This window comes from Nestor notabilis, unplaced genomic scaffold (assembly GCF_000696875.1).
Source record: "Nestor notabilis isolate BGI_N333 unplaced genomic scaffold, ASM69687v1 scaffold31642, whole genome shotgun sequence".
NCBI lineage: Eukaryota > Metazoa > Chordata > Aves > Psittaciformes > Psittacidae > Nestor > Nestor notabilis.
The window spans coordinates 1462-54547 of NW_009917507.1; the positions used below are offsets into that span (position 1 = coordinate 1462).

The following is a 53086-nucleotide window of genomic DNA, read 5'->3' on the forward strand; positions in this document are numbered from 1 at the left end:
TGTCTCAGTCTCCACGCAAGTGAATGTATTGTGGGTATGTGTGTGGCTGCATGAATGGTTGTTGAAAATGTGTGTTGATACTTAAAAGAGCAGAGGCAGGGGGTGATAGCCACCTGCTAACTGCAGCTGCCATCCAAACCACCGAGCTGATAAATGGCTTGCTGCTTTCACCTTTTGACTGCTTCACCTGCGTCTGCTGACCTAGAACAGGTTCAGAATGCTTCTGTGTTTTCAAATGGTTTGCCAGAAAACAGCCTTCCTTCTTTTTACAGTGAATTATGAATTTTCTAACCGCTTTCAGTCTTCTCTTCAGTCTGCATTGCTCATAGCCTGGTACAGGCAACATCCAGTACTGGAACAACACCTGAGATAGTTCTTTCTTGATAGGCAAGGACTAGGTATGGAGCCTCTGTGCATTCGGAGTTGGAAGAATCAAAGCTTTCCAAAGGATTAGAGAACATGTTCACATAGTTGGTTAAGAGTAGAGGGAAACAACAGACTTGAGAAATTGGAGGGAAGAGGGGGAAAATATGATAATTTTGAAGCTGTGTATTTTCTCTGTGAGATCTGAATGTTTGGAGTCACTCCATTAAGAAGTAGAAGGAGATAAAAGTCTCGCAGAATGCTTCCAGATTGGCTTTTTTCACTTCTGCATTACATAAAAACAACCAATGATTTGGAAGAGACTCTGTCTTACGTGTTTGTTTAGTGAAATGGAGCCTCAATTTATGCCAATGCAATTTAAAGTTCTTCAAATGATTCTACTGTTTGAGGAAGGTATGCATCTCATAGGTAGCATCAGTCAACAGTAAATTACTGCTAGCCATCCGAAGCCAGTATTAATATTCAAACTTCCTACACTACCCTCTTTTTTTCCCCTCATCTTTAACATAAGCACCTTAGGATACCTGTACACAATATCAGCTTTTAGTTTGCTTCCTGTCAGTGTGATGTACAGAGGTAGTTATTCTTTTGTCTTCATATTTCCTTGCTGACTGTAAGTGGCCTTCCTGCCCTTTCTACGCAGGTGTCTCCTTGCTCTGCCATATTCCTCCATGAGAACAAAGAATGGATTGTGTGGAGTGGTTTCTACAGTCTATGGAAAACACACCACAGAAGGCCAAGGCATAACTTGGTTAAATTTTGTGTTAGGAAATTTTTTAATAGTAATGTGTTTTAATATCTGTTAACTAGATCAAAAACTTAAAAGTGTTTGAGTTGAAACGCTTTGGCCAGGCACTTCAGCTGTATGAAGATGGTGCATGTATTTCAGCTGGTGAGGTATTGGTTTTGTTCCTCTGAAAAAAACCTCAGTATAAAATGAGAAGTGGTTTCCTTCTAAATGTCCAGGGTTTTTGAAAAGAAAGCAAAAGCAGATCTGTGAAATGTTTTTGATTGCCAGTAAGCAGAAACAAATTTTGGCTTTCAGGTGTCACATTGGGTTTTTTTTCTTCAAATTGGTAGTCAAGGCCAAGGATATTTTCAGTGGAAATTTGACCAGAAATTAAATTTAAAAATCAGTAATCAATTTGATCTGTTATTTATTTATGAATAGATTGTTGGGGATTCCTGGGTTGTTGAATTGGGAAAAATTAGCTGAAGTCCTTCCTGGAGCATTAGTGTTGTGGGAAACTGCCAAATAGTATTCCATCTGTTCTCGTGATTTTATTTTTAAAGAAGTTGTTAGGTTTTGTTTATATTGATGACGAAAATTACAAAAATGTAGTGAAATTCATGCCTATTCCATAACATGAACATGCCAAAAAGGCAGTTCAAAGTCAGTATTTGCACTGCACCATGTAAAACAGTCTTTTTCTTAAATAAGAATATGCTTAAAATAAGTTTATGGTGGTGCCCTAATCAAGAAGGATTGCTAACTGAATCCATATTGGTAATTAAAGCTACGTGAGTGGTGTTCATTCAGGAAACCTAAACCTGACTGAAAGGAGCTAACTTGTGAGACGGTATGAGTGTGAAACGCTGGTATTGGTGCTACAGTTACCCAGGGCTTTACTTCCTGTTCTGTTTGTGGGATTTGTGATATTTTTCCACTGCAGACAGATGAAGTTTTAGGGTGAAAAGAGGGACGAGGCAGAAGCAAGGAGCCTTGTTTGGAAATCGTTATGTTTTAGTTTGTATTAAAGTAGTGTCACCTAGAGGCTCCAACAAAGAATACAGCCAAGGGGTGCTGGGCACCCTGAGCAGGCACACGCCCAGAGGCAGTTGCAGAGGCAGAGCAAGGCGCAGACACAGGGAGTTGCTTGCTGGCAGGCAAGAACAGATCAGTAGCCCTGGGTTTGGGCTGTATTTGAACCAGTATGATTCTTAGCTGTGTGTAACTGCAAAGGAGTGTTTGGCCTGGGTTAGATCTCTGGTGCCTCACTTCTTGTCATGAGATGCTATCCTCTCTGGGTGTCCATGGGTGACGAAAGAAGACATGGGAGAAATGACAGCCAGCGTTGCACTGGCAGTTACCTGCTCATCTTGGTGTCAGCTGAAGACGTTATGATAGGGTCACTAGTTTCCGTTAGGAACAGAGTTAGTAGTTTCTTTACGAACAGAGTTAGTAGAGTCCTTTAGGACTGTGTGGACTCTGCACGTGTCCATCCAGGTGGGATGACTGTGCTTCAGAAATGTTAAAGACTCCTGCAAAACTGTAAAGCTGGCTTGAGGGTAAGCTGCAGTAACTAGCCAACTAGCCCCTGAAAGCCCAATTATGGGAAACGTGATACCAGTGCTTGGAATGAAATGGTCTTTTGAGAAAGCCAACATCTGCTGCTTTTCTGCAGTAGTTGATAGGTTTTCAGTGCTTAAAACAGAGGTAGATGCTTTATAAAGGTAGTCTTTTAGACACCTGGCTTTCTCAATAAGCCGTGTGAAAAAATCACTGGGAAGGTGTAATTCCATTTTTTACCCTCCTCCACAACATGTAAAGTACCAGTGCTCTAGGGATGTGTACTTGGCTAAACCATCTGGATCTCTTCTTCCTCAAGCAACAAAGACATGTAAACATGAGTATCAGATACACACACAATTGCTTTTATGACAATATAAACATATTTAAAATACATCATTTTCAAATAATGCCACAAATCATGTATAAATGACAGTACTTGACTAGTTTAAATTTACTATATGGAGCTTACTTTTTATTAAGCAACTTCTACAGCCTGTGTCTGACATGAAGGCTGTAACTATTCCAAAGAGGCTGGATATGTGCCTGGTTCTGTTTTCCTAGTATTAGGGATTCACAACATCGTAGTTTGAGAAGTAATTTCCTTCCGTCTCTCCCTCTTTGCTCTATGGCTTCCTCTGCTGCTTGACCGTTAATGCTGACCAGTAGTATGTATAGGTTCATTAACGCTATTATAAATTTAGTCAATACTCTTTTAGTGGACTCCAGCTGAGCCCAAACTGACTCACTGCCCTCCAGGGTGTAGTGAGACACTTAATTACCCTTGTACTGTTCAACAGGAACAATGTCATGGGCAGCATTTTGCTGTGGCTGGAGAGGTTGAAGCTTCTTTCTCTATTGGCTGCCATTTTCAAGTTTAAAGAAGGGGATTTCGGGATAATTCACAGCTCTGTATAATAACAGTGGAAAGCCAGTGCTCTCTTGGAAATGAGAATTGGATTGTCACGTTTCATTACAGTACTTACATGGATTTTCCTTTGATGGTGAGAGTATTCCTTTGGGTTGTCTTTGGACAGAAATGCAAGTTGAAAGAGCGAAGTGGAGGGACAAGTAATCCTTTAGTTGAGTGGCACATGTTTCAGCACCTCCTACTGTTTGAAACCAAAGAAGCCTTCACACAATGGAGGAAGGGTGGGTATTGTATCCAGTATGGCAAAAGTCGTACTCAAACATGCGTGTAATTGATGATGGGCCACAGTATCATGCTGGGCGTGCAAACTGCTAGAATGCTGTGTATTTCTCATTGGAGTAACTAAAGGGAAGTTTGAAGTGAGTCTAGTGCAGTAAGCGTATATTAGGGTGTGTAAGTTGATATTCTGCAAGGCACATTTGTCGCTATTTCAGTGTTGCCATAATTTCTGCTAATAGTGTTGTCTGTGGTTTAAAGCCAAGTCCTGTGTTGGATCATGTGATAGACATGTGATGCAATGTAGACAATGGCTATTTTAAACAAGTCTGTACGTGGTCATTTTTTCTGGCTTTCATGTGTTATACTGGGTCCTGTGCTGGAGGTTTTCATCATATGTCAACAGTGTGGTTTCTTGAGGTGTTTTAACTATACTATAGTAAAAATGGAGTGATTTACTTTTCTTTGTAATTAGGTCAAGTGATTGTGTAGTCTTTGAGAACCCAATACAGCCTTCCACTAGAGAAATGCTCTGACTGCACCATTGGAAACTATGGATGAATAATATATGAAATCTCTTCTGTGTATCGTAAAGGTGAGGAATGGGTTCAAGGAACATGCTTTAGAGGCGAAGAAAGTGAAGAAATAGTTATAACTTCTTAACAGCAGACTAAGGCATCGCTAGCTCGAAGTTTGAGTATGCATATCAACTGTATGGCATATTTGCATTAGAAGAACCTTTAGTGACTTTGTCATTTGATTCCTGCCTGTCATTACCCTTTTTATTTACTCCTACACTTACAGAGATTTGCCTTGTCCCTCAGGTTTTATTACCTGTCCACAGCACATCAGTGGGGAATAGAGAGGAATAGCTGCAGAGAGTCCTTTCACTGCTTATGTCATGGAGAGAGCTTCTGTGTAGTCACTGAAGTATACAAACACTCATATGTGCCATAAATATCCAAACAAATCACAGAGCAGACATCATCAAAAACAGTCAGAGAAGGAAGTGAAGTAGGAGGCATCATTCAGAGCAGGAAATAAGAGGAAGGCTTAATAGCAGTCACAAATTCTGGGTTAGTCATTTGTCTCCATGGTGGGTGGAGGGACCTGCTGAAACATTGCGTCACTTGCAAATATTAGTCACTGAAGCCATTGTCAGAACCTCTGAATGAGAGGGGCAAGATTTTTAGCCTTCTAAGAGAAAATATAGTAAGAAAAATGGGCTAGGAGGACTTACTGATTGCAAGGTGTTACATATGCCCTTCCTTATTCACACATTGTTTTGTATGGATGCTGTCAACATAAACATTGCATGTCAAGCATATTATAGAGAATTACTATTTTCCATTAATTTTCCCTAATTATTTGTTAGGGGAAATTATTCTTTTCCCTGACTTAATTAATGCTATTTATGTGTTGTGTGTCTGTATGTGATTTTATTGCTTAATTCAATTTGGGTATTTTGAAATGGGTCAGTTCAGATTCATAGTTACGTTCTAATATATTGCTGTTGTGCTCACACAGCATTATGGTATTTTAAATTTCCTAGTTGTTTGTGAAATGTATTCACTGTTTCATTTTACCTTACACAGTTGCTGTTGCTGTTACTAGATTATTTGTTACTTGGGACATAGTTTTTATCACATGTGTGCACACTCTATGCAATGCAATTCCTATTCTTAAATGATTTACAGGAGGTGTTACAAACAGGCTAAAGAATGAACACATAGGTAGTCCTTGATTTTGGCTCACAGCACAGGAGGAAGATGTGGTGCAAGCTTTGCGTACTGTGTGGGAACATGGGGGAGTCAGCACCCCAGTCTGCCACAGAGTGTTTTCTTTTTAGGGCTTTGGCAGGTTGATTGTCTCGCCTTGTCTTATATGAATTGATTGTTTGGCACATCCCAGCGCAGGCTTTGAAGAACGTGGATAAAGCACTCACAGAGCCTGCATGGTGGATTCTTTAGGCAAGGTAGCCCTGTACAGTGATAGCTGGTAGTACAGGCAAAAATGCAGTTCTCAATTATAAAATACAAGTCAATGGCATTTGAAAACGAGACAGCAATGTGTATATGTATTAAATGGTATATATATCTAGATGATGACAGATCACGTGTGTGTATGTGAACATATATGCAAATAGAAATCTAATTTACAAGTTAATAATATGAGAACAAGGAAATTTCAAGTGGAATATATTTTACAGTTCTTGGATTAATAGTTTCTTTCACTGGGTTTAGCATACTTCATTAATTACACTAGATGCGTGCCTATCCTGCATTCATTTTGAAACCATCAATGCTTTCGTATGAAAAGAACTGTAAGAAGTGTTTTCTTGTATCTGTGGACAAAGCTAATGGAAAAACGCAATCCTCTCGACCATGTATTTATCTGAAAGATGTGTTGTGTATCTGCAGTTGATTTTCTAGAATGCTGATTAGCTAATACTGTTTCTGGCATGCAGCTTATCCATCGTGTCGGAGAACACTATCTGAATTTCAATTTACTTTTCAAAATGATGTTGAACTGCTGTTCCTTTGAAGGCTTTTCTGGCCATGTGGGGACCCAGTGCAGACAGTGGAGCTGCAGTCTGGTCTCAAAATATAATTGGATTGATAGGAGGCAGCTGAAGCAGTGACTGTTGAAGAGCTTGAGATGGATGGCAAAAAATAAGTGATTCTGAGCAACTTACGTAGTGTCCTTGTTTGAAACTCTGCTGCCAAGTTTATTTTTACTTTCGTTGGTAAGAGACCTTATGGCGAAAGTCCTGTCCTTCAATATACCTAAGGAATTCATTAGTTATGTGTGGTTTTGATATGGTCATGTTGCTATTAAACTTTATGCCTGTGAAAGTAAGTAGGCTTAATAATTGAATGAGGAGTGGAGAGTTAAGGTAATGTCAGGTTTTAAGCCCTTTGTGCCTGCCAGCAACTTGCCACTGCTTAAACTTCCAAAATCTCACCCTCCTCAACATTTGTTTTTGCAGTGATGGGTCTTTCCCTTACGATTCTGTTCCCTGGCAGCAAAATACCAACCAGCCTCCAGGCTCTTTATCAGTGGTCACCACAGTATGGGGTGTGACTAACACCTCTCAAAGCCAGGTAAGCTTCCTTTTTATGCTCCCTCCTCTCTAGATAAGGATTTTCACTAACATTTGCAAAACTGAAGGGTTTTCGGAAAATTCTCTTGGGACTGATAACAGTGTATTTGTTGTATGTGGTGCATTTTTTTTCCAGTGGTCTCCTCTTTGGAGGCATCGAAAGGAGGTGTCTGAGAGCATGAGTCAGTAACTCCTTTAGCTGCATGCAAACGTCAGGCTTGGGTTTATCACGTATTTTACACTGTATGGTTTCAACACTAAAAGCATGATTTTGGGATAATACCAAACTTCTTGGGAATTTCAGATTGAATTTGAAGAGTTGTTTTATAAAAGACCCCAGAAATTCTAGCTAGATTCACTGAATGACAGTTGTTGATTTTACCTGGGGTTGTGTTGTACTTGTGGACTGGTGAAATACACTGCCAGGTCTACCCCCACACTGAGCTGCTAGCTGACTACAGGCTGTGCTCTTTTCAACCTTTCCTGTTAATACAGCCTTATTTTGAAAAAATATTTCGATGTGCATCGGAGCAAAAGCATGAGCTCCTGGTGTCCAGGTGAGACCCACACTTAGTGGATTTTCATTTGGTTCTCTCTGCTCTTACCTCTCTTTTTCTTTTGCAATGTATATTGAATTTTGCTCTACAAAAAGAAGCAGCTTTTATGAAGGAGATGCCGATTATTTGTGATAGTGTGTTCCCCAAGGGATGTGGCGCAAATCAAGCTCTCAGGCAGTCTAGCCTTTTCTTACACTGTAGATGAAGTGCTCTAAACACATCACCATCTTTAATGAGTACATAAATCTAAGTTGTCTTTTTTACCTTTTTTAAGTCAAGTGGTATTAGATCCAATACAAAATTTTGTGTGGAATTGTTTTTATTATGTTAATTTTGGTCAGAAAAATAAAACCAGAATTGTTATGGATTGAGCCATTATTCAGGGACCAAGTCATACAAATACTCACATGGCAGTTATGTAAGCATTGGTTGTGGCAAAATCTTTCTTCAAAAAGTAGAGAGGAAACAGTTACACAGATCTATAGCATCATTTATTATTGTTTGTTTCTTTTTAACACCTTAAAAGTTATCCCATCTGGGAAAGAAACACCGGAGTAAACACATAGGTCTATACATTGGCCAGAAAATGGAAATACAGTTTCTTGTAGAAATCCTTCACACTTAAAAAGGCAAAAGGAAAGAGGGGGAGATGGCGGGGGGAAGATTCAGAGTTTTGTTCTGTCCTAAGAACACTGTAATGTTACTTGAACTCTTTGTGATACTTCAGAGGAATGTGCAATAAAGGGGAAAAAAGAGTGCTTTGGTGAAAAGAAGAAGATGGTTTTTCAGAATCACTGCAAGAGAAGGGTGAAACTCTGAAACGTGAAGCTGGGTTGTGGTTGTTCACAGCAGATTAAAATGAATGACGGGGTTTCCCATAAGTCTTTAAGCTCCCCAAGGGAAAAAGAATGGGCCAGGATCACTGATTTCCTTTCACAATTCCCAAAGCTGAAACTTGGTCTTGTGCAAAAATTGCTATATTTTTTTCCCAAGAGAAGACAGATTTACATGCAGGTGATCCATGAACAGCCGTACTTACATCTCAGTGGAAATCATAGCAGTTTTGGTTCAATTGAAAAAAAAAAATATGCTTCAAACAAGCAAACCAAGTCCTTTTAAAAACAGAACAGAGGACACTGAAATATGTTCTTTCATAGTTCCTGCATCTGTAGCACCATTTGCAGTATGCCTATGGGACTGAATATTTCCAAGTTATTTTGAAGTCCTATATCCAGAAAACAAAAAAAAAGGCATTTACTTTCTCTTAATCAGGTGAATTTGTCACAAACAGAGCATGGTTTTAGTAGGTCTGTGTAGTAACTTTTTTCATAGGTGTGTTAGTTTGGGTTCCATCTAGTTAAAAATGTGTGAAGGATAATTAGAGATCAGAAACTCTGCTTGGAATGTCAAAAGAAGAAATCGCCAGGAATGTGCATCTAGACATCAACAAGGTGTACACTTATTAGAGTTCACAGTACAGGGTGGTTGTATTTTAATTTATTGATTGCAGAAGATCAACTTAATTTGCTTGAGGTAGTTCAAGGTACAGCCCCTTATTCTCATGTTTCTCCTCACAGGTGCTGGGAAATCCAATGGCAAATGCTAACAACCCTATGAACCCAGCAGGAAATCCCATGGCTTCTGGGATGACTACCAGCAACCCTGGAATCAATTCCCCTCAATTTGCTGGACAGCAGCAACAATTTTCAGCGAAGGCAGGCTCCACTCAGCCATACATACAGCAGAGCATGTATGGGAGACCCAATTATCCTGGAAGTGGAGGCTTTGGTGGCAGGTAAGATTTACTTGTGTGAGGTGGGAAATGAATGTAAATCATTGATGAAGCTTGTTTTAGTGGCCTGGCAGAAGTGTCTTGGGCTTATTTTAATTGTATAAAGTCTCAGTAGCTATTTTATGCTGGTTAACTCAAGTGCGTGCTGCTTTTACAGCTTCAGAAATCAGCTACCCAAACTGCAGTAAAATTCATCACAGTAAACAGAAATGGCTTAGGTCAATCAATTAGCTTTAATAAACCCCCAAAATAAAGTTTTAATTAAGAGAGATTGTTAAACAGACCACACACTTAGGAATGATTAACATTTAATAAGGCCAGGATGTGAAAGGTATTGATGGCATAATTTCTATGTGTGCATGGAGGAATAAACTTGTATTAGGCAAAGTAGGTTCCAATGCATGGCGTATTGCTGCCCAAATACTTACTCCACAGTAGGAATTTGAAAAGAATTGGGGGTGAAGAGATGGTCAGGCTGTGTGTTTTTTGGGGGGAAGTAAATGCTGCATTAGTGAAATAAAGCAAAACTGGTATCTTGGGCTTTGTTACATTTTTACTTTCCGTGTCTATGCTTTGTAAACAAGGGTGATAAGTGTGCTTAACTGAAACCACTATTTATGGTCCCTCTGCAAAGCCTGCTGAAAAGGTTGTTAGCATAGTCAGTCTACGGTGAAGAATGAAAGCCTGGGACACCGAGAACTTCTCTTTCCTTTCATCTCTGCCACTGATTTACTGAATGACCTTGAACAATCAGAAAGTTTCTTTGGCTTTTTATTAACATCTCTAAAATGGGCACAGTATACTGGCTCATATTTATAAAAATGGTTGATGTCTCGGAGTGGGAGAGGCATGGTTTAGCTTAATTTATCTTAAGATCAATAGGAGAGCCTGGTAGGAACTGCAGAATACACCGTATGGGATCCAGTAGAGCTGATTGCGTTGTGTCTCTCCTGTCCTTTCTGCTAAGGGTCAGGGAAGAAAACTTTTACAACGGTGGGAGCACTTGGCGTAGTTCACCACTGAGGCAAATAAACACACTGCAGTGGAGAAAGCTGTCTGTTCATGCTGCTGTGCAATATGCCCCTACACTGTTGGGAAATGGAGCATGCATTAACTTTCAGGATTTCAGTTCAGCTTCACAGTAAGCTACAGAGCTGCAAAGCAGAACACTGCCCCTGAAACTACTGATGGTGGGACCTTGCAATCCCAGTGGCTATGACGGGTACACCTGAGCAACACTTGCATCTCATATACACACCTCATGCCTTGTGCTGCTGGCTTTCATTAGGTGTTGTACATGGTTTTGGAACAGTTCCAGATGAGTATCACACCAGCGTTCAAAACAAAATCCACCAGGCACGTCTTAATTCTCTCTTTCTTTCTTTCTTTCCTTTCTTCCCTGTCAGTTACCCGGGAGGCCCAAATACCCCTGCAGGAATGGGGATCCCTCCCCACACGAGGCCGCCAGCTGATTTCACCCAGCCAGCTGCCGCTGCCGCCGCTGCTGCAGTTGCAGCTGCAGCTGCTACCGCAACAGCGCTACAGCAACAGCGACAGCTACAGCCACTGTGGCAGCCCTTCAGGAAACGCAGAATAAGGACATGAACCAGTATGGACCGGTAAGAGAGTAACCCTTATGTCTTCCTACCTGCCTGATCTAGACCATTACAGGGAATTGGGCTGTCCTTCTTATTCCCCTGTTTATTAGGGTGCCTACTCTATTTTTGTTACTATTTTTTTTTTATTTTTTTTGTGCATGAGCATGGTTATAAACGCTTATGAGAAACTGCTGGAATGTGTGTATGTAGGTGTGAGTTGATCTCCCATGTTTTTCCCAGTAAATCTTGCCTAACTGTATTTTGTAGTTTGGAGATTGTCCCTTAAAAAATAATTGAAGATTACCCAAAGTTACAGCTGTCTCTGACGTGATATATTATTGCTGCCTCTCCCAGCCTTTGAACCTTTAAATTTGAGTACCTGGTAAAGTGTTCCAGAATCTTGGAACAGGTTTTGTACTGCTTCAGTAATTGTTTATTTTGCCAGCTACAGTTGGTTGGTTGGTTGATTTCCCCTCCAAACAAGGAAACAACAGTAGAGAAGGGATTTGCTTTTTAATAACATTGTCTGTGAGGACAGCTATGCGAGACGTGCATTTTTGGTGATCCATAGCCTCCAGCATGTCATGTCTTCATGTAATATTTTTCTTAAAATAAACAAGGGTTTGATCAATTCAGGTTTTTCCCTCCTTAGCTTTTTTACCTCTCTGAGTTCTGATATATATGGCCTCATGTGCCAGATGATGTAAAGAAGCACATGGTTTAGAAATTGTAGCTTTGTGCTGTATTTACACAGCCAACTTCCTAACCTGTTCACCTTACAGTAATAACTAGCCAATTTAAACAAGTTAATTGCTCGCCTTAGACTTACATCTCTCTTCCTCTCTTATGCTTTCTACAATTCCAATTGAATTGTTATAAATAACATCACCGCTCATAACGTTGGAGAACACTGAAGGAAAATGCGACATAAATCCTCCCCTTCTGCCCTCCCCCAAAAGCATGTTCAGCTCCCTCCTCCCATTTTAAATGCATGTCGCATTTTATTCTTTTTTTTTTTTTTCTTCTTCTTCCGTTGAAGGTTTGTTCCTCTTTCCAGATGGGTCCAACTCAGGCTTACAACAACCAGTTTATGAACCAGCCTGGTCCTCGTGGCCCTGCTTCTATGCCAGGCAACATGAACCCAGCAAGCATGGGAGCGGGAATGACCCCTTCCAGCATGAGTGGGCCACCCATGGGCATGAACCAGCCTCGGCCTCCTGGGATGAGTCCCTTCAGCACCCATGGGCAGAGGATGCCTCAGCAAGCCTACCCAGGCCCACGCCCCCAGTCTTTGCCTATACAGGGCATAAAGAGACCGTATCCAGGAGAGGTAATAAGATGAATTATATTTTGCTTACACTGTTTTACTGTGTTGCAACACACTGGGCAGTGTGTGGTGCACATCCCTTTAAGATAGGCACATCATTGTTCCAGCCTTGGTAGGAATGCTGCTGTTAAAATACGAGCGGAAGCAGCTCTTTCTTTTCATCTAAAGTATTTGGGTTGGCCCTTGCTATGTTAGTCAAGATGACAATCATTAAAACCAAGCGAGGCCCAAAATCAGCTGAGCCCTCAAAATGTCACTTTAAGATTCTCATGCTAGATGGTGAATTCACAGACTGTAAGCAGACTTCCTTCACAGGAGTGGATTTATTTAATGTGACAACTTAAAAGAGATGTTGAAGGTGAAATTCTTCATTTGAGCCCACTACATATGTGATCTGCATTTTCTTGGGTGGTTTTATTATTCTAAAGAAATACAGGGTGGACATTGTATAAACACCAATAGTAATAACATTTATTTTAAAGACCAGTTGCTTTCCAAACTTCTTGAGGCATATTTTTCATAGGCACTGAGATGAATATAAATCATGTTGAACTCAAATCCTTCTGTGTCGGCATTTATCTAATGTAAGTTTATTTGGAGTGTGGTATTTTAAGTTCCCATGCTGTTATACGAGATCTGAGTGGCTTTGTAGACAAAATTACATTGCCATTGACTTAAGGCAAAACACTTAGAGTCAAAATTTTAGAGAAATTTAGACAACCGAAGATGTAGACAGACAAGCTTTTGAATTTTAAAAAGTCCCAATGTATTTTACTATTGAAATTGGTGTGAATCAGGCAGTAGGTGCTTTCGAAAATCCCACTAACTCTCAGCTTTAAATGCACCTAAACGTCTGTACAAGTCTAGCCACCAGCTACTAGCTTCAGAGATAATTTCCTGGTGAAATTCTGTATTAAACTGAGACTAAAACAACAGCTGTAACTTCAGGTGTAGAGCTTTGAATATTATGACATTGCCCTGACTATAATAATGGCAGTAAGAGTTTATTGAAAACATACAGCAAGGAGTACCACAGCATGCAGAAAATATAGCAAACATTTATTACTGGGTTACATTTATTTCCTGATCTGCAAATGAATTTTTTTTTAATTAATTTTAAAAAAAGTATTCAGAAATTAAAAAAAAAGTGATGTGCTTTATTTAGCAGGAGTTGCTTCTCTAGGATGTCTTGTCATACTGCCATTTACTCTACAATTAAGAAAACACAGAATGTGGCTTATTCAGATAATTATTACCTTCAGATTTCTTTTTGCTGCTTCAGAAGCAGGTTTTTCCTTGTAAGTGAATATGACCATATTCCCAAGAAGTCCAGACCAGCAAGCATGTTCCCTAAATGTTACATGCTTGCTGGTCTGGAATTCTGCAGGTCTTATAGATGCTATTTGCTATTTGGCTTTCGAAAGCTTCATTAATGGAAATTGCCTATTAATCAGTTAATTTTTCAAATTGACAGTGTATTACCTGTCAAGTTCCAGTTTTCATAACTTGGATTCCGAAACTATAGCACAGTACTAGTTAACACTAGCAAGGTGTTTATGACGAGTGATAGCATTTCGTTAATTGTTAAGGTATTGCTGTATGCTGTAGCACAAGGCCAGGATAGCAGTTGTGTTGAGCAGAGAGACGTGGAAACACAGGTTCTTTGTCCCCTCCAGGATATTTTTTTTTTTTTATGGTACTTTCTGTGCTTCCATTCTCCATCTGGAAACAGATCCCCAGGGTTGGGGTTGATAGCACTTGCAACAGCACAGAGATTTTGTGAACACTGCATCTGGCTGTAATTCTGGTTTCTTCAAACGCAGTGCCCTTTGACAGTGTTGCAAGGCTAAGTGTACATTTGTGTTAAGATACATGGTTATTCTTATGCCACTTTGGGGGACTTTTATGCTTTAGCGTGAGTATTCCCTTCCAGCCATCAAGGACCTGGTTTAGTCATGAGTGGCACTAAGTTGAGGAGTATTCACCCAGAAGGGTTTTTGTTTGTTTTGATTCTGCTGTTGAATGTGTGTTAATAATCAATTTAAGACAGCTGCCTGCATGAAACAGATCTTTGTCTTCTTTCATCTCTGTCATGAAATAGCCGAATTATGGAAACCAGCAGTATGGACCAAATAGCCAGTTTCCAAACCAGCCTGGTCAGTACCCTACTCCCAACCCTCCAAGACCCCTTACATCTCCCAACTATCCCGGACAGAGGATGCCAAGCCAGCAAAACACAGGGCAGTACCCTCCTCCAACAGTCAACATGGGGCAGTATTACAAGGTAAGAGTTTTCACATTATCTTGTTGCATTCCTCTAGACATTTGTGAATGAAATCACATGAATTAATACATAGCTACTGCTTTTATGTAATTTAAGGAAAGGGAGAAAAAAGCAGTGTTTTTACTAATTGTTGGCTAACACAGGATCAAGTCAATCAGCCAAGTTGCACTGTAACTTCAGAGCAGTTCGTAAAGAAAATGGAATGGTGCTGGAGCTCATTAGAGGCTTTTACAAGAAAATGTTGGTTTTGCTTTAAAAATAGCATGTAAAAAAAAAGTACCTAATGGGATTCAGGTGTAATATTTTCACCTATTCATGGCACCCTGCAAGAATATAACTTTGGAAATTTGTAATAAACAAGGTCAGTGTTGCAGCATCCCATTTTCAGACCTGAGTGGTCACTGTTGGATTAAGCTAGTTGAAACTTAAAAGCTCTTCCAGCTGTAGAATTGATCTTTCAACTGAAGTTTGCGTGACTTTCTCCAACCTTTCCTCCACTTTTCTCCTTCTTTTCTCTCTGTGCTGCTTGTTTTGGGCAAGAATTAATATTGTTAAAATTTTGCCTAGAGCTTGTTTTATGGATATATTTTGAGCACTTCATATTCTCCAAACTGAGTTTGTACTGAGGGCCTGCTGAGGTTTAATGTCTTTGAAGTGCACACAAAAGGGATCTTTTGCACACAGGGTACTCCAGTAAGTATAAAAATGGGGAGGACCATTGGTGGTCTGACCTGCTCTTAAAGCATTAGCTTTTGAAGTCTCTGAACTACTTACTGATCTCTGATGTGGGCTAAAGAATCTAAGTTGCACATGGATGTTGAATTGGAAGTGTTCCAGTGTCATTCACACAAAAAACACCATTGCAAAAACAAAAGGGGAGACAACACCTTTTAGTATAGAGTATCCATTCTACCAAGCTGTCCACTGTGGTGCCCAAAGGAATGCCTCTTGCATCATGGCAGCTTTTGCAGTACACTGCCAGGAGGAACATGAGGAGGAGACAGATCCTCAACTGCTGTAATTCCAGTGCAGTCACTTGTGCTAAAATAACAGCAGATGATCTCTGTCAAGTTTTTAAGTGACAGATTTTTTAATACATTTTGCATGTGTGTATTTGAGATGGAGTGTAAGTTTTTTGCTTACAGGATAACTCTAACAGGGAATCTGTGGTCTTTCCAATGCATCCCCTATTTTGTATCAAATAATGGCTGTTCTGGAAACAGAAAATAAGACACCTTGTTAGGAAGGGAGTTCATCTGGCTAGTGGAAAAAATTCAGCTTGCCACAGACAGGACCTGAGCCTTTGGATTATAGTGATTGTGAAGATAGTAACTCTGTGTGTTAAAGAAAAAAGCAAAGATTGGTTGGAAATGTAAACACTCAAGATTTCAGAATGCAGCTCTCCTCTTAGGTGCTTTAGAGTATCCTACTCTGTGAAGTATTTAGATTGTACAGAATCAGATTTGAAGTCCTGATATTTTGGCTGTCTGTAATAATTTTCATCTTCCGACATTCCCATGAATATGTGCTTATGCTACATGAGCTATTACAAGAGAGTGACTTGCAATAGCAGTTTTGGTTAATGCCAGCTTCCTTCATTATTGGTTTATTCTGTTAACTACAGCCGTCCCCTTAATTACAAGAAACAAAACCAATGGTGTTTTAATACTGTAGCTGCTATTTATACCTAACCTTCCTTTTTCTTTTAATTTGTCTTATTCAGCATCAAGCTAAGAAAAAAATCTAATTGTAGGTACACAGAATAAAAGACATCCCCTGACCCTCAGAGTTTTCATTCTGAGTAGATGAGTTGGACAGGGGTGGAAGAAAGGATAGACAGAAGTAAAAGGGACAGAGACATTCTAATTGCATGTCTTTGGCATTTGTTTTTCATGTAGGCTTTTGTGCGGTGGGGCTATTTTGGGAGGAAGCCAAAGTGATACAAAAGGGCTGGGTGGGTTGGGGTGGTGTGGAAAAACTAAAGTGAATTGCTGGTTGTTTTTGGAAAGAGAGTGTTCAGAGGAACGCAGTAAGCCTTTTGGCAGCCATGCTTGCATCTGGTCATTGCCTGAGTTAAGCTGGCTTGTCTGGTTTCAGTTCCTGCTTTGCTCTCCTAGTCTGCCTCTTCCCTGAAGGCCTCATGGGACCTCCTGTGGTTTCTTCCCCTTCCAGTGACAGAGGGGCCTCCCTACCTTGTTTGTACCATTTGGTGTTTGATAGCAGTGCAGTTCACAAGGCTTACTATTCTTATTTTCAGGCTGCAATAACAATGTGGTGTTATTTATTTTCTAGCCATCAAGGCCTGTACCTGTGGCAAATTACCCTCATTCACCTGTTCCAGGAAATCCCACGCCACCTATGACTCCAGGGAGCAATATTCCTCCATACCTGTCACCTAACCAGGATGTCAAACCACCATTCCCACCTGACATTAAACCAAATATCAATGCTTTACCACCACCTCCAAGTGAGTAGCAAACAGAATGCCGCCACAGTCATTTATTGTCCCTCTGTCTTCTGCCACATATATTTCAGAGTCTGAAAACTAGCTCTGATTGCTGCTCTGGGAGAGACTTGGATCGTGAAGTTGTGATAGGTGACATGCACCGTGCAAGGTCACTAGAAACAGTGGACAGGAAAGAAAAAGATTGCTATCCCCTCTTAAAGTAGAGTATCAGAAATGTTCTTCCAGGTTAAACTTGTAAGAATTTTACTTCTGAAGTATTCCTTTGATACACGTCCTGAGGATAAAACACTTGATTTTGTGTTGCATTATGTGTGCTTGGTAGGCTTGTTTACTGTATGGACTTTCACTGTGGTCTGTTTCATTCAAGGGCAAAGCCATTCATTGAACATCACTGCAGAATAGTGTAAAATGTGAATATTTATAGCGGTGTCTCTATTGTGATCCATATAGGCTTCTTAAGAATAGTCAGTAGTATGCCAAAAATTGATGTATGTTCCTTTCAAAGCCACTTAACGTCACAGCTACATTTGGCTGGGAACAGGGCAGGAATAACAGAATCTCTCTGACTGTATACTATCATAAGATGTCTGAGGTTTTGAAGTGACTGGTGGACAATAGGAGAAACCATTTACTAAGGAGATGGGAGAACCTTTATGTTCTCTGTAAAATAACTGCTGCTGCATTAGCACTTTGCAGCCGGTCTTTGATTCAGGATAGGTGAGAAATGAAGTAGAAGAAGGTGGCCTGCAGTATTATTTGGGCAAGAAAACAACATTTAAAGACATTCATACTTCATAGATCAGCTGTAAGTTTACCACAGACTGTCATGTTGTGAGATCAGATAGTAATTAAAAACAAGTGTCTGTGGACATTGGATAGGTTCAGCTGATGAAATTGTTGGAACTAATTGGGTAATGCTGATTGCAGGGAAAATAAGCATTATCACAGTTTGCCATAATTAAGAGATCTGTTGTCAGTCGTCTGCCAACAGAGTAGCCTGGAAAAAAAAACCTGTCCAGTAACAAAAACTAGGAATTCTTGCCATGCTTGGTTTCTGTTTATGGTCAGGATGCTAAGGTCCTAATGTTAAGTGTGGGAGGATAGAAGACTTTGTTTTGCTGTCACAATCAGTTTGAGCTCTGTCACTCGTATCAGTTAGTTACTTGTGATTTTCTTTTAAGTGTGTATGAACCTGTTAAGTTAGACCCAGTAGCAGATCACTGTGCCATTTGTTACTATTCTGTATAAATATACACATTATTATTGCACTGCAGATGCTAAAGGGAAAGTTCACGCTTTCTCTCCCTCTTCGATCCCAGCCAACCACAATGATGAGCTGCGTCTGACATTTCCTGTGAGAGATGGTGTTGTACTGGAGCCCTTCCGGCTGGAACACAACCTGGCAGTCAGTAACCATGTCTTTCACCTGCGGCCAACTGTTCATCAGACACTGATGTGGAGGTAAGCTCGGTCTTGCAAACAGTGATGGAGGCCACATGAACTCCATTTAGGTTTGCCACTTACAGATAACTCTCACCTCTCACTTTTCAGAAGCAACATGTTCTAAAATGCTTCCTGATCTGTGTGGCATCTCTTTGCTGATAGCACATGGCACACAGTGTCTGAAAAATCACTGCAACTGTTCCATCTTTTCTACTGTAGGTGGAACAGGTGTGGGATGTGCATGACCAACACCACTACAAACTTCCGTTTGGGAGGCTCTGAAGTTCTAGGTGCTTTGTGAAGTGCTAGTTGCAGGAGTAACTGTGCAGGAGTGTTACATAAATGGTGCAGAGTATCTGATAATGAAAAACAGCACAGTAACGAAGAGCCTGATTTAGAGACTTTGTAAAGCCATTTGGAAAGACAACTACTTAAATCTTCCAGACTTTAGAAACTTCCTAAATTCTGCTCTCTCCTATGACTCCACAAATAAGGACAGGTCAGAAATACTGGCACATGGCTTTCCACATACAAAACCTTCTGGATTTCACTTACAGCAAGTACTACCTTCCAGCACAGAGGAATAGGTTTTCTAGGTGGTACTTTCCTCCATTTAATGTAGATCTGTGTAAGTGATTCCAGGTTATGACCCCATTTCACCATTTTCCTGGAAGGACTTTAGATCAGATGATAGTCAGAGCCTTAATCTTTTTTATTTGTATTCTTTCAAATACCACAGAATAATTTTGTCTTCTTCTGTTTTTCTCAGAAGGTATCTCAGTGTTATCCTGGCTGCTGATCACATTGTTTGAACCTGTCTCTGTGCACTGTGAAGGCTGGTTAATTGCTCAGGATCTTGTATGGAGGTTGTTTCACAGGTGTAACAGCTGAGAGTGTAAAATGCAGTATCTTTCTGTCAGCACATTTTCCGTTACTCCTGTCTTGCTTTCAGTTTCTTCCCATGCCTGGACCATATACCCTCTGACCTTAATGGGAGTGATAACTTGTACCTTCAGCTTTTTTCCCTGTGGGGATCTTCTTCCTGTTCACTGGAATCCACTTGAGACTTCTATTTTCATGTTGTGGGGGGTGTGAGTTGGGCAGAGAGGTGCACTGAGTTCTCTGCTCCACGCATGGACTCTGGCTCTAAAACTGAGGCTTGATGTGGGATGCACGAGTCCTTGCTGCCACGTTGCCCCCTTACCCTGAGGTAACCTGGGCGTTGGGAGGGAGAGGGATTGCAGGCAGACCACATCCAATAATTAACACCTAACTTTGAGGTCAGTTACTGCTTACTTGCATTTCATTATCATGGACTACTCGCAGCAGAGGGAGTTTTGGCAGTTATTTGCCAGTTCTTATTAATAAGTAATCACTACTGGGGATTGTGTTGGCTCATTCAGTAGATTTATAGTGCTGCACTGAGGCATGAGGCTGTTTCTTAATATCTATTCTTCCTTAGCTCACCAAACACATAGCCTTTATTTAAACTTATTTTAATGAAGACTCATAGGTAAACTGTGCTCAGGTCTGCTGTTTTGAAAAGCTTGTTAATAGTGGGGAGGACGGACAGTCCTGTAATGAAGTCATTTCACATTTAAGTCAGGGCTGGATGGGCTCCAGAAAAACGAATTAGTCACATGTGTGAATGGATTTCAGTTTTATAGAGAATGGTGGAATCCAGCCAATTTTGAATATTTGTCTGCCACTTAAAATATTCAGCAAAACCTCTCACGTGTACACACATAATGAATAGCAATGCAGTCAGTTTTCTCCCCTCTGGGAACTTTTCATGGTTACGAAAAACAGAAAGGTTGAAGGCAGGGGAAATGTCTTCTTGAAGCTGGTTCAGTCTTAGCACTGCTCAGTTATTAATAGCGTCCCACAGTGGAGACACTGTGTGCTGAGAACATGAGGGTCTCCTGCACTCTGTCACCGCTCTGTGACATTCAGCAGGCCTGCTCAGAATCCTTGGGAGCACACTTAGTCTGCTTGGTTTTTCTGTCAGAGGTACCAAGCCTTGCTTCCCTCCAGGTTTGGGTGACTGCAATGTGTTCTCACAAGGTGAGAATCTCCAGTGGATCTTGCAGAGAGAGCTTTCAAAAATTGGTAATAAGATACTAAAAAAAGCTGGAAAGACTTTATATAGCTGGGTGATGTTGAAAGGTCAGCTGGTCTGTGTTCTGTACTTTTCTGTTCGTTAAAAAATGCTTTTATCCAGAGCTAAATCTTGATGATTTGAAATCCAGAAAAGGCAATGTTAACTCGGAATCGAATCTCTGATTTTGGAAAATGGCAGTTAAGGTGGTGATGTCCTCATAAAGCTGTTCACTGATCTTACAAAGATATTTTCCTTCATGCAAGGTGAAGAAACGAGCACCTAGATTTTCGAGTAGAAAAGATAAACATTCAGCTGTCATAAACAGCAGAATCCTGACATATGAGTTCAGTTTTTCATGTTCTTTTAAATTTCTTCTTAAAATTACTCATTCCTAACACAAGGTTAACATCCATGTATGAAACTGAAGTCATAGTCTTACCCACTGAATTTGTGATCAACTTAATCTCAGCCTCTTCCATTTTTGGAGGTGTTCTAAAACTCATTTTTGAGGAGCTAAGTAGTGTGGAGAAGTTATTATTGGAGAGGTGGGAGGAATTCATGCTCTGAAAAAAGGTCTAAATTGGGTAGATTTAATCCACAGATGTGGTAATTTGGAACCACAGAAACGCAGGGGGTGAGATACAGGGGTCATTTTAGTTGATTTACCTGTTCCAAGGCAGGATTAGCTGTGCTGGTGTTTTGTCTGACAAGTGCTCATTCCAGTGCTCTTTTAAATGCTCTGAAGTAGTGAAGAATCCACGGTCTTTGAGCAGAACCCACAGCAGCATGTCACTCTCTTGTTCTTGATTTTTAACACACAGGAAGGACCTACTGAATGTTACCATTTTTCTTTCTGCGGGATCACTCCATGGTCTAGTTTTGCAAAGTGGTTTGAGATGTTCCCTTGGAAAGTCCTTTATAAGTGTAAAGTATTAACAGCAAGTTTGTGGTGTGCTTGCATCACTAATTCGTCATGACTTGCTTCTATTAAGGGCTTTTATGAAGTATGTTACATCCTTTACTGGCAGTAAGCTAGAAAAATAATCTGATTGATGAAGAAAAACGTTTCCTGGCATCAAAATGACCTTCCTCTGCAATGTGAACACAAAATTAAGGAAGATTTATTGGTTGTTGTACAGGTCTGACTTGGAATTACAGTTCAAGTGCTATCACCATGAAGACAGACAAATGAACACAAACTGGCCAGCTTCAGTCCAGGTCAGCGTTAATGCAACCCCACTTACCATTGAACGTGGTGACAACAAGACATCTCATAAACCTCTGCACCTAAAGCACGTCTGCCAGCCAGGAAGAAACACGATTCAAATTACAGTCACAGCATGTTGTTGTGTAAGTACTCTGAGCTCATGGCTGCAGCTGCTGATGCTGAGTTTGCTATTTAGTATGGTTTGCAAATGTTGCCTTAGCTGAAAGAGCCTTACTCTCTTTTTTGTTCATGCATTTTACTGGTAAGGTGCTTGTTTGATGATGTTGACACAGAGAGCTAATGTGGAAATTTTTGCTGCTGAATTATTGCAGAATGTAGTGGTGTCCTCATGTCTCTGAAAAGGCTTGTGGTCTAGGGGAGGAAAGGTGTTTGATCTCTTACCTATTTAGCATGTGCCTGTGTAACAAGGCAGTTAAAGTGTATTAATGTAGAAGTAGGTGATTGTGATGCAAACTATTGTCTAGTACTAATTTCATTTACTTAGGGTGTTAAACTGTGTGTGGTTTGACATGACAACATCAGCAGCATTAATCACTGGTGGTGGTGATGATTTTTCAAATAGCTTTTCAGATGAAAACGTCATATTCCATGATGCAGTCTAGACCATGCAGCTTTCCCCTTTCTTCTTTCCCATAGTTCCACTCTTCGTGATGAGAACTGTATTTTCAATGCAGACTGTTGCAGGCATACAGTCTGAGCTTTTGACTGTTCTGTTGCCACTGACAATAAAGCAAGCTGCTACCTCTCCCAAGATTGCAGTGTAAGGCACTTTGAGAAGAAGCCATCCACCTGTTTTGCTTTACTTCACACTGATGTTTCTCTGCCTAATGTCATTTATTTGATGGCTAAGAGCAGACGCAGCATCCTGTGAATCAACAATGAGATCTGTGTTGGGGAAGGAGATTCAGCTGGTTCCAGAAACATCAGTAGCAAGTCGTTTTTTGCAACTTCGAACATAGTCAAGGGCAGGCAGGGAGGCTAGACTGTGTCAAAGAATTCAGGTTTTTAGAAATAACCCCTGATGTCAGAGATGAATATGTCAGCACTATGTATTCTGAATATTAAGGAGGGAGAAAATGCAGAAAATCTTCGCTTTTTTAAAGCCCTTGTATATGTTATGCTCCTGGAGCATAGAACAACATACTGTGCAGCGTGCAGAATATCCCTGAGGGAGCCCGTATGCGCATGGAGCAGAACCAGCTTTCATATTTAAGCATCAGGCTCTTAGGGAAGCCATGTATTCAAGGGAAGAATGCAGCTCTGTTCAGCAGTGTATTTACCATGTGTGTTTGGTTCTCTTGGTAACAAAATGCATTTTCTTTCAGTCACACTTGTTCGTGTTGCAGTTAGTACACCGGCCATCAGTTCGCTCTGTACTTCAAGGTCTACTAAAGAAACGCCTGCTCCCAGCAGAACATTGTATCACTAAAAGTGAGTTTCCATTTTGTGTGGGTGATGACTTTCCAGGATGCCTATGTTCAGTTGTGATAAGCTATTTCTGCTCAAGATTTGCTTGCTTTTTGAAAACCTTAAGCTGTACTTGTCAGGAATTTCCAGAACATCATGTGCGTGGATTAAATCCTCGATATCCTCGAATGTTGAGGGCTATTTGAGTGGGGGTAACAAAGTACCAAGGACACAAGCTTTGTTCCTAATGAGGACTCTCCCGTTCCAGGAGAGTCTCTCCGGCTTTCCCCCATATTTGTTTTTGACTTACCTAAAAGGCCCAGGTAGAAAGATTATTCTTTAAGGCTACTTTGAGTGCTTATGCGGCACTTAATTTGGCTGAGAGTATAGCTGATATGCATGTGTGTGATGGTTTGTCTCTTCAGGAGAATATCCTGAATTACACAGAATACACCTGTGTGGATAAATTGTCCACTAAATTGGCCCTTAACAGTTCAAGTGTTGGTCTTTCATATTTCTGTGTTAGAATTTACAGTACACTTGTGTTCTGTCACACATACACATACCTTTCTTCCTAAACAGTAAAGAGGAACTTCAGTAGCGTAGCAGCATCCTCTGGCAACGCGACACTAAATGGAGAAGATGGAGTAGAGCAAACTGCTATTAAAGTGTCTCTGAAGTGTCCGATCACATTCCGGCGGATTCAGCTCCCAGCAAGGGGTCACGATTGCAAGCATGTGCAAGTAGGTAGATGCCAGTGGCCTGGCAGTATTCCCTCAGCCATGTGTTGTTACAGTACCTTTAGCCTAGTTATTGTAAGATACCACCTAATGAAATGTGATTACTTTGTGTATATCAACCTAAATAATTATATATATTTAATGTAGAGGGAGAAAGTAAGCTATTTGGTTTAGTTTTCCGTGCTCGTAGGCTTTTTTTCATGGTAGTTTTACTTTTGACCCAACTGTTTCAGTTAATACAGTGTTTTCCTTTGATTTCTCTTTTTTCTTTTTTTCTTCTTTCTTTCTGATACCTAGTGCTTTGATCTGGAATCTTACTTGCAACTGAACTGTGAAAGAGGAACTTGGAGGTGTCCAGTATGCAAGTAAGTGCAACCATACTACGTGAAATACAGTTGTAGACCATTTGACCAAATTCAGATCATATTTAAAGTCATGGAGGGAGAAAAAGGAAGTGCTAGTAAGTAAGGTGTATATATTACATTTATCTAATAGTATAAAATCTAATGAGAATTCTTGCAATACTTCATTAACTGGAGGACCCTCTAGATTGTTAGAAATATAAAACCATCTCTGCAAGTCTCCAGTTCAGTCCCATCTGTGCCAGCTGATGTTAGGTGGGCATTGCAGGCTTGTTTCAGTGACTGTCCATGGTTGATGTGTACCCTAAAGTGCAGCTATTTTCTCTGGACTACCTGCATCTTTTCTAAGTTTGGCTAAAAATGCCAGAAGAATTGAATATCTTACTTCTTAATTTATGTATTCCTACAGCCAGGCCAAAATTTTTGTCCTATTTCTCTGACTATGAGCACCTGCATTCAGATCTAAGTGCCTATGTAACTAAATAATTTCTTGTTTTGTTTTGTCTGTCCCCATCTGTGCTGGTCTTAAGTAAAATAGCTATAATACGTAGTTATTTTGAAGCCACATTACTGTGCAGCTCAAAAAAAAAAATAGTCCAGTTTAAAAAGAGAATAGTGCTAGCTGATGTTCACAGGAGAGATCTGCTGTGTTTGCAAAGCCTTTTAATTCACAATGTATTTCAGTAAAAAAAAGGATGTGAGCAGCTTCTGTGGACACGCACAAGTAGATGTATTCTTATCTCATCTGTTTGATATAAAATACCGTTGTGGTGGTAATGCAGATGTAGGACTAAAACTGTTTGCCCCAAATAATTCCTAAATCATATGTTACAGAGTTTGGTGGATCTCAATATTCTGATTTCATCACTAGCCTATCATTCTTCCATTCCTCTTTCACACATGTGTAGCAATATTGTAACATGAGGTTTGGGGTTTTTTTCCTTTCTAGTAAAACTGCTCTGCTGGAGGGCTTGGAGGTTGACCAGTATATGTGGGGTATTCTGAACGCTATACAAAAGTAAGTGAACTTACTCATTTCAGATATCCAAGACAAAGCAAGTAGGAGATATGTCAATGAGTACTGATAGTCACACCAAAGTAGCTCTTAGTGATTGAACTTGAATATTCTATTTCGTGGGTCCTTGCTGGAGCTGGTGATACAGTGAATCAGTTTCCATCTGCTTAATAGATCTTGTTTGGGTTATCTCCTGATGGCAGCCTCACTGATGAAGTGGAGGGAAGAGTGAGACTGAAGAATTAAATGTTTTCTCATATTTACAAGTAGTCCCAATTCACATTGGCAGACCACATAATACGTTTGGGTTTCGTTGTGTGGATAAACACATAAATGTGCTCCCACGGTTGCTCTTTTTAAAACTTTCTTTTGGCGCACATTTGAGGAGTGAAAGATCTTGAGGTTGTATTATACTAGATCATTTCAGAACATTTGTTACCATGCAGATTCTTATGGAAACTCTAGCAGTATTGACTAAATAATAATAATAATCAATTCATGTGCTAAAATGTTCACATTATTTTACAGCTCAGAGTTTGAAGAAGTTACCATTGATCCAACTTGCAGTTGGAGGCCGGTCCCTATAAAGTCAGATATTCACATCAAAGATGACCCAGATGGCATTCCCTCAAAAAGATTTAAGACCATGAGTCCAAGCCAGATGATCATGCCAAATGTAATGGAGATGATTGCAGCTTTGGGTCCTGGCCCATCACCTTACCCATCCCTACCCCCTCCTCCAGGAGGCAACAACTCCACTGAATATGGTAACCAAGGTTAGTTTTTCACCTTTGTGCACACAGGTGGTCACTCTAGAAGCCGGTGGTTCAGTCAGCTTTGTGATTCGGATATGTCAGTGCATCTTGTCAGAGAGGTGCATGAGGAAAGGAAATTATATAGCTGCAGTTCTGAAATTCTGTATCAGTCTCTTCATTTAAGATTCATCTGTTTATAGGGAAACATATTTTAGTAAGGAAATTGGTGCTTGTCATATTTATTGCCATGCAGCCCTCCCTGAATCAACAAACATTGTATGTTACCTTATATATTCATGGCCTGCCACAATATACATATTTCCTAATTTTTTCTGTCCATTTTCCTGCTGTTGCACTCTCATTCAAGTGAAGGCTCACAGTGCTACAGGAGTTACAAAGTAGACTCTGCTGTCTGGGACACCCAGTTTAACTTGTGGCTAGGTGGGTGACATTTGGTAGGCTACCCAGAAAGTGGATAACTTCTAAAGAGCTTTTAACGGCTTTGCAAACACCTTTGCATTAGAAAATTACTTTTGAGTTCCTCTACCCATGTGCTGCCAGATTGAGAAACAGGGAATTAAATACAGGCAGCAGAGATACATTTTCAAATGACTGGTATGTTGTGAATAACTCAATTATAGTGACAATTCTGAAAATATGAAACTAGAGACTGGGTTTTTGTTTTTTGCAAGTAATATGATATGACTCAGTTCAGCTCTGGAAAAAGACCAAACTGTTCACACCATCAGAATCCCCAAATTGATTACAAGGTGATATATGTGGTTTTTGCAGGCATTTGAAGAAAAACACAGGTTGCATGCAAAATATAGTTAATTTGCTCCAATGACTGCAAAACTGATGACAGATGATAAAACTTTTCAGGTTTTCAAACTAATGAATGATTACTATATCAAAGCCAAGAGCACTGAATCCCAAATATTTCACTCAATCAGCAGTAGTGAAGTGCAGTCAGAGCATGAGAACAAAGCCATCTATTCGTGATCTTCTACTTCATAATCAGGAATGGACAGGGCAGTTATGTAAAGTGGGGTTTAGGGTTTGTGTAACGGTTGCTGCCTAGACTGGTATTTTCCTGCCTTCCCCTGTGGATCCTGTAGCAGAGGTAGTCCTTGTTTCTTGGAGCCCTGACTCATCAGTGGCAGGTGAAACCCACGCTTCTCTACTTCCCCTGCAATAGGCATATCAATGCAGAGCACCACATTATCCTAAATGTCTTCATAGGTCTGTCCCTCAGCATGTGGCACAACTCTGGCTGCAGAGAAGGGGATGCTACTGCATGGCTGTAACTGCCTGGGCATACTGCCTTGCATCTGCATTCTCCGTCAATATGTGCACTGAAATTTAGTGTTTAGAATTAGATAATGTCCTTGGATTAACAGTACTCTAGGCAAAGTAGTAGTAGTATAACTGCTGTGGTTTACGTTTGTTTGTTTGGGTTTGACAGTAAGCATACTCAAGTTTAATTTCCTAATATAACAAGTACTCAGTAATATAAGACCTTATTCCAGCTCCCTACTATTAAATCATTCCTGAGACGCGAGGCAATACCAGCTGTGTTCTGTGAGACTCATCCAGTTTGCAGATTAACAAAATGAGAATTAGTAAAGCTCTGCAGTATTTACATGATAGATCAAAGTCCTGACTTCTTTGAGAAATACTCTTACACAGCTAATGACTTCTATTCCTCTGAGATTAAACTTCAGCTTGTGAAGCTGTGCTAAAGAGCAAATGATGCAGCTTCTTCAGTTTGTCATACTCCCTTCTTGACTTAAAGCTGCTGTACTTCAACTGACAAACCACAGACTCTCCATGCAGGCTCCAGAGTTATTCTGTTATTTCAGAGCTCAGTACCATCCAATTCAGTTGCTTATATGAAATAGCTGAGTGGTTCAGTTTTTGCTCTTCATAGCAAATAAGCCACCAGAGTTGGTATCTCAGTTGGAAATGTTAATACAGGGATCTGGACAGAAAAAATAGGAGAGTAAAATTTCTGTACTGGGATGTGTGCCAGCTTTAGAATTCAAGTGAAGATCACTGGACTGAGGTGGGATGGATCAAAACATACCATTGATGCTCATATGATATTTGTTCTGAAGATCCACAAGGGACTCCAGGCTTGTTGCTAGGTGGTAGATGTCTGAGGGTAAATCCAGATCATTTATTACCAGTTGGTGTGAAATTTTGGTGCTTTGGAGAACATTGTTTCAGGGTGAAGATAGGTGAATTTCATAGTCACTAGTTTTTCATTACGAGTGTGCATATCCACATGCTGAAACACAGGCTACAGGCAGCCAGTTTGTAACTCTGAAAACAAGACAAACAGATCCAAGAGTGGAAAACTGAAGTTGTATTTGCAGACAGTCAAGTGAATTTTACTAGGTTTTGTGGGAAGCAAAGAGAATGACATCACAAATCCCAGCCGGACATGAAGGCCTCTTCTGCACTGTCTGAATGGAGGTTGCCTGTTTATACCACAGTAGAGGTAAAACAGATGAACTGGTACTGTAGCATCTTCCTGATACAGTTCTGTCAATTAGCTTCATCAAAAACTGAAGTAATGCTACAATCTTACTGAGTGTATAGAAGCATAGATTAACACAGGTGTCCTATAACTGATTTTTGACTTGGGCAGTCAGTTTCAGTTACACCAGGATGCTTCCAGATGCAAATATTCCATAGAATTTAATATCCCTTTCACTTCTTTACATGGTTAAGTTTATGTGGTGCCTTGACAGTAATTTATCAAAATGTCTTCAGTTTTCAATTAGTTACAACATGTACATGAAAGCTGAGTACTGTTTTTCCTTCCCTATTCCTCCAGCTCGCTCCAGCAGTGGGGAGCATAGTGTTGTCACATGCAGTGTTGCAGTTGCCTTGTGCTGAGCTGTGCAGGCAGGATGCCATGCTGTACAACTCTTACAAAATACTATGAGAGATCAATGTTGGGAAACAAATAGTTTCTTTCATATCACATCTGTTTCTCTTTTAGGCAACAGTTACCAAGGTCATGGCAATTTTGACTTCCCGCACGGGAATCCCGGTGGCACGTCTATGAATGACTTCATGCATGGGCCACAGCTGTCACATCCCCCAGACATGCCAAGCAGCATGGCAGCTCTCGACAAACCTCTCAGTCACCCCATGCAGGAATCTGTAAGTAATGGTGCTGTGCACGTAGGTTTTCCTTTGTGGGGGTAAGGAGCTCTCATCCAGCTAACAGACTTGGCTCCTGAACCACTTTTACTTTTTGTGGATTCCTCACTTTGGAATTTTGTGAAATAGCGTAGTCCTGAGAAATGCAAAAAATGCTGGGTTTAGTTTCTGGCCTTTTTGAGGTTTTGGAGAAGCCTTTCTGAGCTTTTTGAATTGTCATTTAAGCTTGTTTATCTGAAAGAGACAACCTGGCTCAGTGTGCTTGTGTTAATCATTGTGCTTTGCTCTAACACCTGAAAAAAACTAGACTTCATTCCCTAGGCCAGCAGGGTCTGTGACTATCCATCTTCAGAAGACAGCTTGTTAGAGTAAGGCATTGACTGACTTCAAAGCAGGGACAATATCTTCCCTGGCTTTGTCCCTGAGGGCAAAATTTACATCAAAGCATTTCAAGGGGGAGTTCTACCCAAGTAGCATGAAAGGCACCTTGAAGCTGTTGGGAATAGGTGGAGCATTTAGATTTCAAGGAGAGATGCTGCCACTGGTGTGAGAATGCATCAAGGTGAGAGACTAAAAAATGGAGGTTCCTCGGGTCTCAGGAGGAGAGGCAGAACAGTGCCTTGGAAAAGCAGCTTGTTCAGAGTACTGAGTTTTATATACAGACCTTTACAGATCTCCTGAAAATGGAGTACTGCAGCAGCTAGGTGATAGAAAAAGCTACCAGAAGTACTTAGCTCTTAGGCATGGCTAGTCATCTGTTTTTTTGTGGGGTGGGGTGTGTGTACACATCCTTTTATGTTCATTTAAGTTACAGGGCAGGGACTTCATAGTGTGCTGTTGCTGCACAGGAAGGATGTTTAACTTGGTAAGTCATCTGTGCCATGTCTTTAATGAATACTAGAAAGTACAATTTCAGAATGTAGTGAGGCAATGTGGTAGCAGATGCTCAGCAAAAGCCTACTCAGTCAATGTCTCCTCTAGCTGGCAGTGGGTTTCCCAAGGAGGATGGTGAGAAATAGGAAGAAAGGAAGAGAAAATTCTTAGCACTTGGAGAGAACTCAAGTAACAAGACTGTCTGCGAAGGAAGAGTCCAGAAAGTGTAATGACTTTACCACTTTACAGGCTAATAAAGGAAAGAGCAAATATGCTGCAAATTCAATTTTACATTGGCAGATTCCACATGCCCAGCTTAAAGAGCAGTCTGAGTTACCTGCATCAGAACCAACCATACAGTATTAGTATAGAGGGGAAATTAGTATCAGTAGTGATTAGTAGGGGATTAGTATTAGTAGTGAGGGGAAATACTACCAACTCGAACCCCTCACAGCTACTTTCCTTTGAATCAAAGCCACAGGGAGTTATTTTTTGCTTCCCATTACCTGACACCGACTCTTGATTTCATCAGTTAACTGCTATACCCTTGCTGCAGTAGTTGCCCCAGTGAAATTTCTGAAGTGGTAAGATATGAAGTGGTTGAATATGAAAGTGAAAAATTTGTGGCTTTCTGAAAATGTGACTGCTTACAGATAATAGCAAAGGTGAAAGTTGCTCAAGGCTATGCATGTTCCAGAGCTGTAAGAGGGTATTTGGGCAAATAATAGATTTGTAGTTCTGTGGGCTAGTCTGTAGCAAATCTGGTAACTTGTTTATGATAGCTGGCAGTTAGAGTAAACCTTTGCCTCACTTCTCCCTCATCTGTCATGATACGCAAGCTGTGCTGTTGGGAACGTGAGGCAGTGATAAAGCATGTTCCACCTAGTTTATGTCAGTGGTTGATTTTCTCTAATGAGGATCAGTTTTCAGGTCTGTTAGCACAAGGGAATTAGATAGACTGTGTCAATGTGGCCATGCAGTCTTTGCATGGCTGCGTTTGAGGGCTGGTAGTGCTTCCACAGTGCTTTTTTGATATTAAAAAATCTCTGCTTTCCTCTTTCTCTCTTTTTCTCCTCCCTTTCTTCTCTCTCAGAAATGAACTGTTTGTCTGTAGCAGGCACTGAGGAAAGGCAGCTTTAAAATTACTGCTTTTAGAGAAATGCATGCCATTAGCACATTCCTAAATTGTGTAGCTGAATGTCTTTAGACAGACATCTCTCTACAAAAATATCTAGAAATCATGTTGCGTAATTGAACTAAGGTTTTGGGATGTTGCCTGTGCTCTCGTCTGGCTTTTTGTCTTTTCTTTTTACGCATTTAAGGTGTATTTTGTTTTCATCTACTATTCACTTTGACTGTTTCATGTCAGGATCAGATGTTCGGTCCTTTAAGACCCAAAGTCTGTCTCTAGCTGGAGCTGAACACTGCTGGGGAAGTTCCTAATTTTCCTATTATGAAGATCTATGTGGTGGCCTTTGTGTAATGGTAGGCAGAGAATGTTGATTCCCCTCAGACATACTCCATAGGTCACTCTAGGGAATGCAGATGTGTTTGCCCAGTGCGGGTAGGGCTGGATAGCCAGGGCTGGATCATCTGAACTACCTTATCTCAATACTGCTGTTCCACAAGAAAAGACTCAAGACCTGAAACATGACTTGAAGCAACACCTCTTCCCCAGTGTAGCATTGTGAATAGAACAGATGTTTCTAAGTCAGTTCAAGATTGCTACAGAACAGCTGCCACAATCACATTATGTTTGATTTCAGAAATTGTAAGCAAGTTTTAGACAAAAGTAGCTGTAGCTTAGTGCTTATTCCAGACAGTGTAAGGAGTGGTGCGTGACCGAGCGATGGATGATCATGCCGTAGTTTTGTAGACTCAGTGAGGTGATGTGAGCTGGTGCTGCTGGAAAAAGTCATTGCTCTTGTTTCTATTTTCACTTTTCCTCTCTCTTACACCAGCACAAGTGTCATTGCAGCCATGAAGTGATCTGGATCCAGGTACTGATGTGATTGAAAACTAATTTGGGGATGGGGGTATAGTTTAGCTTTGCTCCATGTCAGTTTCCCAGCTGAGTTCACTGCATGCCTGCAAGGATGCACCCAATGACAAAGGCATAGATAGGAAGTGCCAAGATCAGCAGTAGGACAGGATGGCATCTTTCAGTGGTTCTGCCAGCTAACCCCGCAAAAGAGTTGGTAAAACTGTGACCCCAGTAATGGAGAGAGGGATAAACCATCGACTTAACCTGCTGATTTTTGTCGCACTATCAATTTTATCCTGAGATGAAAGGAATATTGTTCTGCAGCTGGCAGGTCCCGTTGCTCTCCAGCTATACACCTCAGCACTCCTAGAGGTCACTGTTGGGCTCGTAAAGAGTTGTTTTGTGCTATTAAGCTGAAGATGTACTTTTGTCTGCTCTAAACTTTTCTTTTATAGATAGTAAATGTTTTAAGAGTACCAAAGTTTACACTTCTAAACCCAAGAGGAATTACCTTCCTGTGTAAGCAAAGGCAACTTTGTTAGACTCCATGTTCAATAGTGGGGTTTAGTGTTTTTAAAAGAAAACGATGGGAGTTGCACACGTAAGCTGAGCATACGCAAAGTGAATCGATTAGAATGTTTTTGCACCGTGGCAAACTTATCATTTGTAAGCTGTAAACAGATAGAAAAATGCTGAAGCCCTGAGCATTTTACTTTCTCACAGGGAGGCTGATGGAGTCTGTGGCCTAAGTCGGATAGATTTTGAACCTGCAATGGCTGTTTAAGATGATGGTGGCCCTCAGCTGCCTTATCAACAGGATATTTAGATATAAAATATGCTTGCCTGTATAAACATAATGTAGACTTTCTAACCTGCTTATTTGTTTTGAACTATGTCTGTGAACATACAAATGCCCTTGGTTTAAATATTGATATAAACTTGGCAGTATGACTCTTGCTTTGTGCATTCAGGGGTGAATTTAAAAGATTATTCAAGATGATCCTGTTTTGTTTTTCCCACTTTAGCAACACTGTCTTAAATAGCTTTTTATTTTTCTTCTTATTAAGCTTTCTCAATTTCCATGTTACACACATCCTCAATGAATGAAGAAGGAAACAATACTGTTTGGATAGCATCTCCTTTCACTTTGACTTTTGCAAAGTTTTTAGGCTGCAGATGCGTTGACGTTCAGGTGTGGTCTGTGGGCAGATTTTGTACAAGTTTACCCCTAAGGTAACAACAATAATGTTGCAGAATGATTTTCAAATAGTCAGACTATGACCCTAATGGAGAGAAGAGTGTGTATCAGTACTTTTTAACAGTTACTTTAAGCTCTCCTATGGGAAACAGGCCCAAATGCAGTGTTGCAGATAGAATCCTGCTCATTTCCACCAACCATCGTACTACCAAAGTATTGTAAAGGATCTCTGTGTAGCTGAGTATGACTGTCCCAGTGGATCAGCATTCAGGTTTCAGTTTTCGTAAGAGTGGTGAAATGTGTTTTTTAATGCTTATTTATCTATTTTTTTCTTTTTTTTTTTGTAATTTTGTGGGAACATTTTGGTTAAGTTCTGTAATAACCTCCCTTTTGCTTTCCAATACTGAAGACACAGTATATAACCTTGCAGTCTACTGTGGTATCAAAGGGTCAATGCTGACATAGCATTTTGCTGGTTTCTGTTGGCTTGGCTGAATGAATTTCATGCTGTCTTTGTATGTATATGTCCTTTTATTTCAGCTCCACTTTGTGGCAATATGTAGCATTCCTCAAAAAATGTTTACATTTTTTGCTTCTCCATATACCCAATTAACATGAGACATCTGATTCTGAAGCATTCACACACTTCTTTCTCATGGCACCAAGGTCAAGCCCCAGGGAATCCCCTAGCATTAAATGTGATGTGCAGTGGAAGGAAGAATTGGACTTACGTGTTTTTGTTGCTTCTCTGTCATGTGAGAAAGACTTTTACCCTATTCTTCTATTACAGGGTTTGGAAGATGAACGTGGTTTGGTAGTTTATTCCCCATGGAAAATGTAAAAAATACAAAGCTTTTGCTAGAGAACTTATCCACAGCATGGATAAAAAATAGAATTGTGATTATTAGCTTACTTTAAGCTAATGCCTTGTCTGCAGGTATGCAGCTCTGCTGATGGGGGGAGCTCGCTGGCTTGTTTCTTTGTCAACCATCAGATGCCATGAATGTCAGCGGGGAAAATCTTCAGCCTTTAAAGGGGGTGTTGCATTCTGAAGAGAAAAGGAGGGGAGGAGTGGGGAAGGGCTGGTGTTTGCAAGATGTCTGTAATGAGTTGAATCATAAGTAGGCAGTGATGTCAGGAAGCTACCCAATAAGGGAGCTGAGCAGAAATGATGCATTTTCTTGCCATAGGAATCGTTATTCAACAAATTCTCCATGCATTCATGGAATTTTTTTAGGACAAAAGCTGATGCTGAGCTGTACCCATAAGCCTCCTTCCCTCCTCTTTGGGGTTGCATCTTCAAGTACAGTGTCCCACATCACAGAGAAGCAAACCAACAGCGCAAATCCAATGTGTTTATCTCCCCCTAGCAGATAACCTTCAAAAAGCTGAAACACTTCCCCAAGCATTGGGATATGGAGTTTTCTTTTCTGATGGCATTTTTTATTTCTTTTTTTTTTTTTGTCTTTTGTTGCTTTTGTCTGTTCGTTTGTTTTTGTTGTGTCTTTTTTAGTTTATTTTAAGTTGTTTCTTTTTGTGACATGCGGTTTCAGAGTCAGGCACCGCGAGCACTGTACCTTGTGGCCTCACTTTCTTTTCCTGCTTTTTTCCTCCTCCGCAGATCCCTCATCCCGGCAGCACTGATCAGTCCCATACTTCCATGCAGCAAGGTTTGCACGTCCCTCACCCCAGCAGCCAGTCAGGGCAGCCATTACATGCCTCCCCAGCAGTCCCGGCAGCCACCCCCGGCCGCTTCTAGCAACCATCCACACAGTGACCTGACCTTTAATCCCTCCTCAGCCTTAGAGGGTCAGGCTGGTGGACAGGGAGCACCCGACATGCCGGAGCCCTCGCTGGATGTAAGTCTGTGTCATACTATCATCTGCCTGCCATAGCGTGTGCTTCGCATCGCGGCGGGAGGGCGGGGAGGGTGCGGGGACGGGGAGCTGCTTCCACGGCACATGCCATCCTTTCATGCTTTGGTACATGGGCGCAGGTGCTGCAGCCGAGGTGACAGGGCACTCCTGGCTTGCTGGGAGAACAGTTCTGGTTTGAGCAGCCGTGTGGCGCGCGAGCCATAGCCTCTTCCTAGCGCTAAGACAGGCATTTCTTCAGGCGGCAGTCCAGGCACCAGGAGGGGAGCCACATCCTCCCTTCCCCCTCATCGCTGAACGGGAGCTCCCACGTGCTCATGTAGGCTCTGTAGCCATCACAGTGCCTGAGTGAGAGGAAGGAAACAGCTGTGTGTCGCTGACTGTGGCGGAGTTGCGCCAAGTGAGCTGCACGCTGAGCCCCGCAGTGTGCCCTGGCCAGTGGGAGGGGGATCTGTGCTGGCCCATGCTGTGGTACTGCCCCTGCTCCCTGCAGCCAAAACCAGGCTGTGCCCATCCGTACCCACTTGTGCAGGCAGCTCAGCAACACAGGTTCTTCCTCCTGGTGTGCCACACGGAAGAATGAACAACAAGGACGTCTTCTGCCTCCTTAGCCGCTATGGGAGGAAGCTTACAATGAAACAAAGATAACCTAGGTTTAAGGCCAAAAGTGATCTTCCATCTCTTAGCATCCATTCAGTGAAGTCGGAAGTGAATTATCTGAGGTATCTCTCTGGTTAACCACCTACCTCCTGAAATACAAATTCCGTAGCACTAGGATTGGATTTTTGTTTGAGTCATGCGTTCCCGTATGTGTATCTTCTGTCTGTTCCCAAGTCTGCTGCTGCGCAGTGTAATTTTCTTAGAGAAATGTTCACCTCTGTGCCTTGGATTTATATCTGTATTTACTGTTGCTGTATACTGACGTCTTCCCAGTCACGCAGGAGCCCTGTGCTGGCAGGTAGCCTCGCAGAGGGGCGGGAAGGGACTAGGGGAGGCATGGGTGCACCAGTTATAGGAACAGTGCTCAGTGCAGTAACTTCTATCTGAACCAGACTGCTGCTGTTTCACATAACATGGTCACATTCACATCCTTTGGGAATGGTAGTTCATGTGGCAATTAGAGTTCTGAACCGTTAAGGACCCTGTATTAGCAATATTAACAGATGAAATAAAAATGACATTTTTACTTCAAATATTTAAGAACACAAAGTATGCTGTTATTGCTCAGGCACTCATTCCTCGGTGAAAAGCAAAGTAGAAAAACCTGTGCATTTATCACAGTAGCGTGGTTATCTCTGATGGGGGTATGCTAGATTCTTAACAGGAGGCTGAAATTATCTTAGCTACATGAGAAGGCAGTGTGGGGAATATAGTTCCCTGAAATATCTGTGGGCTCAGTCACAATCAGTTGTATTATCTTAATGGGTTTAACTTTCAGCAGCTGTGTTGTGGAACCAGGCTGGATAAAGTTCCATGCAGCAAACCAAACAGGGGACTGTACCAGGGGCAGGCAGCTTAGTCCACTTCCTCCTGGCACAGTCACGTTAATTCTTTAGGGCTTAAGTGCGATGCAGTCTAAGGTTTAACCTAAAGTTTAACCTAGGATATAGGACATACATTGTATAGATACAGAGCCAGGTGATCTGCACTCATACCTCAGACAGCAGAGGCATCAGAGAAGAATGGCTGATCAGACCTCTCAAAGTATTCACTCCGGGAGCACTGGGTGCACCTCTCCAAATTCTGCCCCTAAGTCTAGTCTGTTCTTCTGCCTCTCTCCCCTCCCTGGCGCTCCTCTGTCTCTTACCACTGCTCCAGCATGGCACCCTCAACTTGCAACAAGTCTGTGCTGAGGTCTCTGGTTTTCACACCAGCCAGGCAGGAGGCAGGCTGTGCTGGCTGGTCCTCCGACCAAGGCAAGCCGAGGTCACCCTCCGAGCTTGGAGGACTTCCTCTTCACAGATACTGAGCATGTTGTTTAAAACTTACACTTTTCCAAAAAAAAAGATAACTATTTAAATCGTGTGTGTACAAGAATGAGCCTCAGGGACGTTCTGTTAGTTTTTTAAGAATTGAGTTGTAAAATCATAGGACAAATGCAACCATTTTTTACTTTATATACATTTGGTAGGGCCACAGTTTTATTTTGGGCTTCTGTACTTGGTATTCATGTATCATGATAGCAGGTGAAATACATTTAAGCCTTACATCTTTAGTCTAGAACTCTGACAGCAGCATTTTTGCCATGAATAAGAGGAGGCGGTGTTTTAAGAAAAGCATTCCTCTGGGAGATTCTGTTTGTGTAAACTTAACATCGTGTTTTTTTTCAAAATGCTTAGGAAGTATTAAACTTCTTTCTGCATTTCGTGGTTAGCTTATTGAAAGATATGTTCATCCATATAACATTAGAAGATGAAGCTGCATTTTCACAGGAGTAACAGAAGCATATAAATATAATATTTGCATGCTAAATGTGATGCAGCCAAGCTTTTTGGTTTACCGTATTTGAAACAGAACAACTTCAAATGAATTTCTCATACCTGCTATTAAGTTTGTTAAAGCAGTCCATATTTTTCTGTATTTTCTTTAACACAACACTGAATATAAAGGGAAGTTTATTACAAATATAAAGGGAGTTTATCACAAACTCTTCCCTGGTGTTTTTTTTATATATGACACTTTTACTTTGGGCTAAGATATGGCAAGATGCAGAATAAAGCAGAAAACACTGCCTGGTTACTCAACCCAGGAGTTAACGATTTCCTTGTTACCCATTAGATCGAAAAGAATCCGAGTGATTGATGGTTGGAAAAACAAGATTTCCTATGAAAAACACAGTAGTAATAAAAATATGAGTAACACCCCACAGCTATTCCTTTTGATACTTTAGAAGATTGGTGCATCTTCTATTGGATGGGGTGTTATGCCCTGACCGTTTAAAATGTCTGGAATTGCACATAATGCTGTAGCTGAGGAAGTACTTCCAACTACTGTAAACTCACTGCCACAGAAGCAAAAGGGCTTGCCCACCTGCCTTGCCACTCCTCTCCCCATACTCCTTCACAGTTGGGGTTTTTTCCTCTTTTATTTTTTTTCCCCCCTTCTTTCTCCTTTCTGGGTAGTTTTAGCCCTGGTTGAGTCCCCTGCCCCTGAGCTTAAATCTCAGTGCACAGGGGTGAGGAAAGGACAAGGCTGCCTCTTCCTGTAGGGTTGCAGACTTCAGGTGATCATCACATTGCCATGTGTGAGTCACATAGACCAGTCTTTGCTGAGCTACCTTGAAGCTTAAATATGTACTACTCAAACCACGTGGTTAAAGTTTTTACTTGGTGTTCTGTATGAAACTAACCTACATAACAAGCATTTATATTGAATTTTTTGTCAGCATCGCTAGCCAGGAAATATACTTTGTTTATAGATGAACTTTGTGATGGGAAGGTTGACTGAGAAACCCTAACTGAGATGGTAATGTGATTCACAGGTGAAAACTGAGCAATACAGGCCTTCACAAACAAGTGGATACTGCATCATCTTAGGGTGTTAGGTTTGTGTCGCTGCCTTCCGACTTACTTGGATATATACTTGTGAAAGCCAGTTTCCAGGAATGTGTGGTGTTTAATCCCTTTCTTCTCTCAATTGTGTTTCTGTTACCTGTAATTTTCCTTTTATCTTTGTATTTTATAGCTGCTTCCAGAACTCACAAATCCAGATGAGCTGCTTTCGTACCTGGATCCTCCTGATTTGCCAAGCAATAGCAATGATGACCTTCTGTCTCTCTTTGAGAACAACTGAAACCCTATGTATTCTCCCATCCCTTTCACTTGTTCACATGTGTGTGGCTGCACAGCGAGGAATCTTTACACTCCTTTTCCACAAGAGAAGAAAAAAACTCACAACTTGATCCAGTGGTGCACTCCCTGCTTTCTTCATCTCAGAACTGCTTTTGTCAGCTTCAAAGACTGCGAAAGTAACGGGAGAAAAAACCACAAAATAGAAATAAATGCAGTAATCTCTGAGTCTGCCGTGCTACACATGACAAAGAAGCATAGACAGTTGTGCAGCTATTGGAAACCCCATTTGTTGTTCATCCTCTAGAGAGAGAGTTCTGTGATACACATAGTGTGAAGTATCTTGGCAAAACCGAATCTTGGCAAGGGAAGAAAAGGCAACAAAATGGAACTGTCTTTAATTGACCCATCTCAGAGTGTCCTTCCAACGTGTGTTCTTCCATTTATTTGAAACTGTATCTCCTCCCTCCACCCCACCTCCCCTCTGCCCCCCTCCAGCCACAGGTTTGCGTTGGGGTGATTGTCCTGGCCTCACACACAAAGGAAAACAAAAACACATACAAAGCGCAAAAAAGCACAAATCCTACAGCTAAGTGGCAGAGATAGGGAAGACCCACGGGCCTGTCAGAGGGAGCCAGCAGTGTAGCTCATGTGACTTAAGTAACAGAATCCTGAGAGTCTTCAGGCTGCAGCTGCGGGTGTTGGTATTTCTGCATGTGCAGGAATCGTAACCACCTCTGTGCAGAGGATTCCTCTGCCCGAACACACAGATTGGGAACACCCAGGAAAAATTAAAAAGTAAAAAGTGTTGGCGATGTTTAGGGATATTTTTGTGGTTTTGGTTTGAAATCAGTACTTTTTGTGGCTGTGTTAGCACCCAGCTGTTGGGATTCTGTAATAGATCTCTTCGCCGTGTATGCCATATGGAATGGAAAAGAGAGGGAGGGGGGATGCAAACCAAACTGTTCTTGATTATTACCGACGGCCTTTGGTGCCCCAAGCGTTTGTGTCACTGTTTGTACTGCACAATACATAGTAAGACAAGCTGGGTTGAAGGCAGCCAGGAAGTGATTGCAGGACGGAGGGAGAGTAACATCATTATCTGCATTATTTGTTTTAATAATTGGCTTGAGAAGGGGCATTGACATTGGACAGACATCTTACAGCTTCATTTTTGTATGCTTTGCGTTCCTGTTTTGTGACTGTTACAGATAATTCAGCCTTTTTCTTTTCTCCTCCTTCAGTTTCTTTTTTTTAAGCTTTGGCTGCCGGGATGAGCTCTTTCTCCTGAAGGACCGGGCATGGGGAGAATCAGTAACTGTTGGTAGATTGCTACTGCCCTCGAGAGACCCTGCTGCCACAATCACTGTCTTGCCCCTGTGATCTGTGCTTCTCGTGTGGTTGCTGCTCCTGCATGAGCTTCCTGTTGCTTCTGTGCCCATTTCTGTGCTCTTTGTCTCTCTCTCTTTCTCTCTCTTATAAATGATGTACAGTAGCTGTGTAAGAAGTGCATGTGTGCCAACTTTGCCCTTGTGGTGCAACATTTCAGCTTTTGCCCACTGTACGGTTATTGGTTTCGTTTCTTTTAGTTACTAAAGCAAATTTGACCCTACTCCTTTTCCTCATCCCAAGTCCAATCCAACACCCTGCGTTTGCTCACCACAACACGTTTTGAACAGAAGTGCCAGGCAAAATTCTGTTAGTTCCTGTCGGTTTGACTAGCTAGCTGCCTAGCCCTTCGTGTTTAGTTTGCAATGCTGTAAATGGCATGCTCTGTGCTTATGACTCTGGATTTGCTTTCCTCACCAAAGTCAGATTTGTAAATTCTTTGCAGTTTTTGTTTTGTTTTGCTCTCTTTGTTAACGTTTCCCACTACTGCTGTACATGTGTCATGATATATATATGCTAGTCAGCAGCACCTTGCTGTAGATATTAAAGGAAATGGCGGTTTAGTTCTTTTGTTTTCCAGTAGGAGTATTGAATCTGTCAAACATATTATGTAGAGATGGTCCCACACTTATATTTTTCCTGTTTCAAGTTTTTTTAAGAAAGGCGCTGTTCATTATGCAAAATCAATTATTTTAAGAATTGCTATTGTAAATATCTTTGTGAATATTTTAGTATCGTCTTTGATAATATTCAACATTTTCATGATCTGGTTATACTTTTGCTGGTGTTTTTAAATACCTTGTCTGAAGAAAAATATGGGTCCTTTTTTAAAAAAGAAAATTGAGGGTTCTTTAACAGAATGAGGGAGTTGGGTTTTTTTCTTTTTTCCCCCTCCTCTTTTCTTTTGATGAATTAGCCCAGATTTCATATCCATTTATGTGTTGAATGAATTGATACATCAGGCAGTACCTGGACAATCAGGGCCCAGCTCTGTCACGGAAACATAATAATAAGTGATTGCCTAGGGCAAAAAAAACCCTAACAACTAACTGACCGATGTTCACTGGCTGTGGGTGATTGAGGGCTGGTAATGGCAGAGACATTGTTCGTTTGCCCAAGTGAGCAGAACACCTAGGACCAGCTGTCTGAACAGGTAAAGATGCACTAAGGCAAGCAGCAAGTATGTGAGGTACCATATTTATATCGCTCCGGTCTCTGGAACCAGGGCACAGTAACACTTTGGGATGTTGGTGGGTGGGGGAGGGAAACAGTATAGTATATTTTATTCTGCTTAGAAGTGTCTTTTTTCTTATGTAGGCTTGACAACCTGTAGAGGATCTCTGCAGAGTATTAAAGATACCTTGGTGTAATACATGGTAATATGGTTGTGGTGTGGTGCTGCTCTCGCGCAGTTCCTAGGAAAGGCCGTTCTTCAGTTACAGTTGTGTTTTGTAGCCATTTTACTGTTAGTAGTTTCCCCCTGTATTTTTGCTGCATTGTTTATGTAGGTATTGAGGTCATCTGCAGGGGTGGCTAATGATAAACTGACTTTTTGCCCTTAGAATTTGGGGGTTTTGTTGGGAGGGAAGGGTGAGTTTCTTAAGCCATAGGTTTGGGAATAAAGAAGATTTCTCAGTATTAGTTGGAACTGGTTGCTCAGATTTTTTTAATTGATTCTGTTTAATGTTCCACCCTTCATTAATTCCTGAGCAGCTGAGTTAGTCACCTGAAATGATTTTTTTTCTCTTAAACACAACATTAGCGTTTTAAACCACGTATGTTAAGGATTGACCTTTTGCTAACTGGTAGTATTTAAAATGTATCATTTAAAAGTACCTGTTGGAAAGTATAAAGGGAAAAACCCCACCCATAGGTATTAGCAGTGTGTTTGGAGCAGTGTTTGCATCTGCTTTGTACAGTAATAGAGAATTAAAGCAGACAGTTGACATTTTTTAAGCTTACAGAAACATTTGGTTTCTAAGCAGAACTCGAGAGAAAATATGATTTTTACCCATCACCCAAATGTTGGACATTTGAGACAGTTTTAATACTTACCTGTCAGCTAAAATCAGGTACTGTATAGTGGAGTCAGTATGAAAAGGCTTCTGAATGAAAATTTAGTTATTTTTTTATCTGTTCACTGCCATATTAAAGTTTAGAGAAAAAAAGCCTAGCAAATAGGTAATCACAGTCATTTCTTTTAAAGCTTAATTATTATATGAAATTCCAGTAGTATTTTTATTCTTTTTTTTTTTTTTTTAATTTGTTCACTCTTAAATTGTTTCCCTATGGAAGTTCGTCTGGGAAAGAACCCACAGAGATCTACAGTTCTGCTGCCAAGACATTACTATAGGACTGACAGATACACGCCAATGTCTGCAGCGGAGACTCAAGGGACAGCTGTACATATGTAAATGACAAATAGAGACATGTTAACAGAAATGCATTCATTTTCCTTGGAATGTGCATTGTTTTTATTTCGCAGGAAAAAAAAGCTTGAAGCTCCATCTTATGTGGAAAATGAATCCTGTTTGTTAGCGTTTGTGGAGTCTCAGCATTTGTTTCACTTTCACTTCTGTAATATACGCTGATCCTTCGTTTTGTTTTGTTTTATCTACATGTAATATTTAGCTTACGTGTACTAGTCTATCACCTGTGTATTTTTAGGGTGCTACAGAAATAATGAAGAAAAATACGGGGATTCAGGAAAAAAAATTGTAACCAAATTCATACTTTGTACAATTTTTGATAACACGATCAGAGGGGAGTTAAAAAAAGAAAAAAAAAAAGAAAAAAAAGTACAATCTGAAGCAACATGCAAAAATGGCCATTGTCTTTGTTTGTACATTGTATGTACAGTACAATGCAATCATTTCATACTTTAAACTGGTCAGAAAAATACTTGTGATTTTTAGTCTTGCAAAACTGTATGTAGTTAGATGATGTGACAACCTAATATTTATCTAATAAATATGTATTCAGATGAAACCTGTATATTAGGTGTTCATGTGGTTATTTTGTATTTAAAGATCAAATTATTTGACTATTGCTAGACATTTATATACTCTGTTGTAACACTGAAGTATTCTCATTTGCTCATGTTAATTTTTTTTCCTAAATAAATCTGCAAAATTAAGGTCTGGCCAATTGGCAGCTGCTTTGTAAATTTTGAGTTTCTTTTTGAAACCACCAACCTGCCCTTCGCCCACCCGGTGTGTGCTAACGTGGACATCAGTTGCGCAGGATGCCCCTTTTCAGGGAGCAGGACTTGCTGTGGGAAGGGGAAGGCGTGAACGACCCTGGAAGAGACACAGAAGGACAGGTTATGAACTCAAATTCACTGCCAGGCATGGGATCACATGAAAACAGTCCCTGCTGAGCAAGGTATCGGTGACTCGCAGTTCAGTGCGCGGGGCACTGCGTATCGCCTAAACAAGTAAGAATTACTTTGATAGGAAAGTCTCTGTGTGATAGAAGTAACCAGAAAGGAGGGATTGTCTCTGGTCTTGGCATGTGTGGAGGGATTAAACATCCAACAAGTACATGATTAGCTTTGTTTTAAATTCTCATGAGTTTGATACTTCAGTTGGGGCCTGTCATTGAAGTGAAATTGGTGACCCTGGAAGATGACTAAAATAAGATTTTTTTTTTTTAATGAATCCGCAAGTTGAAGGACTTGGTTTCAAAATGCAGCCTTTGAGTTACAAAGTCTGCTCAATTTATCTGCCTGTTCAAGCAGACCAAATTGTGGAACAAGGAATACAGAGAGGGTCCTACCAACAACAGCCGTGGCACACACAGGCCCTGTCTCAGCTGCATCTGAGAGCTTGTTTTAATAGAGTATAATATAGGGAGTATCACTGTATTTGTATATGCATATGGCATTTGTGGAAGGGTTTAGTTTAAACCCACCTTTGAAATGCGTTCAAATACATCAGAACAAACTAAGCATTTCATATATGAGTATCTATACAAATATCCAATTCAGAGATAGATAGCAACTACTTCACAGCTCATAATGATGCAAGTTCTTACTGTTGGCTAAGCTACACACAAGTGTATATACAGGTATATAAAAATCTCGACTAGAGATTTATTCTCTTAAAATTGAGAAAAACCATTTGTTTCTGACTCCCAAATTCTACCTTCCTTGCTCGCATTACCCATTACAATGGGCTTGTAGGACAACGTAATAAAACTGAGTTACAGTGCACTCAGTAGTGAAGCAGAAAAAAATATATATCCATTCCAGACAGTAATTAATGAATATTTGGTTTTTTGGTGTTCTGTTTTCCTGGAAGCTCCCAAGTGTCAGCGAGACATTGTGCTAACCCGCTTCGGCACTATACGGATGGAGAAAAGTATGGAAGAGCTGGAGTGATGTCCTTAAGCATTGTACAGTTTCCAAGCTTACTTTGATGTCTGAGGTGGCCACAACAGTTCTGAGAGTGAAGCTTCTCCCAGATGTCACCCGAGGACCCCGGGACAGGTATGGTGTGTATCCAGTTGATGCAATGTCTCACATCCTGCGTTCTGGCAGTGTGTTCCGCACTGTGCACTCTGCCTGTGCTTCCAGGCAGCCACCTACACGAATGCCTGTCTGAGTTCTGTGCTTATCAGTTGTTGAACAACTTCAGAACACTCATTTCCCTGCATTTTTACTCTCTTCTTCCTAATCATTATGGATCTCTGAATCTCATTATTTTGGTTGCGCGCTTTGTATTCTGTTGTCATGCGCTTCATCGTGCGTTTTACGATGAAGCAGGAGACTGAATACAATTACGAACATGGAAGGACACCCTGTTTCTCTTCTGCTTGGATAATGGGGATGAGAATTCTGTGTGTAGAGCTGCTTGGTTTCCTTTAAAGCAGCAAGACAGCATATAAAACAGTTGTACAGCTCTCACCTGACATGCCACATATAATGCTCTCATTTGTTACCCTTCTCTGTTTTCCTTTAATTAACATATTTTCACATTTGTGTACCTACTCTTTTATTTCTGTACATATTTAACCAGAATCTATTTCCCTCTTACCTGCTTAAGTTCTAAATCAGTACAAGTCTTCTGTGTTGTGAACTTCCAGATGTGAACGATCACCTTTCTTTTTTACATTTTGAATTATTACCAGCACGTCACCTTATTACAGTGTTCTACTTTGTGTCACTGAACTCCTACTGGCTCTGTGCATGATATTACTCCTAGTATCTGTCATTGTGTCAATGTACTATTTGCATTTGCTCTCTCTAAAAAGGAACACAGGATTTTTCTTGTGTCAATTAGACCTCCAAAATCTTTGGCTGAGGTATCTTGTCTCCATCAGTCAATATAATTTTCCAGTGTAAAAATGGTCCACAAGGAACCTAACCAGTTATGTGATCTCATTTATAAAGCAAGCAGACAGCAGTTATGTCATGACTCCTACAGGCATAAGCATACATCATGGTACAGATGGACCTACTGGTTTGTTTGCTGCGTGATTCGTCTGCATTTCCAGAAACTCCTTGACTAAATCATCATAATTGGTTTTATGCTATTTGAGTCTATCCTTCTGTTAAAAACCTTCTAAGTGTGTGAAATAGAGGAGATTAAGCTCTTTCCCCTGTTTACGTCTGCTTGGTTTGTCCAGTGTCTTTCTAATTCCTGAACTCACTATGTTTTTTGATAGGTCCAGTTACACACAGGAAAACTTCTCTAGAAACACTAGTATCTACCACCTTTAAATACATTGGTTTCTCTGCAGTTTTTAGCTTCGTTAAACATTCTAAGAGTTTTGGGGTTACTGTTTTTCCCCTAGGTCAAAGTATTGAGCAATTACATTTTTAACTCAGCCTCGCGATTGAGACTTCCCTGTTTGTCCAGGGCTGTTTAATGATGTTTTTTAGTTTTATTTTGTTGAGCCATTCTGGAACATTTAGTTTCATGTGTCACCATGTTCACAATCAACATATCAATTAGTATGAGCATGGAGACAGGTTGTTAATAAGTTTTAACTAGTCAAACACTAGAAAAAGCAAAGTATTGTTAAAATAATCAGGCTGTTGTCAGGGCTGTATTCTTTTAGTTTGGTTGGTTTTCTTAACTACTGAAATACCTCACGCTAATGAAAAGCTGCAGTTGAAGTGTTATTGGGGTTTTAATGTGGATTTAAATTGATTCAAATTTTCACCAACTACTCTGATGTTTCATATTTCTAATCAGTGCTCATTTTGTCCGTGTTTGTTTCTTCTGTATTTCTCAGAAGGTGCATTTTGTACATTTTTAAGACATGTAAAATCAGTGACTTTAGGACTTAGGCATGTACCCATCTGATTGGCTCTCCTAGTTGCTGACTGGTGAAAACACCCAGTTCATCAAGTTGCGCAGAAAATGTGGCTTCACAAGCGATGCAGTTTTCATTTCTAAGTTGTGAATGATGGTCCGGCTGGGAGGAAGCGTTACTTTCATATTGCCACCATCAGACTGGTGGCAAAATGTGCAGGAGTGACACAGACAATCACAAGTTAAGGAAACCTGGACTGTCGCCTCCTCAGGATGCTGATCAGCATTTGTACCCTGGGCTTTTAAGTATTTCACCAAACATTCCGTCATCCGAAAATGATGTTCTTTAGTTGTAAATGTGACACACGTTAATTTGCATGTGACAACTCGTTAGCCTGGTTGGTGGGACATTGTGTGTTTGGGTGATTGTCGCGTGCAATTGTGTTATGTAAGTATGTCATAACGTTCCGTGCTAGGTAATGCAGTTACCTGCTCATGGTAAGCAACCCTTTCTGTAGTGAAACTGCAAAAAAGCAGAAAGGAGTTGAAGAGATTCTGCAGTGTGAGGCTGGTTCCAGCAGAATTACGCATTAGAAAAACTGGGGGATTATTTTTCAGTCTTCTTACACCTGTGAAGCTTTTAATTTCTGGGTGATTCTTGTTCAAACTGATGCTATCTGGCCATTTTTAGCTTTCAACTCCTATTGCGAAGTTGTACAACTGAAAAACGTGCCTCACAACTATGATTATTGTTAGAACTAGTTTAGTGCAGACAGGATAATTCATCTTGTACGAGGCAACTGTTACCTCAGAGTCACTGTTCAGATTTAAACACCAGAGAAATATAAGGAAAAGACAAGGCTTTACCTGGCAGCCAATTAATGCAGAGCTCCTGAGAAACAGTGTAGAGAAGAAAGGTCATGAAGACGTGAGAATATAAGGAAAATAATCATGTAGAAGGTGTGTCCTAAATATCGGGGAGGGGAACATATAAGAAAAGGGACCAAATTAAAACAAACACTCATGACACAATAATTTAAAAAAACCTTAAATACTCTGGCAAGGATGGAGAATAAAACTGTATGGTTGGGAATCTGGGGTGGTGCTGGTGATGTGCTGCATGGCACCATGGGTTCCACATGGCCCTGTGCCTCTGTCTGTGAACAGTGTGAACACTTCCCACTCGAGTGGAGCTTCTAAAAGTCACCTCAACCTAGAATGTTGTATTACCACCCTGGCAGTCTTAAAATGCTAAATGTGTGACATTCTCCCCCTTCCTTTCACCTGGCTGCATTTTCTAGTGTTCTTGACAGTGATTATAGGAAGTGTCGACGCTCCTCTGGTTTTGTTTTTATCAATCAGTTATGTTTTTACCAGTTCCGTGTTACATCATGAAACGAGACATGACTAGTCAATGGAGTCGCACAGAGAGAGAACTAATGAGGCACAGCAGGAGCTGGTAGTGATGAGAGGACAGATGTAGGTTTCTGTGCAAGTGGGTGCTGCAACAGCCTCTCAGGATGGAGGCAGGGGCAATGCGGTGCTGACTTCCGCTCCCTGGGAAGGAGCTGCTACAAGTCTCCTCTGATGAGTAATTCCTGGGCAATTCCATTTTCAGTATGATCATCCCAAGCTCCAGACTCGTCTTACTCATCAAAGATGAAGCAGCGTGACTAATCACTTCCGTGTTTCTGATACTATTGCGTTATTACTTGTTCCTCAGAAGTGGTACTTCACAGGTAAATAAACTGAACTGACCCCTATAAATTTTAAGTTCCAACTGAAATTTGTGTGTTTTAGAAAATAGAAGGGCTCACGTAATTATGGCTGTGTCTTAGTACTGTTGTGATCTCTTTGTAGGTGTTCTCGGACCAGCTGTAGTGGTGTATGGACAGTCTTGTGGGAAGCTGCAGGCAGCTGCAGGGTGCCCTGGGCACTGCGTAAAGGCCCTGTGTAATATGACATCTCAGCAGTGAGTTTCCATACATTATGCAGGGAGACTGAGTAATGAATTCCGAGCGAGCAGTGTTGCTCAGAACTTCCGAAATGGAAATGCTAATCACAGCTGTAAAGAGCATGAGTGGATTGAGGTTTTTCTTGTATGACTATTTGTAGGTAATTAGGATGAAGTCATGTGGGGAAACTCCTCCTTTATGTACAGTGCGTGCTGGAGAGAAGGTTCACGTTGTGAGCTGGGTTACTACAAGTTCCTAAGAGAAAACCTTGATCAGGGGAAATATTTATTAGCATTTTTTCTTTTCATCTGTAAATGTACCTGTGTGGCTACTCTATGCTCTTTGAGCTCTTGTATGATTTAATTTCACGCTGCAATCACTTAGTATAATGGAAAGGTCTTTCACCATCTCCCCCACTCTACTCCCCATTCATAAATAAATGCATATCACAGATACAGATCACAGGAATCCTTTTCAGCTCTTGACTCATCTTCGAGCTCAGCCAAAACCTTGAAATAAAAATTGCACTGGGTGTTTTGAAGTGCAGCACATCCAGGCTCTGCAGGTGGAGGGTGGGAATGCCCACTGGAAATTCCTGCTTTCCCCACTTAAAATCAAGCTGAGTCCCTGTATGACCTCTCCCTCTACTAACAGTCCAGATTATCAGAGTCCTTGAGACAACTGGGTCCCAGATGCCGGAGGGTTCTTAAAATCAGTACCATGGGAATTCCCCGTATCACAGTATCAAGTGATCCTAATGTGAAATCCACTTCATTTTAGATTGCTGCAGTCTATATTTGAGGTTTTATTTGCATGGTCTAAACATACAGCCCCATGAAAAGCACAGCAACATGTGCCCCAGACAAAGATGAGTTGTGCGTAGTTGCATTATTGCAGTTGGTAGGTTGCAAAATGTGATCTTGCCAAGCTGCCAAGATCAACCCAGCAGCAATCCAAGACTGGATAAGACACTTAGCCTACATTCCAGTGTCACAAACAAGCAGGCAAGCAGTCAGGAGTTAGAATTAGGAATGTGTATTGCCTTTTTACTAGTGCAGTGTCTGTCTGCTTGGAGGCAACACCATTTCAAGCCCCTTGAAATCAAAATCACCAAACTTAGGTCATGTTTCAAGCATTTATTCTTTCTGTTTCTTTAGAAGAGTCACTTAGCTGCTGCTGCTGTTGTTTCCTGTCCATCCTGGCATAATGGTACTAATATTTACTCAGTTAATTCAGAATCCTGTTTATAAAGACTTTTAAGTTGTAAGTAATGTATCGATATGACATCCTGTATCATTTAATGTTCTTATGCAGGAATTTCTCTGCTAGGACTTAAGAAGGGTCCTTTAATAGGTGTGCTTCTAAAAATACCTATTTAGAAACTTAAAATGGTCCTTCTTGTTTATCTGTCCGTAATTTCTATATTGTCTTTTGAGATGGGGAAGGGAGAGAGGATGATGAAGTCTGTGGGGCAGGTCCCCATCTCCCTGATGGCTCTGCTGACGCATCTACCTTGACTTTTGGCTATGCTGCCGCACTCCGTTGTCCATCTTGTACAGTGCAGGGACAGCCGGCGCACTCGTTTTCCACCCAAATGTACTTAGCTCCTAGCCAGATGCTGCAGAATTTCAGGGATGAGCATATCTCCAAATGGATGTGTTCAAATCACGTCATTTGCTGAGCTTAGCTCTAAGCGTCATTTGGTAGTGATCTAGGGCGGCCTTTGACAGGTTTTGGAGCATTTTTCCCTGTCGTCGTTGGAAAGTGACCTCTGCAGCTCACAAGCTCCTAGTCATACTGTCTGCAGAAGTCCTCGTTCATCGACTGTGTAGGAGTAGACCATAATGAGTGATTTAGTAGTTTTATTGCATGAGCTTAGAGATAATAATTCAGTCTGTATTCCCAAATAAAAAAAGCCACCACTGTGAAAGACAGTTGTTTTGTCTTCTCGCCAAGGCCTGCAAGTGAGGAAACCTGCATTGTTTGCTCTGTGGAAGATGCCTCTGAACTCTCAGCAAAACAGTTCAAAGCTGTTCTGCCGGTGTTTCCTGAGTGTGAAATAAGAGTATTTTCTTCTGCTCATACTTTGTCCTTTTTACCAAATAATAAATCCCTCAGGGCCACAACTGGCTGTTGTTATAGGTATGCACAGAACTTAACACCCAAGTGCTAATTTTGGTTTGGGCTTGTAGTGACTAACTACAATTAAAGCAACGTTTAAAGAAGTGTGAGGGTTTTTATGGTCACTAGAGAATAAGCAGATTGAGTGAAGTTAAAATTTCCCTAAAATGGACTTGAAGCTGGGAGGATACAAGTGACAAGGTAACTAGAAAATGCATACTGCTTTAGCTACGCTTCAAAGCCATAACAACAACAAAACCCACCTTTAGATTATCAGTAAAGGAAGAGAAAACAGTGGCATGACACTGTGGTCATAAAGTAATTGGTCACCCCTATCTTGGATACTGTGCAAAGATCCTCTCATCTTAAAAAAAATCCATAAAAGTGGAAACAGCTCAGACAAGGGCAATAAGGATGATCCCAAAGGCAGGGAACAGCTTTCTCATAAATAATAATTGAGTTGGCCGTGAGTTTTTGGTCTTGAAATGACCGAGAGGAGAAAAGATGTAGGCCTAAAATCATGCACAGTGTGACAAAGATGGGTACCAATTAACCTGTCTGCTCCAGTACAAGAAGTAAGGCACATCAGACAAAGTTAATGGGAACAATATTCAAACCAACTGTATCTGTGTGATGTGCTGGGCAGCAAGCCTGTGGGAGGACACCTTCCAGTTCGTTGCCAAGGAAGCTGCTGGTGCTGAGAGGCCCAGTGAGTGGGTAAGTACACAGTGGGGAAAAGAAATAAAAACTACCACATACCAAATTGGCATCCAACTCAGGAAGTTCTCTGCAGTGGAAGCAGTAGGAGGTTGAAAGCATACTGGCCTGAAACACCCCTTGTCTGTTTTCACTCTTCCTTAGGCAAAGTATTAAGCAAGGATTTGGGACAAGATGATCTGGTTCTGTAGTTATAAAGCACGGTGCATGCTACAGCTGCATACATGATACCACCAGCTGTTCAACTGCTATCTTAAATCTCTTACCTTTCTAATTTATCCCTGATGTCCTTCCACTTAATGGGCATGAAGCGTGGGTCTCTCTGGAGCGCGTGCCTGGAAGACAGTGTGCATCTAGGATTTCTCAGTCATCTGTAATTGTAATTGTATTCTGAACTTTGTTGTCAGGGCAGTGCCTTGATTGACAGCTTTCTGATGATTCAGTGAATGTCACTGGGGAAGTCACTGTTAGCTGCTTCACAACACAGAACTTAGGCAGGATTGAAAGTTCACTGTTCCTGATGTAGGGGCTGTCTGTGTGATTCTGTCGTATTGCATTACATGGTTGCGGTGCTCTAACCTTCATCAGAATAACTTAATTGATAATACAAGGAATGTGAAAATGACAGGTGCACAACTACTAGATTCACCCTTGGCTTTTTCATTTGTGGGGTTTTTTTGGGTTTTGTGGGGTGGGTTTTTTTTTGTTTGTTTTTGGGGGGTTTTGGTTTGTTTTTGGTTTTTTTTAAGAGACATTTTAGGAGCTGTTTTCCAACATTAAAGGGATATATTTTTTAGAAGGGTAGCCTGCAGTACTATAGGTACATGCCATTTTGTTTTGGTGACTTACTGCCTTAAAATAATGTGCATAAAACCATCCATCGTTTTTAGAAATGTTTTAGTAGAAATCCTGTTGCCATCTGGGAAGTCGAAAGAGCAAAGCAAGCAGACAGGGTGTCAGGTAGGTGCAGAGTTCATTTCACCAGAGGCTCAGTGGCCCAGTTGTGTCCCCTTAACTGCCAGGTTTATCATAAATGCAAAGCATCAGGCGGTGTGGGTGTCCTTTGCTTTGGGCGTAGTGGGGCAGAACCCTGTAGGTACAGCTCACTTGCTTGGGCTTGTCATGGAGAACTGAACTTCTGTCCCTGTTTGTTTGCAATGGAAAAACTAAAGCTTGTTCTCTGATACCAATGGGTTGCATTACTAGTGGTATGACTGCTGGCTGCAGTAGTGCTGGTACAGCAATGGTAGGTTTTGTCCACCTGTGTCGAACTGCACCATTAATGAACTGGATGAAATCAAACGTATGCAGATTGTAAAATATCCCAACAGGACTAGTTCTTTTAGAGACAACAAATACTGGCTTACGAGAGGAGTTGTCTTGCTGATGGAAGAGCTCTGGCCTCACAGACCAGGACCAAACTGAAGACATTTTGTGTCATTAAGAATCTGAAAAACTTGGGAAGGTTTTATTCACAGAATCAGGACGGCAATTAGAGAGAATTTCAAAATTATATCTGAATATTACTAAAATGTGTACTAAATATTTTTAGATAAGTTATTAACTTGGGAAAACTGAAATGGTAAATTACTATTTTCGTATAAAACGTGAACGCTATTTCCCTTTATAAGCTATTTAAGCTGGACCACTCCTCCACACTTTTGTTATCACCATGGCAGGTTTCCCGGCAAAGCCAACGCCAGGCTACGAAACGATGTCGTGTCCCCCCCCGGGGTCTGCGACGCTCGGGTGA

The 53086-nt window shown here is 41.0% G+C and overlaps 1 protein-coding gene across 1 annotated transcript; it reads left to right on the plus strand.

Moving 5' to 3' along the window:
- Nucleotides 1-6810: 6810 nt before the first annotated feature.
- On the plus strand, nucleotides 6811-39198 carry LOC104401625 (zinc finger MIZ domain-containing protein 1-like; the record flags this gene model as incomplete). Its single annotated transcript, XM_010009270.1, is given in 18 exon segments — nucleotides 6811-6925; nucleotides 9059-9276; nucleotides 10680-10797; nucleotides 10800-10892; nucleotides 11911-12201; nucleotides 14300-14482; nucleotides 16775-16949; nucleotides 18269-18410; nucleotides 21633-21843; nucleotides 23047-23152; nucleotides 23711-23871; nucleotides 24166-24233; nucleotides 25180-25248; nucleotides 25774-26021; nucleotides 29011-29174; nucleotides 34851-34945; nucleotides 34947-35088; nucleotides 38788-39198. Coding segments are annotated over 18 exon segments (2707 nt in total), but the record flags the coding sequence as incomplete, so codon positions are not given.
- Between the last annotated feature and the right edge of the window lie 13888 nt (nucleotides 39199-53086).